This window comes from Eurytemora carolleeae, unplaced genomic scaffold (assembly GCF_000591075.1).
Source record: "Eurytemora carolleeae unplaced genomic scaffold, Eaff_2.0 scaffold1645, whole genome shotgun sequence".
NCBI lineage: Eukaryota > Metazoa > Arthropoda > Copepoda > Calanoida > Temoridae > Eurytemora > Eurytemora carolleeae.
Window position 1 is genome coordinate 1 of NW_019397535.1, and position 60169 is coordinate 60169.

Here is a 60169-nt window from a genome sequence, read left to right on the forward strand (position 1 = left end):
CTGAGCTCCATGATCTCCACCTCCTGGAGAGTTTGTATAACCTGCCAGGTAAACCTTCTTGACTCATAGTCTCTCCCCAACCAACATCCAGGTCTAAATAGGATTAAACACGTCAACACGTCTAATTAAGGTAATTTTCTTTTTTGATTGAAATCTTACATGTTTTCAACTAAGTTTTCTGAAGAGCAATAAAAATGTTTTGATATCATAATACGCAACCAAATAAATGTTCTGAGATGGAATTTAAAGAATTTGAGCCGCGATTTAAATCAGCCAAATCCCGCCAAAACCCGGTTTAAATTTAGCGCCGGCTTAATTCTTGAAACATTTGATACAATTTTAAGTGGAACCAACCATATTTAAGCCGAGGCTTAAATTTAAACCGCCGCTCAAATTCTTTAAATTCGGCCACTGTTTCTTACTTGGACATAAATTCCAAACAAGAGGAGCTATAAGATCGCAAATTCGTTTCTGTAATTTCGCATACATTTGACCTACTCTGTCTAGATTATGGTGTCAATATTTGATATATTCCCAGCAAAAACTTGTCGCGACTTTATTCATTTACCAATCAATTTAAAGAGAGTAAAGGTTTAAAGGGTATCATTGTGAATCTGAGATGAAATTATAGGGATTATTGATTATATTCAACCGTTATCTGAGTAATGACGAGGATGATATAGTCGTTTTTCTAACTAGATAAGATGATAATTCTGTCAATTTGCTTCATCTTATAAGGCTATGGTTACTACGAAAATGTTTAGATTAAACAAGTGAAAATCTCCATAATTTTTGCATTTAGCTCTGTAAAAAATATTGTAGCATAATTTCAAGTGACCCTTCATTAGTAGATTGGGATGTCTCGTTCACAATAGAACACTTAAAAGGTTTGTCAGATCAGATCAGATCAGATCAGATCATATCAGATCATATCAGATCAGATCAGATCAGATCAGATCTAATCAGATCAGATCTGATCAGATCAGATCAGATCAGATCAGAGTTTTAAAGACGTCCTACACCAACACGTCAAGATTGAAGTGACAATACTAAATCAATAATGATGTGAGATCTTACGAGTCGTAATCTATATTTATTTTTACTTGGAAAATTTTGGTTTTTTAAAAAGCATAATACGATTTTTTCTCAGATCAGCGATTAGTGAGATATCCTTGTTTTTGTAGTGAACCATTTCAAGTATCTTCTAAACACGTGCGGATTTATGCAACACAGACAAAGAAGGAACTAACTTTTTTACGATAGATTGAGACTCATTGTTTAATGTTTATCAGATGAAATAACGAAGGGTCACTTAAAATCACGTGTTCAGTCCATTTAAATTTTGGACATCATCGGGGGAAACATGATCAAACCTGGCCTGAAGACGGAGCCAGAGAGCTTGAAGAGTAATTCCATCCAGTCCTTCCAAACATATCTCATCTAATATCTAAACAAACATATCTCATCTAATATCTAAACAAACAAATCTCATCTAATATCTTAACAAACATATCTTATCTAATATCAAAACAAACATATCTCATCTAACATCTAAACAAACATATCTAATATTTAAACAAACATATATAATATCTAAACAAACATATTTCATCTAATATTGAAACAAACGTATATATATCTAAACAAACATATCTCATCTAATATATAAACAATCATATCTTTCTAATATCTTAACAAACATATCTCATCTAATATCTTAACAAACATATCTTTCTAATATCTAAACAAACGTATCTTTCTAATATCTAAACACACATATCTTTCTAATATCTAAACAAACACATCTTTCTAATATCTTAACAAACATATCTTTGTAATATCTAAACAAATATATCTTATCTAATATCTTAACAAACATATCTCATCTAATATCTAAACAAAAATATCTTTCTAATATCTAAACAAACAAATCTCATCCAATATCTAAACAAACATATCTTTCATTTATCTAAACAAACATATCTCATCTAACATCTAAACAAAAATATCTTTCTAATATCTAAACAAACAAATCTCATCTAATATCTAAACAAACATATCTTATCTAATATCTAAACAAACATATCTTTCTAATATCTAAATTCTAAACAAACATATCTTGTCTGATATCTAACCAAACATATCTCATCTAACATCTAAACAAACATATCTAATATTTAAACAAACATATATAATATCTAAACAAACATATCTCCTCTAATACCTATACATATCATATCCAATATCTTAAAAAACATATTTCATCTAATTTCATGACAAAAATATCTTATTTATCTTTAACCAAGTCTTATATAATCTAAATAATTATTTCGATTTAATATTTAGCTAAAAAACAAAACGTGAAACATCTAAAAAATAAATTATTGATCAAAATCCCTCTTTAAACTGTATACTACTGAAAGACAAAATAAAAGCTCAAAGTATTTGATTTTAGGCTATTTTTGTAAGAAAAAAAATAATAAGTTTTTTATTTCTTTATAATAGTTTTAACCCAAAAAATCAATTATTTCCTGAAAAATCATTTAATTTCCCCAATTCAGCGAAAAACTTATATGATCTTGAGAGGTAATAAAAGGATTTAATCCAAGTTTGTTCCTTCGAGTGCATTATAAAGAATTTGTTATTCTGAGTAACTGAGCAGAATAATTACTTTCTGTACAATTCACAGTGCAGTACTACCTAAGCGCGTTACTTTGTATCATAATTATTCCATATATATATAGAAAAAAATAATAATTTTTTTTCGGTCCAAATGAATTAAAAATTGTAAGTCTATAAAAATAACAACAAGTTATCTTAAAATGTTGTGATTTTAAAGTAAATTCTTAGATAATCAGGGAAAAAATGGGTCGGTCCAAAAGTCACTTGTAAAACCCCATTAAAGGGGGGGGGGTTAATTTCCCCTTTAAATGACCACGACCTCTACTCAACCTGATGTTTGTAATCTAGGACACTAAACGATGGAAGCTCATCCTCTTCCTCCATTTTTATATCATTTCTGAAACTAATATATAAATCTTAAAACTATTATAGAAGTCACTTTTATTTTCGATCAGTACAGGTTGAGTTGTATCACATTGGACAATAAACATGAACTTTTCTTCTCATTACAAAAAAAAACTTCAAAAGGTTGGTTAAGCATTAATGATTTACTTCTATACTAAGTCTTATTAGTGACTAACTAATTGTTTCAATTTTGAATATAATAATAATAATTATAAGATCTGAAAAGGAACCCGACATGGAACCCCCATCAGTATGTTAATAAAATGCGGCTTTAAAATAAGTTGATTTTGTTTAAAATGTTTATCACGTGCTAACTACATTTTTTAATAAAAATAGATTATAAATTTAGTATTTTTTCTTAGAATTATAGAAATAATATATCTTTATATTTGAATTACATTAATTCTAGACTCTAGAGCCTATTTATATGGCAAGCCATAAATACTGCTCAATAATAAATCTTGGGAGTTTCGTGGATTTTCTTACAAATTTGTTTCCAAGATTACGAGGAACCAAACTCCTCCATCCACCTCTCGTACTTGTCCAAGTCCTCCTTGGACACTGACTTGTTACACTTCGTAACAGCTTCAACAAAATCCTCCTTGGTGACGGGTAGATCCAACTCCTCTCGTCCTAGGTTTCTGATCTCTGAAGGTTTAAGGCCGGCAATCTTTCTCCTCATCGACATCATGGAAGCATCTCGGCATACATTGGTGATATCCGCCCCACTGTATCCGTCCAGCTTCCTAGCAATACTCTTCAGGTCGAGACCATCAACAGTCTTCACCTCCCGGAGATTAATCTTGAGCAGTGCCTCTCTACCCTCTAGGGTTGGAAGCGGGATGTAGATTCTCTTCTCTAGTCGTCTTCGGAGTGCCTCGTCGATGTCCCATGGGAAGTTAGTAGCTGCTAGAACCATGACGACCCGTCCTGGCTCGTCCGATATGCTCGACATTCCGTCCATTTGGACGAGCAGTTCGGATTTAACTCGTCTACTCGCTTCATGCTCACTCTCAGAACCACGCCGTGAGCACAGTGAGTCAATCTCGTCAATGAATATTGTGCTGGGAGCATAGAATCGCGCCATTTCAAAGAGAAGTCGGACCAACTTCTCACTCTCTCCCCTGTACTTGCTGGTAAGAGTTGAGGAGGAGACGTTGAAGAAGGTTGTTCCGCATTCTGTCGCCACGGCCTTAGCCAACATGGTCTTCCCAGTGCCAGGGGGTCCAACCATCAAAACTCCTCGCCAGGGTCGTCTTATACCCTTAAAGAAGTCTGGCATCCACATTGGGAGCACCACCGCCTCCTCGAGTAAACGTTTAGCCTCCTGAAGATCGGCAATATCGTCCCAGTGAATGTTGGGATCCTTCTGGACGATATCCCGCTCTAGCATATCAACAAGATCTCCGTCGTATCCAGTACCATCAAACTTAGGTTGGTCCGACTCCTCTGGTCCCTCATCCTTCTCCTCTTTATCCTCCTTTCCCTTCCCTCCTTTCCTTCCTCCATCAGTCTTACCCCCCTTCCTCACCTCCTTCTCCTTCCCAGTTCCTCGTTTTCCAGAGGCAGCTCCCCCAGTACTCTTTATAGTTCGACCTCCAGGTCCTAAACCTCGGATATTAGGTTCACTCTTCCTGGATCCTCGAACTGGTTTAACTGCTGGAGGTCCACGCATCTCCACATGCGTTGGAGGATCCCAGGCAGCAGGATCTCGAGGGGGTGGAGCAGGCCATACATCAGGATCCCGGGTTGGTTCTTCAAACGATGTATGAGATCTAAATTATAGAAAACATGTAAAAATCACATAATCAGACAAATTGCATATTTTTCTTCACCTTAATTTGAGGCATATAATTAAAAATATTAATTTTCAAATTTTAACAGTTTTTGTTATTTTGGCCTCTTAATTAAATTTTAATTCTGCTAATTTTTTTAATTTATCCTACACCTTTCATTGCAATGACTTAAAGTTTAGGAATTGAAACATTTCTTTTTTATTTAAGACAGACCTCCTAAGTTTGTATAATGCTTTGTTTACATTCCTGCTCATAAAACTTAAAGCTCAGATTAAGTTTGTTTACATTTCTCCCAAATATGACATTACAGCACACTTATTATTTATATTGACCAAGTTTGTGAACATTTCTCCCAGATACGACGGTACAGTACACTTAAGGTTTGTATTGAAAAAGTAAGTTTAGATATCTCCCAAATATGCAGATATAACAGTACAGTACTGTGTACACATATAGTTTGTTTACATTTCTCCCAGATATGACAGTACAGTGTAAATTATTTTTTGTATGGAAAAAGTTTGTTTAAATTTCTCCCATAGCCCAAAATTTAAATTTTTTATATGAAATTTTATTATATTGAGTTTAGTTATATTCTCAATCTTTTTCGAATCTCTTATATCAAAATCTACACAAATGTTAAGACCCACACAAAAAAAACTCGGGAGTTTCGTTCTACGATACTCTTTTAAATTTCGGGCTCAGAAACGACGCAACAGTACACTTTTGTATTGAAAAAGTTGTTTAGATATCCCCCAAATATGCAGATATAACAGTACAGTACAGTACACTTTTAGTTTGTTTTCATTTCTCCCAGTTGTGACAGTACATTACACTTATAATTTATATTGACAAAGTTTGTCAACATTTCTCCCAGATATGACATTACAGTACAGTACAGCATAGTAAACTTATGGTTTGTTTACATTAGTATTAGAAAATGATCATGAAAAATCCCCCGGATATGACATTAGAGTACACTTATTATTTATATTGAAAAAGTTTGTTTATATTTCTCCCAGATAGAAGAGTACAATTGTATTTATTTACTACCTGACTCCCACATGTTGACTATCATGATGCCCTCCCTTGAACATATTAAGGGTCTGCATGATGGTTTTAATAACATCATACTCCTGTGCTACTTCTCCCTGGATCTGCTGCCACTTCATTTTCCGTACAGGGTCCTCTATACTTCCCAGCAGCCGGTGTATTTGCTGTACAACTCCCTGGTAGTACACACTAGCTGTCTCATAGTTGCCTAGTAGAGACATCTCCCGGGCTAGTTTTGTATTATCACAGATATCACTCACACTGATCGCCATTTTTCAGCTCTGGAAATAAAAGCTTAAAAATGGTTTAGTCCAATAAGTCAATTTCATAGCTAAATAAATAAATAAAAAATTCTAAGAAGCTCTGAACCATAAAACTAAACAAAAACAAAATAAATAACAAATTTTATCATGACATTCAGTCTAATAAACATAACTCTGTGAAAACAAAAACTAAAAACTTAAAACTATCAATAAAAAATCTAAAAATTCTATAAAAGTACAATCTAAAAAAAGAATCATAAGTGACGGTGTAAATTTAGTTGCATAGAATAATTTTTACATGAAGACACTACGTTTCTAAATAATGCATTGATAACATTTTAAAAAGGTAATTTACAGGAACTGTAAGCGGAAGTTCGGCTGACCCTACATGCAAAAATGACTGTACCCTTGAAACCTTTATCTGATTAATATTGTTGAATAAATTGTCGTTTTTAATGTTTTAAGTTTTAAAATCTGAAAATTCCTGCATGTTTTCCTGCTATAGAAATGCGCAAGTCACTTTTTTAGAGAACCACAATTAAAATAATAAGACTTCAAAATAATAACAATTGATATCTAATTCATAATTGATCAAACAAAGCTATTTAGGGAACCGTTGTTTATCGAACATTGTCATCTTTGCATAGCGGGTCACTTGAAATTATGCTTTAACGTCGTAAATCATAGCACACTGGTACAAATGTTATCGTGACTGGTACATTTGAATTTTCGTGGATTTTTGCATATTATAGAATATCTCTTTGAACTGGACTAGGTACATAATTTGCTAAAATCCAAAGCTTAGAAAGCTTAGGATTAGATTAGGTAAAAGAGGGTTGTAAAGGTTTTTGTTTCTCCCGAAGAATTCTTTGAGAAAAAGGCATACCGCTTAAGTAAAAAAGAATTTAATGAAACCAAATCAAATCATGAAATATAGGAATTGCTCTGAGTTTCAGCTACCAGGAGAGAATATCAAGTCCCAACTGAATTGCGGAGTTTTAGTCCAGACCTATTTTTTTTCTTTCCCACCATTTCTAAAATTTAAACCTTTGTAGTAAATTACACCGCCTCTTCCATTTTATACCAAAGTTCCAAGGGATAGAATTCTGTTGTATAATTGCTGGTGGCAGTTTGATGTTTATAAATAATAATATCCTCAGTTGAGAATAAATCAATATTACGAACTCCTTCACAGGATAGGATGGACTTAGCCCTGATAGACTCCTTGATACTTTTGAAATGGACGAACAACTGGTTCCCATGGATCCTCTGCTCTAGAACCTGGCTATAATTTAGCTTCTCCTGGACCGCCCTCAGATGGGCGGGGTCGACAGAGCTGAAGCTAAGAACAGGCGAGGGAAGAAGGATAGTGTCTGCTCTGGAGAGAGCTATACTACTGGTTAGAGCAGGATGTTTTAGTGCTTCTTCAGCAGTTATTCTATTGTCGGGATTTTCCTCCAGACAGCGCAGTATTAAATCCTGAACAAAACTTAATTCTTAACACTGTCACGTGCATAAAATCATAAACTATTGAGAAGGAAAATGAATGGATATAAAGTTCATACATCATTCCTTCCATCAATTAATTTTAACACTTGTGTAATGTTGACATTACTATAAGGAAATAAAATTAAATCAAAAAGGAAAAAATAATTTAAGAACGTAGAAAAATGTGGGTTTGGGGAGTTGGGGAAGTTTGCAGATAATTTCTGCTTTGAATCAATTCTTTACTTTTATATTTTTTCCTGTATCTTCAAACTAGTAAGCTGTTTACTTGAACAAGGTTGCAAATATAGTTGAGTTGTAGGGGCCCTATGGCCTATATGTAGCCATCGGTACTTGCATAGTGCAAAACTGTGCGAATACTTTCAAGCCTATACATTGCATACAATGATCTACACGGTTTTACCCCACATATTACATATTAGAATAACATGATAACGTTTGATGCAAGTTTTGGAGAATAAGCAGCTCAGGGGATGTTGACGGGTTGGGGCTTCTCGTTTTCTCCAAACTAAATTTTACCTTGAGATGCTGAAATATTTCTGACTGCTGGTGTTCTTCAAACCTGGATCTAACTTCCTCCAGTCTCAGCTCAACCAAATCATAAACCCTGAATGACATTTGATATCTTTGCCGCAAACTCTGATTTTCTAATCCCTATATCTGTCAACCCAATATGTCGTAGATTTTAGATATTTCAAACTATAAATTCTGTCAGATCAAATAATCTAAGTATATAATATCAAAAGTTTACACCAACAGGTTGCAAAGATATAAAGATTAGAAAATTTGAGTTTGTGGCAAAGACTCAACTCCTTTAAGGACAAACTGTAAAAAATACTGGTTTCTTGCGCAGTATGATCAAGCTAAAACATCATTTATAAAGTCAATTTTTCATAAATGCAAAAAAATCTAAATTCAACTATTTGAAAAACCGCGACTTTTCTTTTTAAATTAAAGTTGTTAACCTGAGATGTGAAGAGAGCCTATCGCCCGCCCTGAATAGTTTTCTACCAAGTACACACTCCATAAGAATACAACCTAGTGCCCAGATATCCGTCCCAGCTCCAGATATACTTTCTACACTGTAGTTGTTGTTTCTAGATCTCAGGTAGATGTATCCGCCCCTTGCAGTAGACTGGTGGGAAGCAGCTCCTTTATAGCTGCGGGTCAGCTCCGGAGCTCGGTAGCCTGTACTCTGGGTCAGGTGGAGAACTGTAGAATCTAAACTGTAACTCAGTCCAAAATCAAAGCACTTGAAGCAACCATCCTAAATATCAATTCATATTTAAATGAAATAAGTTACTGCAACCAAGTTTGACTTCAAAAAACCACTAAAATGTATTTAAAAATCCGAAAATTCCACTTTGAAGGGTCTAGGACCAGATTTAATGAATATGAGAAGTAGTTTGTTGAACCGTTGGTACGTGGTTCAACCATTTCTTGTTAACCATCTAACCTTGTGTCCAGGATTCGTTTGAGATTAAGAAGAAAATAAAAGAACTTCCGGAAGAGAATCAACATTTTGATCTTCGCTCCAAGCTTCCAAAATCATTTATGAAAAAGTTTGAAAAGTACCTGTCCGGACCACATAATATTCCCAGGTTTGATATCTCCATGCACATAATTAGCCTGAAATATCAACAAGATAAAAATATTATTGATTTTCAATTTATTTTTCCCTTTTCTTTGATACATTTACGCGTGTGCTTGCTTTTCAAAATTCATAAAAATCATTTATACTGTTGTGGGACCTAAAATCATGTATACTGTTGTGGGACCTAAAATCATTTATACTGTTGTGGGACCTAAAATCATGTATACTGTTGTGGGACCTAAAATCATTTATACTGTTGTGGGACCTAAAATCATTTATACTGTTGTGGGACCTAAAAACTGTGAAATAGGAAGCTGACAGTTCAGCAATTTTGAGTGTATTTGATGTTATTAAAAGTTCACATAGTTACCATCAATAGTTATTATGCGAACTGGGACTGGACCATTGTTGTGGTTCATGGGACTAATTAAATTCAAAACTTGAGACTCACAGTCGTCTTTCCTGTTCCACAGTCTAATCTACTGTACAAACAAATTATAAAAGGGACTGTGAGCGTAATTTCAAGTGACCCTTCATGCAAAGATGGTAATGCCCGACTCACAATGGTACTCTTGAAACATTTATTTTATCAATATTGTAGAAGATAGTGTTGTTATACTAGGTTTAAAGATGTTTAATCCTGATAATTCCTACTGTTTTCCAGAATTAGTTGGAAAAACACAATTTCTTTTTTAAATTATGTAAATTCATATCTCATCATACAAAGCTTTAAAAGGTACCAAATTGTGAATCGGGTATTGCCATCTTTGCAGTGAGGGTTACTTAAAATTACGCTTAAAGACCCTTTAAATTATGGTAATTATTACCTGATGTAAAGGTTGGAGAAAACTGAAAATATCCCTGGCAAACTTCAGGGTGGTCCACACAGGTAGTCCACTCCGAATATTCTTAATACAAATTCAAATAAAAAATACTTATGGTTGCAAAAAAAACTTCACTTAATTTTACAAAATTACCTTGATTATTAGCTGTCGAATATTGAGGTCTAAAAGCTCCAATACAAAACATATCAGGCCCTAAATATAAACATATAAAATATTAGATTTCATTTTGTTTTAAACCTGTCTGCCCCTCACTTAGTGTGAGGCTGTACGTAATTATTGTGTACATAAGTCTCCTACACCCACTACAATATGCAGTACACGATTTGTGTTATTACATATTTAAATACTAAAATTTTCAATACCCATAACGTACAAAAGTTTTGTATACTGCAAATAATTGCTGGATTTGTAAATTGTGCATAGTCACATTATAATTAATACCTTGTGCCATGATCTATTCTATATATATAAAGTTGTTATCTCTGTTTTGTCTCTCTGTCTATTTGTTTCTTTGGATAAATTATACATTCCAAAGAATGTATAGACATCATAACTCAGAAACTCATTGAGCGATTTGCCTCAAATTTTTATTGGGGAACTCAGAAGACCAACGGGATTGTTTTTAGCCTGGTTTTGAACTGAGTTGATCGACTTTTATATCTTAAATAGTTTCCCGGTAAAAATCTACCAAGTGCGGGTAAACGGCGGGAGTAACTTTGAGTACCCTGGGCAACGCTGGGTTTCTAAGTTTTATCACACATTTTTCTGCTGTACAGTGTACATAAATCAAAATGTGTAGTACATTAAACATAAGTTCTAGTACCTTGTATATTGTTGTACTGTACAGACTGACCGATGTCTTGACTGAACCTGCAAGCAGAGTAAATACTTTAGCTTCTGCTTCAGCTGCACTCTTGAACGTGCTTCCAGTCCTGTAGTAAAATAACTTTTTAATCAGAAAGCTTTGGAAAAGGATGTTGACTTTAAGACTCAAGATATGACTTAAAATACTCCAATGAACATGAGGCATAGCAATTGCGCAGTGTAAACAGACCCATTTCACTAAATATTTTATTTAATAACTACTTCCTAGTAAAGCTATTAGATTTGTAAAATATCAAATGCACTTCGGCCTTACTTTACTGCCTATTCTACAGTTTTCTGGTGATCACTGTACTGTATTGGAAATTTACATTATTAGCAGTGGAGTGGCAGGTTAAAGGGAATTTAAAATGGTACCATCAATGTTTGCATGTGCAAACATGATGAAGATCAACATGTTTTTCTGCCTCACAAAATTGACTTGCAAAGAGAAGCAACGAAGGATTTATTGTGGGAATTGAACACATTACGAAAAAGGAAATAAAGATATCTTCCTTTTTTACCTGAAAAACTTAAGAGCCACAGGTTCAGCAGAGTTGATTGTTTCTCCACTATAAACAACACTGCATCGACCCTCGCCTAAACAAATTTTAAGATAACCAAAAAAACGAGACTCCACGTGGCCCTCTTTTTAGCTTCCATCTCTTTTATGAGACTTAATTAATTTGGTTTCCCGGTCTTCATTCAAACATCACAAAAGATGAGGAAATGACGAAAGAAATTTCAATAGCAAAATTCAAAAAAAGTTTTTTTTTTATTAAAGGGAATGACCGGCAATGTATGGTAGTTGAAGTGAGAACTAAGTATTATGGAGAAATTTTTGAAGATTGAGACTTTAAAAACGATTGTACGGAAATTGTTCAGTCCGTTTTCTTGGTTTCAGGGTTCCTTGTATGCTAAAACTGGATAATTTCTGTGCTTTATTATTTGGTAAACCATCAAAATACTAAATTGAATGCAGAAACCAAAAATCAAGCTTGAAATAGTCATATATTTAGTGTCGTCTTTACAGTCTAATTCTTTGTGAGTAACCCTGTACATACATACAGTCTTACACACAAAAAGGATTAGACTTCAGAGACGACTGTATGCCATTTATACCTCATTAAACCTTATACTGTTTCCTTATATTCATCATTCCCCACAACTGTATAATTTTGTATTTCTTAGCCAAGTTATTTTAATCAGCCATTCATGACCTTAACCGAGCCACAAGACTTAATTCTTAGGATCTTCATATCTTGAAATTTAAGTTTCAAGTCGTCTTTACAGTCTTATCCTTTCTGGGTAACCCTGTACATTAAACAGTACTTGATATAAATAGAAAATCAAATTGTAAGATGTGTTGAGAGGGCAAAATATAAAAAAATGATAAAAATTACTTGAACTGGAGCTCACCTATCCGTCTAATAACTCTGTAACTAGTTTCAGACCCTTGAATAGTTTCTCCAGGTTGTATATTCAGCTCAGGACTCTTCTCCTCTCCCTCGTCGCCATCCTTGTCCTTCTTTACAAGTCTAGCATCATTCCTTACTTCATCATTCTCCTCCATTCTTTAATTATTTAGTTTTTGCATAATTGAGAATAATATTTTATAGTTTGAAACAGAACTGCTAACCCATGGCAGCTCTGTTAGATCCACAGCTTCTACATTGTATCTGTAACAAGATTACTAATAAATAAATAATGACAATTATTAAAAAATAATTCAAAAATAAAATTATTTTCCTTCTTTTTGATGAGATTAAACTTCAAGTTCTTAAAAATGTATTGTTTCTTTTTACAACAATAGTCTAAAAAAATATTAAGACTTATAATTTACTTTATTTAAAAATCATATTAATAACAACATTTTCTAGTCAGGTCTGAGAACGAAATTTAAAACGTTTGTTATTATTCCGATTTTTACAATTTTCTTAGAAGTAAAATCTGGAAACAAATAAAGAATTTATAAGTTCCATGAACTTTGTTAAAATTCAAATAAGACGCTGTATTTACGAGCTTTGATTAGGCTCTCTTATAGTATTCCCAAAACTCTCCGGAGTGTTGTAAAATCTAATAATTTGTCTGTATGAATTTATTCTGCCTTCATCTTTACTAATTTCCTAGCTCCGCTGTTTACAGACCGATCCAGAAGTTTAATTTCCTAGATCAGTTGTTAACAGACCAATCCAGAAGTTTGATTTCCTTGATCTGTTGTTAACAGACCGATCCAGAAGTTTGATTTCCTAGATCAGTTGTTTACAGACCAATCCAGAAGTTTAATTTCCTAGATCTGTTGTTAACAGACAAATCCAGAAGTTTAATTTCCTAGATCAGTTGTTAACAGACCGATCCAGAAGTTTGATTTCCTAGATCTGTTGTTAACAGACCAATCCAGAAGTTCGATTTCCTAGATCAGTTGTTTACAGACCGATCCAGAAGTTTGATTTCATTGATCTGTTGTTTACAGACCGATCCAGAAGTTTGATTTCCTAGATCAGTTGTTTACAGACCGATCCAGAAGTTTGATTTCATAGATCTGTTGTTTACAGACCGATCCAGAAGTTTAATTTTCTAGATCTGTTGTTTACAGACCAATCCATAAGTTTGATTTTTTATATCTGTTGTTTCCAGAACGATCCAGAAGTTTGATTTCCTAAATCTGTTGTTTACAGACCAATCCAGAAGTTTGATTTCCTAGATCTGTTGTTTACAAACCGACCCAGAAGTTGTATTTCCTAGATCTGATGTTTATAGACCAATCCAGAAGTTTGGAACTTTGTAAAACTCGTAAGCAAAATGTTCATCATCTCCGAAAGGATCATTGTGGAGTGAAATATCCTTGATCTCCAACTAAAAATAATTCTTAAAGGGACTGAAAGAGAATTTTCAAATGACCTTTCCTTGAGCAAAGATGGTAATGACGATGCACATTGCACAATGTTACCCTAAACAGCTTTGTCTGATCAAGTATGAATTTGATAAGAATGTTTATAATTTTTAATTACAGAAAAAGATATTGGAAATATCATAAATTAACACTTTTAAACCTCGAAAAACGACAATATCTTCCGAATTATTGATCAGATAAAGGTTTCAAGTGTACAGTTGTAGATCGGACATTGCTTTCTTTGCATGGAGGGTCACTTGAAATTACGCCTACACAGTCCCTTAAAAGGGCAAAACTAATTAGAATTACCTACCACAGAATTAAGAATGACTTTCAAAGATTTGTTACAAACTTTAATCTGGAGATTTTATCTTATCTGCAGATTAAATATTGCTTGTTCTCCACTCATTTTTAATCTCCAGATTAATTATCCGATCAGGATTAATGATATCCCATTCAAAAGTTCCCATCTCTGGTACTTCAATTTTTCTTCACCCCTAGTAGGCTACAGTGAAACCCTTAATAACGAATACATCGAAAGAATTCATCAAATGTTGTGTTCTTCACTTTATGATAGTGGAATGTTGCAGATATTTAGTTTTTTTAATTAAATGATTATATGGAACTCTTTAAAACTGTTCCCGCATATTCATGGCTATTTATTTATTTTCGCAAATAATGAAATTTACCTAATATAGTATAAAACTCATTGAAAAATTGTCAAGACGACATTTGATAAATTCTTCCGATGTCTTCCTTATTAAGGGTTTCACTGCAGTAAACATTATACAATCAGAATTCTTATGATGGTTTTGGTAAAATATAAAACAAACTCTTCATCTGGCACGATTGATATCCAACCTGGATGAGTTGTTTATAAGCTAGATGTAACACAATTTGAATTTCAACAATATTTATTAAATACAAATGAGATTGCTTAAATGGTATCTCTCTATTCCAAAGTTTTATTTGCCCCACTGTATATAGTATACGCTACGTTCATGTAATTTTAGCAGAAGTCGCAACTTTTGTGCTGTGCATCTAGGGATCAAGTATTTATCTCCATCTTTTGCAGACTCACGGAGTAATTCAATTCAAACTCTACACCAGGGATAACTAAAATTAAGGGATCAAGCATTGATTCTTAATAAATGCCCACATTGGATATCAAGATCAAGGGTTCAAGATTAAATATATCTACTCAAAAGTTCCGATCTCTGGTCACAATATTAATAATCCAACCTGGAAGGGTCCGGTAATTTTATCCTTGAGGGTTATTGACATTCCTTGCATTATTCTCAATGGGACTCTCTGCTGCCTATCCTGGATCATCCCTTGATATCCTACAACAAATAATTCAAATTGAAAATTTGTCATCTGCTAAAAATCTAACAAAATATGGATAAACGTTTTCAGTGCTTGAACAATAACAATTACAATTACTTAACAGCATTAAGATCAAAACAAAAACAAGTTGAAGGTAATCTTTTTAACAAAAAAACATAAAATAACAGAACTCAGACTTAACTTTGAATTTTGACAAGCCAAAACTAGATTAAAAAAAAAAACTCTGACTCAACAAAAATAAATTTTGAAAAAATGATTTCAGACTTACCAAAAATGAATTTTGAAAAAGGTATTTTAACGTACTGCCAGTAAGGTCCTCCTCTATTATCAGAAGAAATCAGTAAAAAAGGCTTTTTAAAGTTTTTCTTTAAAGGGTAAAAACAGTTTTCTGGGAGAATAAAAATGTAACAATTTAGAAGTGAATTGAAAAAACAACAAACAAACAACTGTAAACATGGATGAAGAACAAAAAAGATTCTCAATTTTTGCCGAAAAAGATGAAAGCTAAATTTGATTTTCTGATTCCTGGTATATAGAGGATAATGCCACCGATCATCCCAGGTTATATCTAGATCTCTTTTCACCTTCAGGTTTAGCAGATACTTCCTTGTCAATAAACCAATCCATTAATCCATCAATCAATCCATCAATCAAAAACCAACAAAAAACCATCAAACAACCAACAAAACAACCAAACAACCAACCAATCCATCAATCCGCCAATTCGTCAATCTATCAATCAAACAATCAACCAACAAACCAAGCAATCGAACAACCAACCAACACATCAATCAATTCATCCATCCATCAATAAATCATTCAACCAAGAAATCAATCAATCAATCGATAAATTACTCAACCAACCAACCAATCAATCAATCTAACATGAACAAACAATAATAAAGAATTAGAATATGTCCAGTTAATCAAATCAGGCGTAAATCAATAAAACGAAAAAAAAAACCTCGAAAAAAGTGAAACACATATTATTGTTTTATTTTCTATTTCTATTTTCTTACCTTCCATCCCCTCTAATATTCATTGTAAGATGAGTGTAATTATCCCAATGGTTTAGAAGTTTCATTCTTCCAAATGATTTTCGTTTTGTTACACTCGCAATGTTTACATAACCTAAAAAATCAAAAATAAATCAAAAATAAAAAAATTTAAAAAACTTTTTATTAGTAAATAAATTAATATTAAAAAATAAATTGATTTAAATTTTCATTGTTTTTTCTTTAAAAAAAAAGGTATTTTAAAATTTAGATATGAGTTGAAAACGGGTAAACACATTTTTCAAGGAGACAATTTTTTGGTATAATATCAGTATTTCCCAAAATCGGAGCCTGGTCCATTTTAAGCATTTAATAGAGCTCAGAAGTTTACGTAAAGATGGAATTTTACAGAAATGAGCTTAAAACTTTATAATTGGATACACTTAATCCCGATTTCTAAATCTCTCTACCCACTAAGGACCCTTTTGATTTTCTTCTTAAACCTCTCTCTTTTAGATATACCTACTTTTTATCGAGATCAACGCTTGATCTCATCATTTATCAATCTCAAGATTAATTTAATCTTCGCATTGACTGCACGCTCAAAATTTCAAAATCAACATTGGTTAAATTATATGCATAACAGGATACAAACTGAAGATTAATTAATCTAGAGATTAATAAATGATGAGATCAAGCATTTATCTCGATATCCACAATTCTAAAGTTTTCTTCAGCTCTGTTGATTGAACTCGATAAAGTATGCTGACCTGCTTCCTCAGTTCTACCATCAGCTGGTACTCTAGTAGACAGTTCTCCACTAAACACAGCTCCAGTACCAGCACTGTTCATCTTTAGTTCAGCGGAACTATATCCTTCACCCCAGTCAGAGTCACGTGTTACAATCCATTCATCTAGTTCCAGCTCCTGAATATGATAAACATAACACGTGTTATTCATGCATCTAGTTCCAACTCCTGGATATAATAAACATAACACGTGTTATCCAATCATCTAGTTCCAGCTCCTGGATATAATAAACATAACACGTGTTATCCATTCATCTAGTTCCAGGTCCTGGATATAATAAACATAACACGTGTTAGCCAATCATCTAGTTCCAGCTCCTGGATATAATAAACATAACAAGTGTTATCCAATCATCTAGTTCTAGCTCCAGGATATAATAAACACAACACTTACAGACCAGATTTCTAAATATCAAATTGAAGAAATGAACTACAGAAAAACTCACCGATTGGAAACCCCACTCTTTATTCCTTTGTCCTGGTCGAACGAAGGCCTCCCTGAGGTTCTTGTTGACGTTGTACTCCCCTCCTTTCACCTCATCCGTCCACTTCTCCACCTCCCCCTTCACTATCTAGACAACAGGAAATGTATAGACCATGGTACAACGAAAATTAGGGGGATTAAACCACATGACAGGAAGTGTTGGGCATTATATTTGATCCGTTTTTTTTATATTTTAAGCTTTTTAGGTTTCATGTAGCTTTAAAAATAATCTATTAAATTCACTAGATCTAAATCTTCTAAAATCATTTTCTCTAACATGAGAGCCAGAAATCTGAATAGGAAAGCGAAATTAATCTAATACTTGAGCGGATTTGATATGGTTAATACGCAATTAGTTTTACAAATAACTTATTTAATCAGTTTTTAAGTTAAATGAGTTTGTTCACACTGAACAATTTCTGTGTCTCATGTTCATTGGACTATTTAAAGTCAAAACTTGAAGCAAAAAGTTGTCTATCCTTATCCAGTTCTCAATGTACAAGTGCATTTTCTGCATTTAACAAAATTTTGAGCTCTGACAAAAGCTATTTGCCTCTGACCTTATCAGAATTTTAAAACTCGTTCAGGCATATATCGTATGTCAGACTCAACATATTTATTAAACTTAAGATTTTTTGAAGATCCTCTTTACATCATAATCCTCACTAAATGCCCATGTTTATTGGGCCATCCTGTTTAAAAGTATAAATTTTCCCAAAAACATTTCAATTCAACATTGTTATTACATTTTAAATTGTAATAGTTTCACAAGAAAAGACAAAAGCTTGAGTGTTAAAACACATTTATTTACAGTTTAAAATATCACACAAATATACTGTTTACAAAAGTAACTGATTCAAGAATGTTCTAAATAAGATCTATGCGTAAATAGGTCTCACAGCATCACACGCTAGAGCCAGGACTAGAATCTCAATCATTTCTGCAGTGTAGAACTCAGTGTTACAACAGTATTGGTTTATACTCCTCTTCAGGATTTCATAGTTACTAAAACTTTTCTTCTCTTGGTAGCAGACGGTAGAGCAGGGATGGTTTCCGGAGTTGGACCAGCGTTGAGTCTCAGGGGAGCCTGGAGCAGAAATTGGAATTTCTCCCCGTTTTAGTATACGGATTTGTGGTGGAGGATTGGATCTAATAAACTCTAGGTCTACGGGGGACTCTGATCCTTCATGTCCGAAAGAAAGGATAGAACCAGAGCTCTGATTTCCAGGAGAAGGACTTGAACCATTGCTCTGATATTCAGAAGAAGGGCTTGAGCCATTGCTCTGATATCTAGTAAAAGAAGCGGAATCGGAACACTGATATCCAGAAGAACTAGTGGAACCTAAACTCTGATATCCAGAATAAGAACTTAAACCATAGCTCTGATATCCAGTTAAATGAGCGGAACCTAAACTCTGAAATCCAGGAGAAGAGCTTGAGCTATTGCTCTGATAACCAGTAAAAGGGGCGGAACCGGAACTCTGATATCCAGAAAGAGTGAAACTATAGCTCTGATATCCAGGAGAAAGGCTGGAGCCACAGCTCTGATATCCAGTAGCAGGACTTGATCCGGAACTAAAATATCCACTTTCGTTGCTCTTTTTCCTCATCAAGGGTTGAGTTTTATATCCTGAGCAATTCATGATCTCAATAAAATCCTAGCAAGAATTAAAGTTCTTCAATCATGCTCAGGTTTATATACACGTTGAGGGCTATTTGACCGTCGCGCTGAGTCTCCGGGTATCCCTTGGAGCGCCGTGAGTTTGACCGCTAGAACTATCCGTGGATTTGACCGTTTAATCTGTTCAATGTTAACTGAATGAATTGACCGCACGTTGCCAGCCAGCCCATCAGGGCGAAATGTCTTCCAATTAAATGGGGTAGATTGTAGGCGAAATTAGAGGTTTTATGAAAGGTTATGTTGGATAAATTAATTGGCCCCACGTAATTTGCTATTAAACCTTATGTTACGTTGAAATAACATAATTATATTTTAACAAATCGAAATTTCTAAAAAATCAAACTTAGACGACATTTTTAAAAATTCAAAAAAGCTAACCTGAAAACTTTGGGTCAAAAGCTTCTTAGGATTACTTCTCATTTCTATTTTCATCTGTTCCATAACAGGAACCGGTTTACTGAAATAAGCAAAACATAACAGGAGCCGGTTTACTAAATTAAACAATAAACAAATCAGTGTTTTGATATTTCCGGAATACTGAATGAAACAACATGTAACAAAAAAATAAGTCTGTTCTTAGCGACAATTTTATCAGATTTAAAAAAAGTTTGATGTACAATTAGTCTAAATATGTACAGTATACATGTACTTACTTTGTCCAGTATCCATGTTTAGGATCCATTTGATGAAACATATGTCTTCTATCCCTCTCTATTCTCCCCTGCAGGGTCGGCTGGTTGGGCGGCAATCCTTTCTTGGCAATCTCTAGATCAGATGGACGTTTGTTTAAATCCTCTGCGCTTACAAACTTACTCTTGAACTGTTCCAAGCGGGACTTCTTGTACTTCTTGTAATTAGTTAAAGAAGTATGAAGATTTCGCGGATTTATGTGGTTCAAGGATTTACTTGGAAAAAGTTTGGAGGATTTTTCAGAAAATCCAAAGGATTTATTGATTTCTGATGTGTATCCCGAAGAGAAAAGCTTCGTAGCTGAATGAATCCGTGGTTCTAATTTTAAATTTAACCTTGCCCCTAGGCTCAAAAAGGGAGTACAGGTCCCTAACATTTCTACTCTGAAACAGACAACTACTTCACTTTTGAGTCCTTGTTACACAACCTAAGCTGAAAAAAATTTAAATGCTAAATGTCTAACAAATACATACAATACATTTTTAACAGATATTTAATAATATGGTGCGAATCCAAATTTATGTCGTTTTATAGATTGAAATGAAGAACCCGTCTCAATAAATCTTAATATATAGAAATTGAAGGCACTGAAATGTTGAGAAGGTTCTATTGATATGGCACGGGCATACATGTAGATTGTAGACTGCAGATATGTTTATAGAAAGGGGTCGCGGTGATGGACGGTTAATTTTTTTTTCTTCTGTAAATCATTTTTTTGGGAAAAAATTGCTTGAAATCGGATTAGCTGACAACAAGCAACATCGGATTTTTAATGTCTGATTCACGTGATAAATAGAATACAGATCTTTTGAAAATCACGTTTTTACGTTGAAGAACAAGTTTTTGTAAATTTCATCAGTCATTTTCATAATAAAGGGTAAACTATGCTTTAAACCTTGTTTCACAATCACAGATATTTAATGGAAACGAACAACTTGAAGAGTCCTAATTACCCATATTTTAAGAGAAGCATGCCAGATTCAAGATAGTTTATTTAACACAACTTTTTCTGATCAAGTATGTGGAAAAAACTTCGTTTTTCTGGCTTAAAAAGTGTTTAATTCTGTTATTTCGAGCATTTGTTTTCTGAAGGAAGAAATGCGCTAGTCGCGTTTGTAAGGAAAACTCATATGAAAACAAACCGTTACCCCCAAAAAAGCATGGATATCTTAATATATTCTTGAATAGACAAAGTTGTTACTGGTACTGTTGTTAATAAGGACATGCCACTCTATCAATGGAGGGTTACTTGAAATTACGCATATATTCCCTTCAAACAGTTTTCACAAATGAAGATTTTAACGACAGCATTGATAATGATTAAAATAATAATAATAATAATAATAATAGATTTGCTATACACTGAGTTAATACCACACATATATATTATATTGATGGAATGTTACGAGCATAAAGTTTGCGGGTCTTTTTAGTTTAATGTCAAATTGTCTATTTTTTGACATTTAGATCCAAGTTTGAATATTTTGATACTTTTTGAATATCCTAGCTGGATATATCACAATTATAAGTTTCAAACATCAATTTGAGTTTAAAAAATTTCTTCTGCACTGGAACCAGATTCAATGAATAGTGAAAAGTAGCTTAACCTCGCAGAAGTAGTTTAACCAACCCTGCCTCTCTATTCATTAATGGAATTAAATGGAATGGAATTAAAATTGAATAATAAATGTTTCTAAAAGGATACGTAAGGTCGATGATTTGACAAATCGAAGTTTAGCATAAAAATGCGTTAATGAGGACGGATAAAGGTGGTAGAAGGACGATAGATGAAAATATATTGACTAAGAATATTCGTCCTCATCCGAAAAGAGAGCTCCAGGACTAGAGACGAGTAGAGTAGAATCATTCCTGGATCGTCCGCCCAGCACAACAGGCAACCTATATAAAGAATTTTTCAGTTTTTTTAAGTTACACATTTAATACTCCAATCTTTTCTTCTTCTGAGAAACAGAATAAAGCCAGAGAATCCTTAACATTGGTTTCTGATCATTGGCCGGTTCATTACACAACAGAGGTGGATAGATCCAATAAGAGTATATTGAGGAGAGGAAGTTAGGGTTTGTTTGCATTTTATTATGACATATAGATCCAACGAGGTTATTATAGAACTAATTAGGAACAATAACAAAGATCATAAACAAGGCTCTGTATTAAATTTTATATTACTCTGTTATGTTGTTATTTTTAATGATTAATGAAGCCAGTTCTAGAGCTGTCCTAATACAACGCAGTGCAGATAATGTAGACAAATCAAATAAAATCAAATCATAAGTTGCAAGGATGGCCTAAGACTCCATTAGTGGATTGGAGTTTCAAGTCCTCCTCTATAGTCTATACCTCAGAGCATTTTTGGCCTGAATTCCTTTTAATCAAAAAAAAACTTTCTTTTTAGTTTAAGAAGCACTTTCTGGTACTATTTTCAGAAATTGCAGTCTTTGTATCCATATCTTTTTTCCAATAATCGCAAACCGTCCCTTTAAAGTTTGAATACCTGGCCCTAAGCTCCTGGAGGGTCCTGTTACCCCTCTCCCTGGCCCCTGGAGTTCTGTATATATAAACACCTCCTGCTATACCGACCACCATCATCAGCACAATAATTATATGACCCCAGGACATTCCTAAACAAAATGTAATTTAATCAGCCACCAAATATCAACTATCTGGATTATAAATCAATTATCTGGATTATAAATCAATTATCTGGATTATAAATAAATTATCTGGATTATATATCAATTATCTGGATTATAAATCAATTATCTGGATTATAAACCAATTATCTGGATTATAAATCAACTATCTGGATTATATAAATCAAGTATCTGGATTATAAATCAATTCTCTAGATTATAAATCAATTATCTGGATTATAAATCAATTATCTGGATTATAAATCAATCTTCTGGATTATAAATCAATCTTTTGGATTATAAAACAATTATCTGGATTATAAAACAATTATCTGGATTATAAATCAATCTTCTGGATTATAAATCAATTATCTGGATTATGTGAATTACTGCATTAAAAAGGTAATTTCTGGTTAGCCTTTATTTGATGGAGTGGCATGTCCGATTCAGAAATATTTATCTAAACGAAAAAGATCTCGTTGTTTTGCTACAGTGGTAGGCAATTAATGCCGACTATATCAATACAATGAAGACGATTATTTAATTTTTGTTTTGATTTCTAACAAGTTAGCTTTTTCAAATCTTAAGATTACAAGTAAACAAAGAAAAGCTTTTTAATTGACAGCTTCTCTTGACTTCTATGTGTGTCAATGCTGTTTAAAAGCTTTATATAAATCAAAATTTAAACCGAAAGTTGTCTTAATTGCTTTGATATAATAGCATACCACTGTAGAGGAATGCATTCTGATAATTTCCTTTATTGCTTCTGCAGAATAATTCCTCAAGTTATATTTACACCGAAATAAAAGTTGGTAATAATCAATTTTCAGAAAAACAAAAAGGATGTAGTATTCTTGATAAAACTATGATTTTAAGTGTACTATTGTTCATCGCACATGCCTAACCATAAACGAGGGGTCATTTAAAATTAAGTCTTCAATCAATATATTTAAAATTAAGTCTTCAATCAATATATTTAAAAAGTTTCATAAAAACAGCATAAAGATTCTAATAGTCAATAATAATGTTGTAAGAAAAACTTTTTAATTTACCCGTGTTTGGAGGAACTAATTCCTTGACAGTAGTTGTATCTTTGATATCTACATCTACAACCTTCCCTCCTCCTAAATCATCACAATGATCATAATGTTCTAATTAATAAAAATACAACTATTTGAAAATTGTCATTATTTCTTTGTATTTTTAAAAACTATCATAATATCTTTCACTCTTAATTTAAGATACTTAAACAAGAATAATAATGAGATAATTAGATAACTAGATAATTAGATAATTAGATAATTTGATAATTTGATAATTTGATAATTTGATAATTTGATAATTTGATAATTTGATAATTTGATAATTTGATAATTTGATAATTTGATAATTTGATAGTTGAATAATAGGATAAGAAGATAATGAGATAATGAGATAATTAGATAATTGAATAATGGGATGAGAAGATAATGAAATAATGAGATAATGACATAATGAGATAATGAGATAATGAGATAATGAGATAATGAGATAATGAGATAATGAGATAATGAGATAATTAGATAAATAGATAATTAGATAGTTGAATAACAGGATAAGAAGATAATCAAATAATGAGATAATAAGATAATTGGATAAGAAGATAATGAGATAATGAGATAATTGTGTCAATGGATATCTAAGTCATTAGAAAATTTTAGAATGGCACTTTAATGTTGTTCTCAGATCAAGTAACTTAATCCAAGGGAATCAAAACCCTAGTCTCCGTAAACTACAACAGTGTAGCTCAGCATAAACAACTACAATTGTAAATGATCAAGTTATAAAAGTATTTTAATATTTAACTTTTCAATCACGAGTTTAATGATATTAATATCTATTTATACAACTCCCTAGTGTTATAATGATACGGAACATTATATTTTTGCCAGTATTTTAACCTCAAACAAACTAAATTAAGTAAAAATCCGGGCAAAAATATAATTTCACAAACTATACACAAGGCAGTTGTTTATATTAAATCAAATCAAATGCACTCCCCACACTTTTATTCCTTTTTTAACCGAAAAAATGCTAAAAAAAACTCTAAAATCCGCAAAAGTTTACACTTAATTACAAGGTCACTTGAAATCACGATTCTATATTACGCTTTATTTACAACAAACTTTTCTAGAAGACAAGAATTGACAATGTCAGAACTTAAACTTTAAAAATAAAATTTAGAAGTATTTAACTAACCTTGTCTGTATCTATCTATCTCCTCCTTGGTACACAGCTCAATAGTTCTCCAGTTCAAGATAATCATACAAGCTAGTTTACCGTTCTTGTCCAGGCTAGGCGATCCTACTCCAGCGCTGGGATCACAGCTAGAAAATAGAATATTTCGGTGTGGGTCTTACATATGAAATATAACGCAACCAATTGGAGTAATTTCAAACGAAAGAAATGTCGCTGTTAAAGGGAGGGATCGCAAACAAAGACAGGGTACAGTTAAAATAGTTTCCCGTTCTTGTCTAGGCTGCTAGACAATTAGAACGATTAAGGTCGGGTAATTCAAATAACAAAGGTATCTGCTAAAGGGAGTAATCTCAAACAAAAAGATCATAGTTAAAGGGAGTTGTCAAGTTAAATGGATCAGAAATATGGTTTTCTTAAAGTAGTTTCTAGTTTTTAATTAAAATTGTTATTAAAATTGTTCCTCCTGAACCGTGTAATAATGGGAATTCTTACACGATATGCTTACTACTATGGAACCGAACAGATATGATATCTATATGATAAAACAAGACATTCGTATATATATATATATGTTGCGTATAGCCGGCCAAACGGCTGGACTGATTGGGCTGAAATTTTTTTTGTGCACACTCATGGGTGGCCTGTTATGGGCTTAAAAATTCAAAGTTTTTTTCTTCAAATTTTTTTTCAACTGGCAACACCGGGCCCATCAGCTAGTAATAATATATAGTATTCTAAAATTTTCTAAATGACAATTTGTTTTAAAAGATTAATTAGATATATTATTATATCATATTATTAGATATAACTTTTGACTGAAAATAACTTCTTCTTAAAAGGAGTGACCGGCTACGTAAGGTAGTTGAACTGAATATGCAGTGTTGTGTTGTGGAAAACTTCTTTCGGATTCATTTGAGACATATTTTACTTTATAAAGATCTGGAAATCCTGAGTTTGAGCGCAAATCCGACGTTCAAAACTCCTACTTTGGGGGTGGATACGTTTTCAGATTTTTTTTTTTATTAAGGGGGAACAAAACTTTTGAGGATGGAAAATAATGTTAAAAGCAAATAAGGTGTACAGAAGTTAGTGGTTACTTACTGTACCTGTAGTAAATTTTAGTCATGAATCTTTTGTTTTCAATCCCACAAAGGTCTCCCTAAAACATGGATTATAATAAAGACAATATTAACAAATATGATGATAATAACCATAATGATAAAAGGTACACCGAGGGGAGGAAGGCCAGCCACAACAATTTCTTGTCCGAGCCATATTCTCCTCATTTTCTAGGCCGAGCTACCTCGGAATCCTCGTCCTTTGATTAAAAGTCTCCAATTCTTGAAGATAAAACTATTTTTCTAAAATCTGGCCACGTTAGGGCATAAAATATGGATGGACTAAAGTATTGCAATGGTTATATCATGTTGGAATCTTCAAAGTTCAAACCCAAAAGAATGATGTCAAACTTTATTTAGGTAAAACTTAAATCTTTTCTGCCTCTGCATATTTACAAAAATTGATATTTCATTTATGCCCTAACGTGGCTTTATTCTTAAAAAATAGCTTTATCTGGAAGGAAAAGATTCAATAATATTGAAAGTACGAGGATTTCGAGGTGGCTCGGACGAGAAAATGAGGAGAATGTGGCTCGGACGAGAAATTGTTGTAGTTGGCCTTCCTCCCCTCGTACACCTCAGGAAGCTCATCCATAATTGGATTATGAATAGATTAATATCACTTTTATATTTGAAATTTCTCAATAGCACAAACAATCTTTTTACTTTCAATGAGAACCGGTTTTTTACTGGTGGAGCTAAATATGGTTCATTTTATCATCTTTAACGACAATTTTCGCAAACACTCACTTTGATTTTTCTTCTAATTTACAGAAACTTTAGAGAGGTTACATAATCTTACATATCCATTCACAAAGTAAATAAAGTTTATCAAACCATCTTTGACCCCAGTTATAATTTTTTTCAAAGCTCCCTTTAATTCTTCTTCTTGTTCACAGAAACATCAGATAGATTTAACATAATTTTAAAAATCAGTTTACACTTTCATTAAATCATCTTTAACCCCGATTTTCGCATACACTCGCTTTAATTCATATTCTTACTTGCAGACACATCAGATAGAAGTAATATACTTTTACACATCGATTCAGACCCTTAATAAGGTTCATTTTAATCATATTTAGTCCCAGTTTTCATTTTCGCAAACCCATCCTTTAATTCTTATTTTCAGAAACATCAGATAGAAAAAAAACAAGTTTAAAAAATCAATTCACTCTAAATATGGTTTATTGGGTCATCTCTAGTCCCATTTTCATTTTCGTAAACACTCCCTTTAATTGTTCTAATTCTGCAATATACCTCTAGATATCTAACCCTGAGTTCCTCAGACTCCGGGAAATATTTTACATCGTTCATCTTGCCGAGGGAATAGTTGTTCATCCCTTCAACCTTACACACAGATCCTCCACAGCTGGATACTACAGAACCACAGGGTTGGATCTCATACTTAACCTAGACAACACATAATTTCAAGTGACATTCCCAATGTTACTATTTCAACTATTTCCTTGCTCGATATTTCTTCTTAAATTTCAATACATGTTGATATACAGGTTGTTAATTTAGTTATCGCATTCTAATGTCGTAGAGCCACTTTTTAAAGGTGTTATGATGATTCACAAAACCCTTGATATCTGTAGGTAATGTTATTAAGATCCCATTGTGTAGTAAACTACTAGGTGTTTTTTTTTTAATGTCAATTTTCAAACGCCAATAATTCAGTAATGTTTAAATATCTAAGTTCTCTAAAAAGCTAATCAAATATGAGATTGATAATCTATTATGAAAAATCGCAAAATATAAAAAGAGAAATCTGCAAATTCATTCAAAGCGTAACAAACATATTTTCAAAAAGTCCAAAAAATCACTAATCTATATATAAATTTGGCTTGTCTGTCTGTTTGTTTGGGTGTCTGTTTGTTTGTATCCAATAAACGTCAAAACGGTCGAACCGATCGGGCCCAAATTTTTTGTGGGACATCACGTGCCCACAGGGTAGGTTTATGAATGATCAAAATTTTAAATATTTGTCTGCATCAAAATTCGATCTTCAATAAATTTTTGAAAATTTTGAAAATCCACGAAATTTTTTGTGAAAATCCGCGAATTATTTTTGTTTTGTTTTACGATGTACACAAAGAGAACATGTTCACAATTAATTTAGAAGATGGGCGCGAAGCGCCTTATAAGGCTAGTTATCGAAAAAATGGGTTGACTCAGCTTCGAAGAGACTTTATCTTTAAATACAAACCTGTAAACAAGATAACTGTTCCAAACTACATGCAGAAGAGTTATATCACAATGTCAATGACAAGAGTTAAATTTTTCTGCCAAGAAGCTGGCGGGCATTTCGTACATTTAATGAAAAATCACTCAATGTTAGGAAAAAGAACCACATATGAATGGCAAGTTTGACAATGAAAAGGGCAATGGAATTAAATAAATTAATAATTTTAAGACCTTTTTAATTTTTGCTTTCTTAATAAGGCCCTTTTGGATTTTTTTAGGCTTGCGGTAAATATGACAGAAAAACCATTTTAAGATGTTTTCAGGCAAAATTTAAACTTTTCAGAACCATAAATTGATTTATGGGAAAGGAAGGAAAAGAGGGGACAATTTAGGTATTTATTGATATATTATCAACTTCTAATACTAAAATTGTAATAACCTGTAACTAGAATTATATTCAAATCAAATCAAATCATATTATACAGGGATTGTTTGAGGCTTCCTTCTTTTGGGTAACAATTTCAATTCTTTCCCAATTTCTAGACTTTTGGCCCGATCAGTATATTAACCTGTTGTGAGGTCGGATCTTGAACTATATATTTCCCTGGTTTCTCCAGGTTAGATAGATCTACATACTTCTGTCTACCCGGATGATAGATCTTACAAGAATCAGGCTCATGGATATCCATCTCCCTAAACATTCATCCTTTCATTCATTCATTCATTCATTCATTCATTCATTCATTCATTCATTCATTCATTCATTCATCCTTTCATCCTTCCTTTCATTTATCCATTCATTCATTCATTCATCCTTTTATTCANTTTATATTTTCATTTATATTTTCATTTATATTTTCATTTATATTTTATTTATATTTTCATTTATCTTTTCATTTATCTTTTCATTTATCTTTTCATTTATATTTTCATTTATATTTTCATTTATATTTTCATTTTTATTTTCATTTATCTTTTCATTTGTATTTTCATTTAACTTTTCATTTGTATTTTCATTTGTATTTTCATTTTTATTTTCATTTATCTTTTCATTTAACTTTTCATTTATCTTTTCATTTAACTTTTCATTTATCTTTTCATTTATGGGTCATTCCATGTCAAGTCAGCCACCTGATGGACAGCATGTCACAGATTTGCTGAAATTTTGCATACAATTAGGATATGAAAAAAAAATCACGGAACCCGAAGATGATCATTCTGAGACCTCTGAGGCCGTAGATATGGCTCTGGAAAGTTTCTGATATTTTGAGATTTCGAGGACGGCCTCTATAAATCAAATGGCTCTAACTTTTTTGTTTTAAAAGATAGCTCCAAAAAAATTTCAGTTTTGAATAGGTTATCACATTTGGCGTTAAAAGAAAAAATATCATTAAAATATTATTTACAGGTCATAATTGCATTTCTCTATTTTCAGCCTCCGTTTGAGGATGTGTACCAATTCCGGATTGTTTTGATTTTTTTAATATATTTTTATACTACCATAAGGAAGGGGTTAGAAAAGTTTTTTTTTATATGTATTTGTTCCTGTTGAGGAGGAGACCTGATAATGTAATGCTAATTTAGATTTCTTAATGTAACTAACAGGTAGTATTTCTGCTTAATTATTGTTATCTCTCCTAAACATTGATAATTATTTAATATTTGATACTTTTATGTGAGTAAGTGATCTAAATCATAAAAAGAGACCATCAATAGTATTTATTTAAACTATTGTACACTAAAAATGCATTGTGTATTACTAATTTTTAAATATTTCAGTGTAGGTCTATTTTTACACCTCAGATATTAGTCTTAGGTGGGGTCAAATTATTTATCATACCCCCACTGCTTAAAAAGACTCAGTCAAAATTTCAGTAAAATCTGTGACAGCTTGACAGGTGGTTGACTTGACATGGAATGACCCTTATCTTTTCATTTGATTTATGTTTTCATTTATGTTTTCATTTATGTTTTCATTTCTCCTTTCATTTCTCCTTTCATTTAATCGTTTATCTTTATATTTATCTTTTAATTTTTCTCTTTTTATCCTTTAATTTATTCGTTTACCCTTTCGTTCATTGAATTATTAATGAATAAATACATGAATTAATGAATTATGGGACCAATGGCTAATGAATAAAAGGATGAACAGATAAAAGAATGAATAATTGAATAGAAGGCTGAATGAAAAGATGAATAAATGAAGAATAATAATAAAATATCTGGATGCATTTTAACTGAATATTACCTGGATGTATTAGCACAAGCAAGTATTGTCGCAACTTTAAACACTGCTTCACAGTTAGTAGAATCCATAGAGACAAGGCGAGGGTTCCCAAAGGGTGCTTTAGGGTCAATTATTTCAGCACAGGTGAAATATATTGTAGAACTCCAGGTGCCTCCTGAACCATCACAGATATCTCCCTCTTCGTACCGTAGCTCAATATGACCGTTAGCTACTACTCGAGGCGAGGAGAGAACCTTCCCCATACCTAGGAGAATATTAGACAAATAAAATATTAATTTAGCAAGTTATTGATAAATCAATGTCCAAAATAAATTTTTTGATAGAAAAATCTGAAAAATGAACAAAAAGTTGCTTGTAATAAAAAAAAACTTTTTTATACTACACTCTCATAATTTTTACAAATTTTGGGAACATGTTATCCCAAAGGCTTGCCAAAATTCAATGACATATAATTCGGTGATTCCCAATAAAAATTGGAATCGAAAAGAATTAGGAAATGTAATCCTAATAACAGAAACATTTGCACTACTTACAAGTGGCAGTGAAAAATAGAACCTTAAAATTAATTTAAAAGTCCACCATCAACCATTATCTTGAGTAAATAAAAATCAAATTATCAACAAATAATGCATGTCTATCTGACCTACGTAATCTCCGTTGTAGTATCCACAAACTCCCTGGGGATTACACCCTGACCTAGGGACGTCAGTGACCACCAGGGGACCACACACGTTCAACAGAAACTCATTTCCATCCCGATCCATTGTCTGGAATATTAATAGATCTTCCACAATAATCATTTCCGGCGGAAATAATAAAATGAAGAAAATGTGACGTAATTATAAAACAAGTAAAATTTTTCACATGCCAACAGTTTTTACATGTCAACAGTTTTCACATGTCAACAGTTTTCACATGTCAACAGTTTTCAATTGTCAACAGTTTTCACATTCCAACAGTTTTCACATGTCAACAGTTTTCACATACCATCAGTTTTCACATTCCAACAGTTTATACATGCCAACATTTTTCACATGTCAATAGTTTTCACATGCCAAAAGTTTTCACATTCCAACAGTTTTCACATTCCAACAGTTTTCACATAAATGTGTCAACTAGTTTATCAACATATAAAATTTCAATATTAGCTTTAAGAAAATCTGTCTACTATGAATATATACTGGGTTACCCACAAAGATTAAGTCCGTAAAGACGACCGTAAACTCTTGAAATAAAACAGTCCCCGGTTTAATATATGTATTCTGCCTTAGATATTGTGACCTAATGGTTTATTCAATAATTTGGCAAAGAAACAAAAAAGTTTGCAGAGAATCGTGAATGGAAACGAACAGTTTTTTCATACAATCGTCTCTGAAGTCTCATCCTTTGTGAAGAACCCTGTATATTAAGGTAATCATTAATTTCACCCAGAGAAAAATTTATATATTTTTATCGAATTATGTTTTAAATTTTTTTTTATTTACCTTGGGGGACAAATAAATTTTATTCTAGTTTCTGCTGTGGATCCAGGATTTCCCGGACAAATACCTTTTATTATATAAAAATGAACATCGATAAAAAAAAATATTGCAACTTTGTGTTAGTTAAAAAAAGCTAGCTAAAAAATATTCAAAAATGAACTGTTTAATGTCTAGTGCCACCTTATTGACATTTTATGAACTTATGATTTTCGTCAACTATTATTTATAATTATATTCATGGCCAACACTAAGATATTTCAGTAATTTCAGTGAATAAAGCATTAATTCTAAATTTCATCTTTCTAAAAAATATTTCCTTAGTTTTATAAATCTTACCTCCCGAGTAAGTAAGGAACAGTTGTTCCTCTGAATAAGTAAGATTAGAGTTGGCTTGTCCCAAATTTAATCCATTGGAGTCACAAACCCCACCACCATCAGCGCAAATACTAGATGGTAATCCTCCACAAACATTTAAATCTAGAAAATACAGATTTAATCCATTAGAATCACAAACCCAACCACCTTCTTCGGTTTAAAATACTAGATGGTAGACACACAAACAGACATCCCAGTTCTATTTTAAATTACATGGCTTTTTGGGCGCTTGGCGCCCATCTTCTATTGCAATTGTGAACATTTTCTCTTGGTATACATTGGTATACATTTTTTTACGGATTTCATTAATAAAGGGCGTGGATTTTTTAAATTTAATGAATTTTTTTCCCTTGGGTCATGTGAGGTCCCACACAAAATGTGGGCTTATCAGGTTCAGCCGTTTTGACCCGGTGAGAAAAAACTTCTCAAAAACTTCAATCCAAAGGATACGTATCTAAAATGATCATCCTAGGTTTGTGGTTGACGCAGATAAAAATAGGATTTGAGGTAAAATCAACATTTTTCAATTAATATCTAACCTAGCTGATTAATCATATGATGTCCAGTATCAGTCCATCTCCATCCTTGAGGTTTATTCAGAGAACTGTTAAATCAAAAAATTAAATATTTACCAGTATTTACAAAATTATCTATTGATAAAGATTAGAGCTAGAAGGGTAAATAATTTACTCTGGAATATTAAGTAGACTTTTAGACTTAAGTTATGACTTTTATTAGTCCGATGAACATGAGATACAGCAATTGTACGGCGTAAACAGACCCATTTCACTTTATGAGTGATTTAATAACTTACTAGTAAAACTATTGCTTTGTAACAACATCAAATGCACTTCTGTATTACTTTAATGGCGTCTTCCTATTCTACAGTTTTCTGGTTATCACTGTTCAACATTTATTTCATTTTTTTCTCAAGCATTTAACAAAAATAAAAGTTTAAAAGAAAGTAAAATCCCAGAAAAAAAACTTATTTTATGAAAAAATATCGTGTTTTCAATTTTCCTGAGATCAAAAGTAAATCCTGACTGTGGACTTGTCACTGAACAGTTTCCCTAAATTTTAAAGGATTTATTAGTAAAGAATAACGTAAAGGAGAACATATGGAGAATAAATATGACCCCCATCCCCTTAGGTTGCCTGAAGAATTGAGGAAATTGGTTACAAAAAGACAGCCTTCTAAAAATTGATGATTAAAATTCAACGAACAAAAAAGTCAGCCTTTTAAAAATTCAAAGAACACATTTTTTAGTGAATTTTTTTTTAGAAATTTTGGGGTAAAAAACGAAGTGTTCAATGTTTTTTTTTACCGTTTTCTTATTTTTTTTTTAAGAATTCAGAGATAACATAAAATAAAATGTATGAAAAAGTTATGGACGGAGAGAGGGATGGGGGTGGATGCAAATATTTTACCATGGACGTTTGGACCGGACAGGCAGCAGCATTGATCCATTGGAAGGAGTAATGACAATCAAAGACTTCAAGAAACTCAGGCTCAGAATCAAAACGTTCCGGATCACACAGGAACTTAATACTAGTCTGGGTGTGACCCAACCTACTCTCAGGATCCTAAATATTATTTGGTTAAAGGGATTGTAAGCGTAGTTTCAAGTGACTCTCTGGCATGTCCTGTTCACAACGGTACCCCTAAAAAGCTTTGTCTGATCAAGTTTTCAATATCCATGTTTTTGTTTTCTTAACTGTTCATTTTTATTCGCGGTTTTTTCTGCAAAAGTGACTTGAAAAATTTCTTATGTTTAGGAAGCAATTAAGAAATTCTCAGAAAAACGACAATATCTTCTACATTTTTAATAAAAAAAAGCTTTTCAGGGTACCGTTGTACCGTTGTACCATTGTACTGTTGTAAATCGTGCATTGCCATCTTTGCATAGATGGTAACTTGAAATAACGCTTACAGTTCCATTAAACAGCATAAATTTCATAATTTAACCTGTTGATAAGAAAGTATCACTTACATAAATAAGTTGAAGTTGCTTTCACTTGAAGAAAGACGTGAGCGGGCCGACATGATTCAGACATTTAAAATAATTCATGGATTCTGTGATGTCAACCCTGCAACATGGTTTAGAAAGATCAACCACAACAGAGTGACAAGAATGGCTAATGACCCTTTGAACTTGGAAATACAAAACTCCAGGACCAGTATCAGGAACAATTTCTTCAGCCTGAGAATTCCAAGAAAATGGAACTCTATCCCACAAGAAGTTAAACAGTCGACTACAGTCAATATCTTCAAGAGAAGCTATGACAAATTCAGACAGTATCCGTGAGATGCTGATGCTACATTACCAGTTACAAAGAACCATCATCAGCAACTCCAAGTCCTTAAAGACATCCTCATTATAACTCTACATGGGTTCCTGAGGATTATTCAACAATAAACAATAAACTTATTACTCAAACAAATTTTCTTACTTCTGAAACTATTTCCTTACTTCTGAAACTGTTTTCCTTACTTCTGAAACTGTTTTCCTTACTAGTGAAACTGTTTCCCTTACAACTGAAACTTTTTTCCTTACTAGTAAAACTGTTTCCCTTACTTGTGAAACTTATTTCTTTACAACTGAAATTGATTTCCTTACTAATGAAACTGATTTCCTTACTAATGAAACTGATTTCCTTACTACTGAAACTAATTTCCTTACAAAAACGATTTCCTTACTAATGAAACTTATTTCTTTACTATAAAAAAACCAATTTCCTAACTATTGATGCCTTACTATTGAATCTGATTTCCTAACTATTAAAACTGATTGCCTTGCTACTGAAACTGATTTCCGTACTACAGAAACTGATTTCCTTACTATTGAAACTGATTTTTTTACTACAGAAGATGATGTCCTTAGTCCTTACAACTGAAACTGATTCCCTCACTATTGAAGAAGATTTCATTACTAATGAAACTTATTTCCTTACAACTGAACGCATTTCCTCACAACTGAAACTAATTTCCTACACTTACTTATCTGTAACTTCTTAAAACAGGCTATGAGACTTCTGAAATAATTTTAGACTTGTAACACCGACCTTCGGCCATGTTTCAAAATAGTTAAACTGACTATATGATTCTTATAAATGTGACTTGTTCTCCATTGAATATTAAACTGGAAAGTTTCGATCACTACGTCTGATGTAAAAATACTATTATTTTGATCTCAAACAAACCTAAAAAATAGATCCCAGGACAATCTTTTTCGTAATAATACCCTTTATAATAACATAAATAGGATCACCGAATACTTGAACTGGTTTCAGAAAAAGTTCCAAAATCAAACAAAAAATTTTATAATTATTAAAGGACAATCCGCCGTTCAATGAATGAAACGATTACTTCAAAAGGGTCCATACCAAGCTCAGAAATTAGGAAAATTGAAACAAGGCTTTATAGTTTCGTCAGGAATATCAGGAGAAAGATCTGTAAGCCGCCCTCCCCCCTCCAGGTTGGAGAACCCAGACCGCCATTGGGTGAGCGCACTCAAGGACCCTAGATTTTACCTTACAGAGTGATCCCAGGGTATATGTAAGAATTGGGTTTCCATCTTCATCAAGATGAAGAGATGAATCAACTTCCCCAATATTCGCATCTATCGTGTCCTCTGAACAAATGGGCCATTCATTTTAATTTCAAAATGATGATTTTTAAATTTCTTATTTTAAAGCAATTTATTGTATTTAAATATTACGAGTTTATTTGATCTTCAGGGGAGGGGGATGATTAAGAAAACTTTTAGTTTTAACCATGTTTCAAATAATTATACTCATAAGTCAACTGTTTTATTTACATCTATGTTCATTGTATATTCCATGAAATGCATAAACTTAGAATTTAGATTTAAGGGACTGTGTAGGCGTAATTTCAAGTGACCCTCCATGCAAAATAACAATGTCTGATTCAAAACGATACCTTTGAAACCTTTATCCGATCAATAATGTGGAAGATATTGTCGTTTTTCAATGGTTTAAAGTCTTTTAATTCTTTGAATTCCTTTATGCTTTCCTGCAGCAGAAATGTGAAGTCACTTATGATCTCACAATTAAATATAATCAGTGTTAAAAATGATAAACATTTTTAACAATGTTTTATATAATTTTTTTGTAATTTTTATAATATTTAATATCTTATTCTTTTTGAAGTTTGAAGTTACCCTTTTGGATCGGGCATTGTCATCTTTGCATGGAACGACATTTGAAGTTACGCTTACAGTCCCTTTAACAACTTAAATTTGAACCTGAGTTAAGAAGGCAGGCAGCAGCCTGATAAGGACATCTAGATTGATTATTATGAACTAGAGATCTACACACATTCAACAGAAATATTTCTCCTGTATCTGATTCAACCTAGGATAAAAAATAATCAGAAAACCAAATTTTTCCGAATTCTCCCCCCCCCTCTCCCGCCAAATGGTGGCATGGTGGGAGGGGGTAATAAACTTCGAAGATTTTTAGCTTAAACATTTATTGAATATAGGACTCAGGTAAAATTTTTCTCTTTCTCTGAAACGTCTCCAAAAGCGAAAAACCCTTAAAAAGATATCACGCGCCGCAGAAATACCCTTAACAATTTCTATGATTTTTCTAGGAAATATGAAGTAGAAACTTGAAAAAATGTTTATAATGTTAACCTGATAATTCTGATGAGGAAGAGAGAGAGAAGAAAGATCAATAACTCCATCCATTGTGGGTAAACTGCACTGAACCTTCAAACAATATTTTCTCACATTTTGTTTTCAATTTGTAAATGATGAAACCTGAACCCATAGATTTAAAAAAATACAGATAGAACACTAGATGTCGTCTTTTCATGGATATTTCGTTCACAATATCTCTGAGGCAGAAGCCCAAAGGAGTTATGCACATGCTCTCTCTCTTATCTTGTAATTTAGCGCAGCATACGCGTAACTCCTTTGAAAAAAAACCAAATCTTGAAAAAACGACATCTAATGTTCCATCTGTATTCTTATTAATCTATGCCTGAACCCTACCTCTTGATGGGGTGGACAAGCTAATGAAGTTTTCCATTCTATCTCTAGTTCACAATCTCTCTCTACAACAAGCTCAGGAGCTCCCCTCTCTATCTCGTGGTTACACAGGAATACAATCCTAAATTAAAGGGACTGTTGGGGTAATTTCAAGTGAGTCTTAACGCAAAGGTGGCATTGGCAACGCCCGATACACAGCAATAACCTAACCTTGAAACCTTTATCTGATCAAATTTCCTAAGAACTGAGCGAGTTTACAAATAACTTGTGAACATCAGACATGGAAAATTATAAATTAGTGAGAATTAGTTGACTTAAAATATAACTTCAATCAAGGTTAAGGTTAAGTTGTAACTATAAGAAAGTGAATTTTCAGAAGAAAATTAAATCTTATTCTGAATAATATCAACCTTGCATCTATTGTTGAATTAGTATCCGCTGGGCAGGTACGTGAATGTATATTCATCTCCAGGGATCCCTCCAGGTAGGTCAACCTCTCCCCGGACTCAAGGCAGGTAGCACCACTACAGTCGGAGATCAAGGGTCCACAAACATTAAGAATATAATTCTCTTCTTCACCCCGCAGAATATAATCTGCACAACACAAATTGAGTTACAAAGGGACAAGCAAGAAAATGGCTGAGATTTCGTACAATTGATCGAAATTAATGATTATTGAAAGGAGTAAAAGTATGTACTGGTATTGGAACTACTTTTTTAAGCTGAACCCCTTGTTTAGTTCGATTTGATTTTGGCAGTACTATAAAACTACTTCTCTCCCGTTCAATAATTCCAATTCAGTTTCAAACAACCTTTTTGTGCTGATCATCGAGAATCGTTTTCACGTTCGAACTATCTCAAGATCTTTGCTATCTACAGGTACAGTGGAACCCATAGAACTGTGGAATGGAAAAGGACTGTCAGACTCTAGTGATGATTTTAAACAGCAATTGGTTCAGTGTACACAAAAACAGTTCACTTTAGACGTGATCTTCAAGCTACTAGTAAAACTTTTTGCTTTATACATCAATTACACATATAAGATTGCTGGTCGTCTGCCTATTCCACAGTTTTATGGCTCCCACTGTACTTTCCAAAATTATAATAATCTTTAAATTTCAAAAAAATGTTCAATCAAAAGCTCGATTTAAATTTTTAAAACCAGTTAAATTTGTCCCTGTTGTACTGTAAAGGCTGGACAGGTTGAAGAGATTACTGAACAATGGTTCCCGTACTGTACAGTCGTGGGAAACCTGTTTCTGCTGTGGACAGGCGGCAGTGGTACTCCAGATTAATGTATGCTTACAAGCAGTTGCTTCTTCAAACCTACGTGTGAAAATAAATGAAAGATTTTATTATATATCATTGTATGTATTACATTAAACTCAAATAATCGCTAGAAAATTCAAACGGTGATAAATGTACTGAAAATAATTCAAAATTCTCCATAAAAAATCAAACCTTAGATTTTAAATTTTTTATCTGAAATCTTGTAACTCTTACCTTGGCCCGAGTTCTCTATCTGAGCACTTGAGAATGATTTCTGAACTCATATTGCAGGAGTTACCCTGGATACAGATTACATTTTATCCATAAAAAAAACCGTAGTTTAAGATATTTTTTTCAAAATAATACTGTAGCAAGCAAAAATACATCTGTATAAAAAAACTCTTCGTTCATATATATATATATATTTCTATGTTAGCTATAGCTGGCCAAACGGCTAACCAAAATTTCCTGACATTTTTTAAAACCCATGGGTACCCTGGGGCCTGGGGGTATAATAGGCTTAAAAGGTCGCTTTTTTTTCTCCTTTTAGAATTCATAACTTTATTCTTCAGTACAGTTTTTTTATTTCAACGTGCAACGCTGGGCACTTCAGCTAGTATTTTTATATTTTCATATTTATTGATTGATTGAGTAATTGATTGATCGATTGGTTGCTTGACTGATTAAAATAATTCCCTTGTTGTCCGAATACTTTGTCCCATGACTATATTCCAGAGATATATCTCCGTCCTCATTAACAACAGGTCGTCTAAAAATACATATCAGATACAGGATGTCCCATATCACATTAGATTGGGTTTGCAAAGCTCTAAATTGGGATGTTAGGACTAGTTCAGCTAAGAATTTAAAGATATTCTATGGTGGTGGGCGATAATATCAGTGACATCAAAAGTTTTGTCATTTGGGCATTCAAAATGATTACAGTTCAACGTCAAAATAAAGGTTGTCAGGACATAAAAAGAGGTTCATTTTACTGGATAGCGACGTCCCAACACCTACAAGATCATGTCCATGGCCATCACATTGGTAATTGATGACGTCCGTCCAAGGTCCAATTGATAATTCCATAAATGGTACTGTTGTGAATCGTAAATTGAAGATCACTTAAAAATATATAAAGATTAAAGAGTCCCTCTTAAAACTATAATTCCACTTACTTGTACATTATACCGAGGTTATGAGGTTCGACCATCCTGGTTGAGTTGTTCATGAAACTGTAGGAGCATATCCCAGCCTGCTCTCTGCATGGGTTCTCAGGACTTATTGGTAAACTTCCACACACCTGACACCATACCAGTAATCAATCAATCAATCAATCAGAGTGTTAGGGACTTCCTACCAAATAGATTATTAAGCGCTATCAGTGTCAACAGAGAATTGCACTTATTTTAATGAAAGATGAGCACTTTACTCTAAAGTTACCACTATTATTATTAATTTTGTCGAACACAAAAACTAAGTGACTCTTGTGTCATAAGAATACAGCTGTACTGAGGGTGTACAAATTCTACGTTTCCATCTACTGTACTAAAACCTATTTGCTTCCTATTAGCCACATATAATGCCCAAGATGAACTTGCTAAAGCAGAAAAGCAATATGAATTTAAAGCTTTGCGACAGATGTTTTAAGAAAATTTCATTTAAGCTGCAATGTTTTTTTAAAATTTTTAGCTAAGACCTATCACAATGGGACACCCGACATTCTGTCAAATTCTGACATGGATTATGTAAAATCTAAAATTGTTACTGGACTATCCATACACCAAATATAGATATCTAGCTTGGAAAACAAGCTTTACCTAGATTATCATTTTTTCCCTGTAAAAGTCAACCCACTTAACTTTTAAAACTAACTAAGATTATTTCTGTGGTTCTACAAAGTCCTCCAATTAAAATTTGAGACAAATCGTTCAAATGAATCCCGAGTTATGGTCGGACAAAGGTGAATCAAGACTAAGATATGGGCTGGCAGCTTGAAATAGACAAAGACAGTAAGGAAAACCATAATAAATGTTATAAAAACAGAATCTTGAAGAAATTCTTCTCCTAATCTTCCAACCAAAAGTGACTATACTTATTATTATTATCATATAATGAGTGTTAAAAATCCCATTGTGGAATCCCCAGACCTCCAACGTGGTAAAAGGCCAGTGTAAAAGATAACTGTTATGGCGGTCTGGAATCTGGAATTTTTAAAAATAAAACTTCGCAGAGCGGGTCGTTATTTTACTTGTCCCAAGGGGTGTTAAGTAACTTAACGTCCCTCTGTTGGGAGAATCATGGGTCGGTAATGTTGATAAAAAGGAGGAAAAAGATGTAAACAATGATATTGGTTTCCTTTATTTGATATCGACTCTGCTTCTCGTTCGAGACTCCGATCTCCCATTCCTTGAAAAAGATAAAATTTTGTAAGAAAATTATTTTGATTTTTTTTTCTCAACAAATCTCTCTCAAAAGATCAGAGAAAATTCCGTTTATACTTAAATCGTCTCGAGCTGTATTCATTAAACTACTAACATTTCCCTTCAACCTTTTTTCTAGTTTGCCCACTTAGCGAAATAGATGGTTATTGGGTAATTGCAAGCACAAAATCAGTTAAAAATGACCCTTACCATAGTTTTGAGAGAAGAGAGATCATAGATATTTCCATCATTATCCTGTGTAACGCATTGTATAGCTGGAACCAAACATGCCCCAACTGTTAGAAACCTAAAAAATGGTTATTAAAGTTCTACAATTGATTGCCAATGCCATAGATGCAAAATGCAAGAACATTTCTAAAAGGTTCATTCATTAAGTTTTATATAACTTTTAAAAACTCCAAAATTCAGAGTTGGAGAATTTTTTTTAATACTCCTATGATAATAACAAGAATAATGGGCGATCAACCATCATATAAAATATAACAGATGTTATTACTCTATAATTCCTCCATGTGTACTGTGAACTGTGAACTGTGAACTGTGTACTGTGTACTTTTTACTGTGTACTGTTTACTGTGTACTGTTTACTGTGTACTGTGTACTGTGTACTGTGTACTGTGTACTGTGTACTATGTACTGTGTACTGTGTAGTACTTGAGCATTGAGCAAAACTTTTTAACTTCTTGTACAAGACTTCTTGATTACCTAAGAATTACCTATGAATTACTTTTTTGTTAGTATTTAAATCAAGGATTACCTAAAACTACTCCTTTAGGAGTATCATACTCCATAAAGACCTGAATAATATCTCACAACTTCTTCTTTGGGAGTGTTAAACTCCAAAAAGAAATGAGTTAAAACCATTTAATTACTCCTTTGACATGTCGAATTACCTGCCACTACTCCTTGGGGAGTATAAGACTATTTTTATTATTATTATTAACCAACCTACAGTCGAAGTATCATGTCCTGTAGGCTATGTTGAGCTCCAGGGTCGAGCTCCAGCCACTTACCCTTGTCTACATGGGTTCTAGTGGATCATATATGACGGTGAATTTTTTAGGATTCAGTGCATTTTGCCAGAGTATGTAAGGAGGCATATAAAAAGCCAAACAGTTAGCATTTTTTGAAAAGCAGTACACACCTCTGCCAGGGAAAAGAAATCAGTTTTCGCTATTTGTTGTTTAAAGAAAATGCATATTAGAAATTAGTAAAACCTTTTAACTACTCTTTAGACACCAATATTACCTAAAAATTTGCTTAGAACTACTCCTTAAGGAGTATTAGACTTCCCAAATACCTTTTTAACACCTTAAAACTTCCTTGGGAGTATCAGACTCCATGAAGAAATGAAAAAAACTTCCAAAAAAGATCTAAGATAGATTACTTCTAAGACAATAGGATTACCTAAAATTACCTTAAAACTACTCCTTTAGGAGAATCAGACTCGATGGAGACCTGAGGTTTTAAAGCATCTCTGTCGCACTTGATATTGATGGTTACTGGTAACAGGGCTCCAGGATAATTTACACTTAATATAAAAAAACGTCTTACAGTAAGGTTTAGGATTTTTTGTAAACCAAGGAACCAGCCAGGCTAATTATTTAATGTATTACCTACAAGTTAGTTTTTATCTTCTAATTTTGTTTTATTAAAATAGACACACAATGTGTAGTGTACACTTAACTTTATGATCTGAAAAAAAAATAAACTCGGGGATTTTCTTCAATTATCATTTCTTGAAAGAACTTAAATCGTAATTTCAAGTGACCCTCCGACCTCCATGCTAAGATGGTAATACCAGATTAACAATGGTATCATTGAAAGCTTTGTCTGGTCAAGTAAAAATTAAATGTTCATGTTAGTAATTTAAAAAACTTATTATTGTGGTTTCTCAACAAAAATGACCTGCGCATTTCTAAAGCAGGAAAACATAAAGAAACTATTTGAATAAAACACTTATTAGCCTAGAAAAACGACAATATCTTCAACATTCAAATACGCGCTTGCATTTTACCTGATAGTCTCGGATTCTGGAATATATTCTATTGAATGATGATCTGTCAGGTTTCCAATATTCTCCAACATCTTATAAAATATATTGTATATTGTATCTAGGGCTGGTCAAAGTTCCGTTAACGAAACGGAGGATTTCGAAAATAAACGGAAGAGCCCGTTAAAAAACGGCAAAAACCGTTAATTTTCAAATCATTGGATTAGCTGTTTTTGAAAAAAATAACGGTTGAAACAAAAAACTTAACTGTTTTTTTAAACGATGAATTTAGTTTTTTTTCTGCTTAAAATTGGATTGAACTTGTTTAAGAATTAAAATTTTTACATGTTTTTATGTTTTGAATTTTTATTGGCGCTTCGCGCCGTTAACGCCGTTAATACTGAAATAGACCGTTAACGGCTGTGCCGTTCACGATTTCATTAACCGTTAACACCGTTAATTCTGCAATAATAGTCGAAAATTTTCCATAACAACATTAATAAAATTGAGATCGTCAACTAACGGGAACTTTAAAAATAACGGAAAATACATTTAACGAAACGAAGTTTCGTTCTTACCCTTTGAAATAAACGGTAACCTTAGATTTTATTCTAAAAACAGTTGGAACTAACCGTTAACGAAACGGCTTGAAAAGTTAATATTAATTAATATTATATATTGTTTCAACAAATAATAAAATATATTGTCTAAAGTATCCANTAAAATATATTGTATATTATATCCAACATCTAATAAAATATATTGTATCCACCATCTAATAAAATATATTGTATATTGTATCCAACATCTAATAAAATATATTGTATATTGTATCCAACATCTAATTAAATATGTTTTGTATATTGTATCCGACATCTAATCAAATATTTTGCATATTGCATCAACATCTAATAAAATATATTGAATATTGTATCCAACATCTAATTAAAAATATTGTTTATTGTATCCAACATCTAATTAAATATGTTATGTATATTGTATCCGACATCTAATCAAATATATTGCATATTGTATCAACATCTAATAAAATATATTGAATATTGTATCCAACATCTAATTAAAATTATTGTATATTGTATCCAACATTTCATTAAATATATTGTATATTGTATCCAACATCTAGTCAAATATATTGTATATTGTATCCAACATCTAATTAAATATGTTTTGTATATTGTATCCGACATCTAATCAAATATATTGCATATTGTATCAACATCTAATAAAATAATTGAATATTGTATCCAGCATCTAATTAAAAATATTGTATATTGTATCCAACATTTCATTAAATATATTGTATATTGTATCAAACATCTAGTCAAATATATTGTATATTGTATACAACATCTAATAAGATATAAATATATTGTTTCCAACATCCAATCTAATATATTGTATATTGTATCCAACAACTAATAAAATATATTGTATTTTGTATCCAACATCTAATTATGTTTTGAAATCCCTACGGCTACACCTACATTTTATAAGCTTCGTTGCTAAGGACTGCACTTCTTACACATCGGAAATTTTTTTTTTTGATGATGAGGGAGGGTGGGATTTTCAAGGAAAAATATCCCTCGGTCCCCCATCCAATGAGTTTCTGATTTACAACCCTAAATCTAGTACCTGAGTTTCGTCCTGATTGACCCTACAGAGAATGCTAGATGAAGGACAAGGACTGTGCGTCACTCCTCTACACAAATTCAGGTGATAAAGTTCTTTCTCACCAGAAATATCTGATATCGACCTGAACAAAAATAGACAAAATCGTTAAAAAAATTGTAACTTTTAATGAGAATGATTTTTCTTTTACCAGAAGTATGAGCTTCTAAAAACTAAAAATCTAAATTTGGATAATTAAACTTTGGTAAATTTTTACCTGGCTAGGAAATGTCCATCTTCTGTTGCCCAGACACTAAGGTCTATTATTGCATCATATCCAGGAACTCTTTGGAAAACATGTAATCAATGAGAGATGTCGTTGTCGTTGTCGTTGTCATAGCCACCAGAGCCAGGTGGTTCACCTCCTCTCGTACTCCGGTAGATACAGAGCCTCCATTTCGGATATATTCAACCTCAATTTTCCTAAATCAGGATATATTAACCCTCAACCTTCCTAAACCAGGATATATTAAACCTCAAACTTCCTAAACCAGGATATATTAAACCTCAACCTTCGTAAACCAGGATATATTAAACCTCAACCTTCCTAAACCAGGATATATTAAACCTCAACCTTCCTAAACCAGGATATATTAACCCTCAACCTTCCTAAACCAGGATATATTAAACCTCAACCTTCCTAACCCAGGATATATCAAACCTCAACCTTCCTAAACCAGGATATATTTAACCTCAAGTTTCCTAAACCAGGATATATCAAACCTCAACGTTCCTAAACCAGGATATATCAAACCTCAACGTTCCTAAACCAGGATATATTTAACCCCAACCTTCGTAAACCAGAATAAATTAAACCTCCACCTTCCTAAACCAGGATATATCAAACCTCAACGTTCCTAAACCAGGATATATTTAACCTCAACCTTCCTAAACCAGGATATATTCAACCTCAACCTTCCTAAATCATGATATATTCAACCTCAACCTTCCTAACCAAGTTTATATTTAACCTAAACCTTCCAAAACAAGGATAAATTCAACCTCAACCTTCCTAAATCATGATATATTCAACCTTAACCTTCCTAACCAAGTTTATATTTAACCTAAACCTTCCTAAACAAGAATAAATTCAACCTCAACCTTCCCAAACCAGGATATATTAAACCTCAACCTTCCTAACCCAGAATATATCAAACCTCAACCTTCCTAACCCAGGATATATTCAACCTCAACCTTTAACTGCATCCCAACCTGTCATTAAACTTTGTTATGCAGGAAAACGCAGTTTTGTCGCAGAGAGCAGCAATCCTCTCCGGTAGTTCGCTAGATCAGACCCAATATTTATCATAAGCTAAGGGTGGCCAGAGGGGAAAGAGATTTAAGGAATTCGAGGTACAGGGTTACCCACAAAGGATGAAACTTCAGATACAATTGTACGGATTTTACACTGTCTGTTTCCTTATATTCCCGATTCCCTGCAACTGTAAACTTGTTTCTTTGCCAAATCATTAGATTACTATATCTTAGGCAGAATAAAATATAGATAATTCAACCTTGGAATCGTCAAATTTAATGAGTTTTCGGTCGTTGTATTCTCATAGTTTGTGGATTACCCTGTATATAATGGATTAAATGAGAAATATATCCAATAGGGTGAACGGATTAAATAAATTAAAAAGATCTGACGAACTTGATGATTTCAGGGATTTCAAAGAGATTAAGTTGAATTTTAAAATGTTTAAATACCAAAGAATTCTAGGAGTTAAAGGATTCAAAAGATTCTAAGGATTCAAAGGATTCAAAGGATTTAAAGGATTCAAAGGGTTTAAAGGATTCAAAGGGTTCAAAGGATTCAAAGGATTCTAGGAGTTAAAGGATTCAAAGGGTTCAAAGGATTCAAAGGATTCTAGGAGTTAAAGGATTTAAAGGATTCTAGGAGTTAAAGGATTCAAATGGTTCAAAGGATTTAAAAGATTCTAGGAGTTAAAGGATTCAAAGGATTCAAAAGTTTTAAAGGATGAGGATCAAATCCTTAAAGGATTTAAACAATGAGGGAATCAAAAATTTAGAAAAATGTCAAAAAATATATTTTTTAAATAATTATATTGGAAAAATTCCTGAGAGGTTTGCATAAACTCAGATATATCTTGATAGAATCGTTCCCTAGGGTGTTGTATCCCTAGAACAATCATAAAAGAGATAAAAGAAAGCATGAAATGGATAGAACAAAATAGGACTAGATAGGACTCTATACGACTAGATAGGACTAGATAGGACTAGATTATTTAAGCAAGGTAGTCGATTTATAGGATCCTTAACATTTGCATAATATTTTTTTTTACGATCAAAGTTCGGACTGGAAAAACTTAAACTTTATAGATTATGTTTGAAATTGTGTTTGTGTTTCGTTTTTATTTGCGGCATTCGCTGAATCCCCATATGCTTCCGAACCTCGAGATTCGAAAGCAATATTGGGAACATTCTTTCTAACACATTCAATGTTCGGAACTTCATGATTTTTAATTCCATATTTGAAATTTTGTACAGCTTCAAATCCATTGAACTTTAAATAAAGAAATTTACGTAAATGCGTAAACTTACAGAAATTCGTTTTGCAGACGAAAACGTACTATTTATAATAAGTTAATTTACCTGCAAAATAATGCATTTAACAAGGAGAAAAGGCAATTTCATCGATGCTCAAATTAAAGAAAATGTAATTATCTTTCAATCAATATGTATTTCAAATTTGTAGCGCTTGTAAAAAAAAAGGCGGCAATAGTTAGGTTATAAAAGAGTTTTGTCTTCTTTAAATATCTCAATAACTAGAAAGAAAATTAACAAACAGATATGTTTTTTAGAAACAACATTTTATTAAGAAAACTTTTTTATATGTCAACTTATTACTTAAAGTTATTCATAAAAAAGCGCCAGCCATTCCAAGATTTGTTGATAAAAAAGTCCATTAAACAAAGCTATTTTCTACCGAACTTTGATTGTAAAAAAAAAATATTATGCAAATGTTAAGGACATAAATTTAAATAACATTAAATTAATTGTAAAGCTTCTTCTCAAGAGTTTATTTATTGCCCCTCAAATGATCAATTATTTTTAAGAAAGCAAAATTTCGACAATTAAATAAAAATATTTTGTTGGCACCCCCATAAAACATAAGAGCTTGAGCTGGGAACTTTTGTGTGGGATAATACCGTTCGCTTAATCTCTCGTCCACTGCGGGCTTAATTTGAGGATAACATGCTTAATCTCTTCAGTTCAGTTATTCCGCCAGGGTAGGATGTGGGATATTGAATAAAAATTGAAACTTTGGAATTAAATATCCTTAGTCCCATTGCTTAATCTGAATATCAAATGTGGAAACTTTTAACTTTCTTGTTAATCCTCTATTTTGGATATTCCTGCTGGGTTCCGATTAACAAAAGTTCTCTCATTGATTGTGCACAAAATTTCCTGGCTTCTGATTGGCTGTTAAGTTAGTGCAAACGGTACTCTAATTGGTTGAATTTTACAGACTTTCCTGGATATCAAAAACAAGATTAAACAGGGTGTCCCACATCATATTAGACCGAGAACGGGTCTAAATTACGGTTTTCGGGACTAATCAGAAAATTTATAAGGCTTATATAAGAATTTTCTTGCGAAAAATGATAACTTTTTCGAGTATTAAGACTTTATTTTGGTGTTAAAGATTGGAGATAATCTAATTTGATATGGGACGCTCTGTATTAGTCTTGCAGATTAACAAAAAGAGGAGACCAAGCATTGATCTTGATGTCTACAATTCAAAAGTTTTCAGCTCAGATTAACAAACGATCGATTTCAAGCATTGATCTCGATATCCACAATACGTGAGTTCCCAGCTCTGATACCTCATAATATGGAAATGACAATGAAGCAAGGCTGACATTCTTCTCCTTCAGAGAACAAGGATCTTTCAGTATTCAGCTTAATAAAAATAGTGAAAACAAGAATTCAAAGTATAGATTAGAACTCATTTAATAAATTAAAGAAATTTTCATAATAATTCACTCATGGCATTATAAACATATAAATTTTTTCATTGGTATTATTTTTTGTCAGTTTCACAAATAGAACTGGCAAAATTGATGAAATAAGTATCTTGTATTTCAAAAATTTAAAAAATTCTAAAATTGAATTCTGCACTTAGTAATAAGGTAAAGCTGTATATTTCCTTGTATATCACCAGCTTGACCCATCTCCTGGATTTCCCCATCTCCCAGCGTTGAGGTTACTGCCAGGAGAAGCGTGGAGCTCACCGCAATGAGAACAGAATAAATCAGCATTGTTACAAACTAAACAAAACAATTTATTAACAAAAAAGGATTTAGGGGGTTCATTAGGGTTTCCATTTTTCAGATTGATTTGGATCCGCAAAGGCATGGAATTGATCCCGAATAATCGTCCCGTAAACTTTTTTAGGCATGTCACACCTATCTCTGTAGAGGTAATTGTAAAGGTAGATATATTCTTAATTCAGGTAAAGAAAGGTTCCACTATTAATTTCCTAAAGTTTTTAATAGTTTTTATTCATAACAGTTTCAAGTTCAGCTTATGAAGAGAAATCTGCGGAACAGGTAGTTATTAGCGCCAAGACTAAATGCTCGAAAGCAAAGAGTAAAGAAGTGAGAGAAGGTTCTCAACAGAAGAGAATTAAAAGAGAGAAATCAATTTTAACTGAACTGGCGTCTGTAATCATTCTGGATTTGACAATTTTATTGTAAATCTCCGGAGTTTGGAGGAGTAAACGCCTGAACCTGAGTTAAATTGAGACTGAGTATTTTCTTCCCGTAAGAAATATTATTATCTGATACCACCCTGTTTTTGACAATTTATTGTAAATTTACGGGGCAGGGAAGGTAAAGATTTCTTTATATCGAAACCTGAGATTTAAGCTGAAACTAGGATCCCAGACTTAAGGCTGATACTGAGTTGAATCTAAAACTGAGAGTTAAATTCGATACCACACTCATCTAATGATTGAAGATTCTTGTCTACCTTGACCACCCTGTATTTGACAACTGTGTTGTAAATTTACGGGGCCGGTGGGTGTATAGTATTTTAAGTATTTTAAAGATTTACAATGATATTAAGGAGAGGGGTGGACCAGATCAAGCTACAATGGACATGGAGCAGGATGGAAGGGAGATGATGGCTCCCCCAGTCTCAGATTATTTCAGCAAGGAAGCTGATTGAGGTGGAGATCCAAATCAAGATGCTTCTTTATGATTCGGAGTCCTTATATGGTTCCAATGTTAGACTCCTACAGTCAAGTCAGAAATGCATGAGGGAGCAGATGAACAACCGATTGAAAGACGTTGCTTCAGCTAGTGTCAATACTTATCCACCAGGAAAAAAGTTTAAGAACACATTCTGTGAAACAGATGAACATGGGTTTAATGAGTGTGAAGCAAAGGAGCTCTGTGCTTATTTTGGCCTGGATAACCATTGTTCTCAGAAGTGTTTTTGGATGGGAAATACATGCTCCTTTTGCAAAGTTCAAGGTCACCCAAGCAAGTTGCACCAGGTTATGGATCAAAATATTCAGACTCACAATCATGAATACCCATGGTCCAGAGAAGTCCTCTCACTTCTGGGCCACTGAAAAGAAGCAGCAAGCTCCAGAAGCCCGATTTGTGGAAGTTACTGATCAACGGAAAGGTGATGAGAGGGTCAATGTTGAGGCTAGTACAGTAATCAAGGAGTGTATCAGGGGCAGAACTACTGTCAACAAGAGGCCAAGCTATACAACAGACCCAGTTAGACCTATGGTCAAGTTCATCAAGATCACGGTCAAGGAAGCCTAGAAAATGATCATTTGGTTTTTTGGCCTAGAACAGACGTTATTTATGACTTTTTCATTTATGTAAAATAAAATTTATTAGCAGAAATCTTGTGGATTATGGAAAAGAGCTATATGTGTTTTGTTTTTCATTTATATGAGAAGTTTTAATGACAGAAATTATTTATGGAAAAGGGCTATATGTATGTTGTTATTTATATATGGGAAAATTTATTAAAACAGACGGTATTTATGAAAAAGAGTCTTACTAACAGAAGATTTTCATTTATGGAAAAGAGATATATGTATAAACTTGATCATGAAACTTGACGTTAGGTCTAAACTATGTCAGGCTGGAAAGCCTTGATCGTGATAGCATACTCCAGTTAGATCAAGAAACCCACAAGAAATACCTAGCTTCTTGAATTGAATTGAATTAAATTGAATTGAATTGAATTGAATTGAATTAAATTGAAATAGACATAGGTAGGAAATTTAGTACAGGAAATGTTCCAATTATGTTGGCATAAAATTATAGATTTACAAAATTTTGGTTTTGTGTTACAAGTCAGGGAAATGATATTCCACCCCATACTTCAAGAATATTTTACTTAAAAGGAAAAGTCGAGGAATAGTCATCGAAACTTATAAATTACTTTTAAATGGGGTTAAGATAAATAGATTTGGTGCATGGGATTTAGTAGTAAGAAAAGGAAGATTTATTGATTATCAAAGGTTCTGATGGTAAAATTGAAACTGAAAAAGTAAAAGTTAGCGAACCTGGCAATAACAGAGCTCGCAAAAGTTTTCATTGGGTTAAAAAGTCCAATTTTGAGTAAAGAAATTACAGTTAAGAATAGTTACTAATTTTCTAAAATGAGTGCCAAAGATAAAAGATAAGTTTGAGTTTGAGCCCCCCCCCCCTCCTCCTGTATTGAAGAGGAAATTGTCATTGAAGTTTTTATAAGTATAAAACTCAACAGGGCACCAGGGGTTGATGGTGTGCTTACAACAACGCTTAAAAATGTGAGTGATAAATTTGTTACAAAATTGACATTTGTCTCACAAACATGGGGATATTCCAGCTCTTCTTAATATACGAAAAATGACATTAATTGAAAAAAAAACCTTCCTTGGAGGTAAGCAAAAAAGTCCTTTTTTTCCAGTGTAATGTTAAGTGTAATTACAAAATTAATGCATGAGTGCAGGAATTTAATTTGTGTAATAGAAAATTTGTATGGAATAGTTCAGTATGGGCTCCGTAAGCAAAGATCAACAACTGATTGTGTTTTTATAGTTGATAATGCCATAAAGGAACCAGGACTCAAACATTAGATAATTTCAATAGCATTTTGGGATATAGCTAAGGCATATATTCTGGTTGTTCCAAGCTCTTATATACTTAGTTAAGAATCATTGGGTTTGGAGGAATAATAAGTATCAAAAACAGTTTTCTTTTCCCTGCCAGAGGTGCGTACTGCTGGTAAAAAATGCTAATTGTTTGGCTTTTTATATGTCTTCTTACATACTCTGGTAAAATACTGAATCATAAATAATGCACCGTCAGATATGATCCACTAGAACCCATGTAGACAAGGGTAAGTGGCTGGAGCTCAACCCTGGAGCTCAACATAACATAGCCTACAGGACAAGATACTTTGACTGTAGGTTGAATGTTAATAATATTAATAAAAATAGGAAAGATTTTTTACGGTGTTTAAGGATCAAAATTGCTGACTAGGACTGCAGGCTTTTTAATCCAATTTATTCCGATAAAAATCATTCAGTTGGGTGTAGAAATAATCAAATGAGATTAAATTCGATTACAATTAATGAATGTAAAGTTACTTTTCTATAAAATAGAACGAAAACACTATTAACAACTAGATGAAATGTAACTAATTATTCTAAAAATTGTTGTCGAAGAGTTTCTGAAAACTGTTTGATTCTCCCAATTTCCTTTGTTTTTGATTCAAGAAAACTGCAAGTCAGTTTTAAATAGAAACCACAGTTCAAAATAATAATTTTTTTTAAGATGCTGGATATCTCATGCATTCTTGATCAAATATAAGGTTACCATTGTGAATCAGACATGCCACTCTATAAAATTGAGGTTTAGTTTTACAGTTAATTTAGATGAAACTAACCTCACAATTTGTATAACCATCTCATTTTCTAATCTGAAACAAGATAATAGGTTTAAGTTGAACAAAATTATCTGGATACAACTTTAACAATTTTATAGTTAACATAAATAAGATTCTAGAAGATAAAATCTAGGGTATCAATATTAACAATGGTAAAATCTTAGAATTGAATTGAAATATATAAAATCCGCAATCATTTATCACTAATTAATAATTGCCCAGGTAGTAAAATCTTATGAATAAACGATTACATATTTTTGCAAAACTTTACAGTTAATAACTTTTTAACAATTTTTAAAAATATGTATGATTTGCAGATATGATACTGCTAAAATGCTAATTTGATAAGGGTTAAAATTTATCATGGAACCATGAGGTTTAGATTTGATAACGTCAAAGGCGGCAAAAACAAATATTTAAAGGACATTTTTTGTTCGTCATGGTCCAAAAAGTTTTCACACATTAAAAAAAAATATCATAAATTATGAAAAAGAAAAGATTAAAAAACAATAAAAAACGTTAAAAAGAAAAGATTTAATGCGCGTCTATTGAGTATGGGATACCTGACTAGTACATTTTCTAATCAAATTCTTAAAAATGAGGAATCAAGTAAAGACACTGTGGTCTAAAAATTAAAGTTAAAAAATCTACCAAAAGTATAATTTGAACAAACTTAGTAAGCAGTAGAATTGCGCACAGAATGCAGTGTGAGCACTGAGTTAGTCCTTTGTGTGAATTGATTTTAATGGCTATAAAGAAATATAGAAAAAACAATTGATGAACTTTAAATTGGTTATCAGTCATTTGAATCAACCTTATTCTGTGGACACTGTACTAAATGCTAATTTATATAGAAATGTTAACTCTGAGATAATAACCGTAAATATACTTGAAATGCAACATGATTATCAAGCAAAGATGTTAATTCCAAATTCTCAACGGTACCCTTAAAACCTTTGTCTGATTAGATATCAATGTCTGAAACTTTAAAAATTAATTATTTTCAATTGTGGTTTCTCAACAAAAGTGACTTGCGCATTTCTACTATAGAAAAAATATAAGAATTTGTTTTAGAATTAAACATTTTAAACCTAGGAAAACGATAATTTCTTTAACATTATTGATCAGATAAAGTTTCCAAGGGTACTGTTGTAAATCGGACATTGCCATATTTGCCTAGAGGGTCACTTCCATTTACGCTAACTCCCCTTAAAACTGGGTAAAATCAACTTTAAAATGACGAATTTATAATTAATTTGATAAATACATTACTAATACCCTTCTAATCACTAACTAAATACGATATATTTATCACTTTCACTAAAGTGTAAAATTCAATCCTCTGAAGGAATGATGCGGAATTGTGCACATGTTTTAAAGACGTGTACTGGTATTCTATATAAATAAGTTGTATAATGATTGAAAACGCACGCTTTAATAAGTGCAAACTGCTTAATTCTTCTGTACACTGTACAGTGTACAGAAAACCTACTCTATACAGTGTACAGCAAAATATTGTTCTACTCCCCTAATTTAAGATTATGAACAAAACTGATTCCTGATTTCACAATATGCAGCTTGCGAAACATTCTCGGACTATGTTTGGGACTTGAGCTACGATCCTTTCTCTGACCTCTCACGTCCTCCAGAGAGCCTGCTACGTCACTATGAGGACGTAGATGATCCAGAGTAGTAGGACGTCCCCTGTGATCCTTAATATCAATATGTTGGACTAGACTGGAGGTCGAGGACCGAGGTGTACTAGGAACTGAGGAGGCTTGTGACGAGGATGGAGAACTGGTCCTCGAAGGTTTGGATGAGGCTGAGGTTCGAGGTTCCGGTGCCGAAGGATTAAAATATTTTGCCGAAGGTGGCATGCTGCTAGGACGAGAAGAGGAGGATTGAGACTGCGTATTGGATTTCCTCGAGGCTGCTGGAGATGGTGGAGGATGAAGATGAAGGATTCTCGAGGCTATGGGAGAGTTGGGAGGACGTGATCTTCTTGAGGCTGCTCGTCATGTGCCTGGATCTGTAGAACGAGGCCGGGGAGCAGAGATTGATGAAGCTGGAATATAAAATTATATTTTGGGGATTTCAAAACACACCACAAGAGATTTCACCAGACTTTTAAAATGATTTTTGAAGAAAAATCATAAATCGACTTCAAACTTGTTAATTTCATACTTTCAAGTCCGTAATGGCATTAAACACCAGTGATAAAGTTGCCTGTAAAATTATTGAGTTGAGACATAATAGGGAAATTATTTCTAAAAAGTGGAAGGGGGGGGGGTTGTATTACCTAATCTGCTTGGTGAGGATGGTAGGAAGCTGAGTGATCCCTGCACAAATTCAGTTCAATTTTTAAAATTGCATTTTTGGTTTAAAATCACTTTCACAAATTCTACATAAAAAATCTCTTTGCTTATATATATTTGCATATATGTATGCTATAACTGGTCAAACAACTGCACTGGACCAAATTGGTTGATATTTTTTTAGGAAACCCATAGGTACCCTGGGGGAAACATAGACTTAAAAAGTCTTTCTTAAATTACGCGGGCAGCGCCGGGCATGGGGGGAGTGCAGAAGTCCTCAATTGGTAATTACCGCCACCCAAACGATTTTGCGGCATGCGCGCTCCTCATTGGTAATCAGAAATAAAAATGTTAACATTAAACCGTTCTTTTCTTAGAAATAAGACCATATTGACCTCTGTTAATGGCCCTATGGTGTAAAATATTGTTAAAGCTTTCTTTATTGCTCCTCAGTTTCGAAAATAAATCCATAAGTACGCCACATAAAGCGCTAGAGAAAAAATTACGAATCTTAGATCCAATACGCTGATTTAATGACTGCATTTCATGATTGGAGTTAAGATACTAAAAGGTAGGGCAGCCTAAAAATTACCTCACCCCGACCAAAGTAATATCGTAAATTTAGGAGATATTTTCTAAAAACCTTTTCAGTTCAACATCTACTAAAAACTAGTTACATGCATAGAAAGAACAAACAATTTAGAAAAATCGGTCTCATCGCGGCCACTAGTGAAAATGAAGTATTAAGTTCACTAATTTATTTCTAGTGCTTCATTGCTAATTCAGGAGCGCGCATGCGCAAAGATTTAAAAAGTAATTTCATTTCTAGCGCTTCATGTGGCAAATTTATAGATTTATTTTCGAAACTGGGGAACAATAAAGAAAGCTTCAAGTATATTGTACACCATAGGGTAAGGGCCCTATGGTGTCAATATGGTCTTATTTCTAAGAAATAAACATTTAATGTTACCATTTTTTGTCTGATACCTATTGAGGTGGTGGAGATTACCAATTGTGGAGCGCGTATACCGCAAACGCGTTTGGGTGGCGGTGATTACCAATTGAGGACTTCTGCACTCCCCCCACCCTCCTTCGCCGGGCACTTTAGCTAGTCCTACATAAAATACAACCCGTCCGACTTAGCCATTTAGACTTTAAAAAAAACTTTAAATTTACCATGAGCTAAGAATTAATTATTTTTATCCTAATCAACAATTGAACTGTCCTGTTGTTTATTCTTAAGCTTGAGACTTGAATGTTTATGCGCCTGTGCACCCATCTCATTCTCTCGTATATCCTGCATAGACAAATTTCCATATTTCCATATTTCAATATTTCAATAATTCAAATTTTCNTTCAATATTTCAATATTTCAATATTTCAATATTTCAATATTTCAATATTTCAATATTTCAATATTTCAAATTTTCAGCATTTCAATATTTCAGTATTTTAATATTTCAATATTTCAATATTTCAATGCTTCAATATTTCAATGTTTCAATATTTCAATGTTTCAATATTTCAATATTTCAAATTTTCAGCATTTCAATATTTCAATATTTCAGTATTTCAATATTTCAATATTTCAATGCTTCAATATTTCAATATTTCAATGTTTCAATATTTCAATATTTCAATATTTCAAATTTTCAGCATTTCAATATTTCAATATTTCAATATTTCAATATTTCAATATTTCAATATTTCAATATTTCAATATTTCAATATTTCAATATTTCAATGTTTCAATATTTCAATATTTCAATATTTCAATATTTCAATATTTCAATATTTCAATAAAAAATAATCTTAAAGGGACTGTCAACGTAATTTCAAGTGACCATACAAAAGTCACGTGCCCAATAACAAAGTTACCTATGCAATAATAAAAGGCGGTGATTCTTTTTAAATTTTAAACGTGCTGAAAAATCCGCCAACCCCTTTTGTAGCGAAACCCAAAATTGAAAGTTGTAAATTTACTGATTGAAAACAGATAGATCTTAGCCATTTTTACCCAGAAGAACAGTTAAAGGGTACTGTTGTATATTAGGCATATTTAAACTGACGCTTACTTGAAAATACGTGTGCAGTAAGGAAGTAGGGGACAGAAATTAAAAAATTATGCATTATTCCAAGAGAAGAATGTTGAATACAGATAAAATGAAATAAATAAATTGGACCTAACAAACCCATGAAAATTTTTTTTAAAACGAAGCAGATTTTTTAACAACAAAATGATAATTATCTTACCTGCAAAATTGTCATAGCATTTTCCATACATATCAGCGCAGATTGTGATGTGGATTTTAGGAGAAGAAGATCAGAGTTCAAACAAGTTAAAGATTCAGCCTTTAACCTTAACAAGACTTTAATATGTATTATGAATTAAGAAGATCAGAGTTCAAACAAGTTAAAGATTGACCCTTTAACTTTAACAAGACAAGAGAAATTACCCCTGGATCAAATGAATCACCCTGTATAGTGATAAGTGATTCTAAATAGAAGAGCCAGCACCAACCTTATGAATAATATCATGAACTGAAGCAAAAGCATCGAGAGCAGTCAATGATAAGCTTATCAGCTCCTCGGACGGTTCTCCGTTCTTTGCCAAGTGCGATCTAAAAATATATTTTTCATATCAAAATCAAATAACAGATGCCAATTTTTGGAATTTTAGACAAGATTGATTACTTGAAAATTATTAATATATTTCCATATTTGGGGTTGGCTATTGGCTATTTGACACCAAATTTTGGGCATGTTATGCTTGGTCTTAAACATTGAGATATAGGTTTAGTTTTTAAAAATAAAGTATCAAAGATAATTAGTTTTGTTCAACAACTGCGGGTTTTTATTGCATCATTTTTATACCTCATAAGCATTGTTAATTATCACTTTGTTCTCAGGTTCGTGAAGTTACTTGTTTTATCAGCAATTAATAAAATCTTTTCTTATCTTTCACCGGTGTGTGGTTACGTAATACCAGATCAATGAATCCTTTTTTTTAATTTACTCTTTGTTTTGAACACGACCTTTTTGTTTCATAAAAACGATATTTTTAAGCATTAGGTTGAATTCTTGATTTTTTTTAATTTGACAGCATATTCTAAGGGTACAGAAGTTAATTCAAATGATTGAAGAGAATACCAACCAAATTAAACTTCTAACGCGTTTAAAGAGATGGAAACTGAAATTTCAAGTGACCCTGTATGTCTGGTTTACAACAGTACCCTTACAAGCTTTGTCAAATCAAATATAAACTTGATATCCATGTTTTTATTAACTGTTTATTTATGGTTTCAATGCAAAAGTGAGAATCTCTTGCTAATCAGAAAGAAGAGAGAAATTATCAGAATTAAATTTCTTGTTGGACTGTAAGCGTCATTTCAAGTGACTCTCCAATTCAAATCAAATCATGTTTAAATCTGAAAGGTAACCCAATGTGGAACCCCCAAACTGCCTTCAGGGCACCACGCACCACCGTGCAGATAGCAGCCTGGAGTCCAACCCGGCCGAGAGCACAAATTTTAACGCCCGTGCCCTCGTGGTACATTCATTTGGCTGGCTGTCAGAATGACAAACTGTGTACCCAACAGCTACCTATCATTGGATTTAGCAATGTCCAAAGATGGCAATGCCTGATTTACAACGGTATCATTAAAAAGCTTTGTCTGATCAAGTATGAAAGTATGAATTAGAACTAATTTTGAATTGTGGATTCTCTTCAAAAGTGACTTGCACATTTCTTGCTCATAAAAAAGACTGCAGGACTTATCAGGATTAAACTCTTTTCGAGTTAGAAAAACGACATTATTTTCCACATTTTAAATCAGATTAAGTTTTCAAGGGAAACGTTGTAAATCGAACACTGATATCCTTGCATGGGGGTGGGGCACTTAAAATTACGCTTACAGTCCCTGTAAACTCCTTCTCAATAAAATTCCCACTTCATAGGTTACCTGGTTCCAGGGGATGGAGGCATATATTCTCATATTATCTGGCTCCAGGTGGAGTTGGAGGCATATATTCTCATAATACCTGGCTCCAGGTGGAGTTGGAGGCATATATTCTCATAATATCTGGCTCCAGGTGGAGTTGGAGGCATATATTCTCATAATACCTGGCTCCAGGTGGAGTTGGAGGCATATATTCTCATATTATCTGGCTCCAGGTGGAGTTGGAGGCATATATTCTCATAATACCTGGCTCCAGGTGGAGTTGGTTGCATATATTCTCGTATTATTTAGCTCCAGGTGGAGTTGGAGGCATATATTCTCGTATTACCTGGCTCCAGGTGGAGATGGAGGCATAAATTCTCGTATTATCTGGCTTCAGGTGGAGTTGGAGGCATATATTCTCGTGTTACCTGGCTCCAGGTGGAGTTGGAGGCATATATTCTCGTGTTACCTGGCTCCAGGTGGAGTTGGGGGCATATATTCTCGTATTTGCGGAGGAGGATGATTAGATGCATACCTGGCTCCAGGTGGAGTTGGGGGCATATATTCTCGTATTTGCGGAGGAGGATGATTAGATGCACGCGCCTCGTTATGCATGTGGGCGCAAGCACGGATTCTGTCGACCCAGATTTGACGTTCTCGGGGATGTGATGCGCGAACCTAAATCAAACTTATTTAAGTCACCATCAAGATTAAAACAAAGTAAAAAAACACCACAACTATTTTACCGTTATCGGTTGCCTTATAAAATAATGTGAAGTTTTGTTATTACATTCGCAGGAATAGTCTGAAACTCGAAGAACATGTATAGAACAATCTAAAAATCATCTTTTATAATTATTAAGCTTTAAGGTAACCCCGTGACCGATCATTTTGTGGTATTGGGGCTGGACCTCTTTTCTTATTGAACTTGTTCTGTTCTTGAATAATGCATTCTTAAGATCAGGAAAATTAATTTAAGACGATACATTTTTGTCCAGAGCTGGACATTTTTAAATGAGCAAACATGGCTGAAATATAGTTTAGAGAGCCTCCTTGTGCAGAACGAATGAGCTAAACACATTCCATCAATTTCAATATTTTAGAGACCTATTCATCAAATTTGACAAACATTTATTTTATCATTTAGTCAATCAACCAAAATGTGAATGAATAAGTCAATAATCCAACGGCTTTAATAAATATATCCATCAATTTTATTTAATATGTCAACCAATCAATTAATCAAGTTTTCAAATGAGAAAAGTTGTTTACCTCCAGCAAGTAATATTCCAACCTACCAGATTCAGGATCCAATACAAACCATCTAAATATTCAACATTTTATAAATTAAAAAAAACAATCCTACCTAACATAATTCTAGCTGAGCTGCCAACCCTTCACAACATAATTATCCCTGAACTACCACCCCTTACCA

The 60169-nt window shown here is 32.9% G+C and overlaps 6 protein-coding genes and 1 long non-coding RNA gene across 13 annotated transcripts; all 7 read right to left on the reverse strand.

The window, feature by feature from the left end:
* Positions 1-3025: 3025 nt before the first annotated feature.
* Positions 3026-6175, reverse strand: LOC111714778 (katanin p60 ATPase-containing subunit A-like 1). The gene is made up of 2 exons (XM_023489977.1): positions 5874-6175; positions 3026-4802 (listed from the first exon to the last, which is right to left on the reverse strand). Exons 1-2 carry the CDS (start codon positions 6143-6145, stop codon positions 3530-3532), a joined length of 1545 nt encoding a protein of 514 aa, XP_023345745.1. The 5' UTR covers positions 6146-6175; the 3' UTR covers positions 3026-3529.
* Positions 6176-6275: 100 nt separating this feature from the next.
* Positions 6276-12647, reverse strand: LOC111714779 (serine/threonine-protein kinase Kist). 2 transcript variants are annotated; one of them, XR_002768076.1, is made up of 10 exons: positions 12362-12647; positions 11467-11542; positions 10905-11013; positions 10214-10273; positions 10064-10144; positions 9218-9271; positions 8608-8909; positions 8162-8249; positions 6751-7615; positions 6276-6520 (listed from the first exon to the last, which is right to left on the reverse strand). XR_002768076.1 is itself a non-coding variant. In XM_023489978.1 (9 exons), the coding sequence occupies exons 1-9, from the start codon at positions 12513-12515 to the stop codon at positions 7196-7198; spliced, it is 1344 nt and encodes a 447-aa protein (XP_023345746.1). In that variant the 5' UTR covers positions 12516-12647; the 3' UTR covers positions 6662-7195. The 2 variants fall into 2 exon arrangements, 1 of the variants encoding a protein (XP_023345746.1); XM_023489978.1 differs by lacking the exon at positions 6276-6520 and having other exon boundaries at positions 6662-7615.
* A 120-nt stretch (positions 12648-12767) lies between these two features.
* Positions 12768-20237, reverse strand: LOC111714780 (complex I intermediate-associated protein 30, mitochondrial-like). The gene is made up of 9 exons (XM_023489980.1): positions 19805-20237; positions 19530-19608; positions 17433-17558; positions 16948-17104; positions 16202-16313; positions 15708-15788; positions 15451-15503; positions 15078-15178; positions 12768-13798 (listed from the first exon to the last, which is right to left on the reverse strand). Exons 1-9 carry the CDS (start codon positions 20215-20217, stop codon positions 13697-13699), a joined length of 1224 nt encoding a protein of 407 aa, XP_023345748.1. The 5' UTR covers positions 20218-20237; the 3' UTR covers positions 12768-13696.
* Positions 20224-31058, reverse strand: LOC111714781 (cation-independent mannose-6-phosphate receptor-like). 4 transcript variants are annotated; one of them, XM_023489983.1, is made up of 9 exons: positions 30930-31058; positions 30287-30530; positions 28608-28731; positions 27109-27261; positions 25837-25889; positions 24731-24858; positions 23545-23613; positions 22354-22480; positions 20224-21740 (listed from the first exon to the last, which is right to left on the reverse strand). In XM_023489983.1, exons 1-9 carry the CDS (start codon positions 31048-31050, stop codon positions 21644-21646), a joined length of 1116 nt encoding a protein of 371 aa, XP_023345751.1. In that variant the 5' UTR covers positions 31051-31058; the 3' UTR covers positions 20224-21643. The 4 variants fall into 4 exon arrangements, with proteins under 4 accessions (XP_023345751.1, XP_023345750.1, XP_023345749.1 ...); XM_023489982.1 differs by having other exon boundaries at positions 23545-23616; XM_023489981.1 differs by having other exon boundaries at positions 23545-23643.
* Positions 31059-31736: 678 nt separating this feature from the next.
* On the reverse strand, positions 31737-44859 carry LOC111714775 (cation-independent mannose-6-phosphate receptor). The gene is made up of 20 exons (XM_023489976.1): positions 44770-44859; positions 44517-44637; positions 42888-42958; positions 42288-42401; positions 41060-41156; positions 40785-40835; positions 39605-39729; positions 39123-39195; positions 38661-38725; positions 38335-38483; positions 37568-37751; positions 37161-37278; positions 36801-36875; positions 36408-36516; positions 35674-35774; positions 33571-33726; positions 33163-33212; positions 32682-32746; positions 32104-32244; positions 31737-31834 (listed from the first exon to the last, which is right to left on the reverse strand). The coding sequence occupies exons 3-20, from the start codon at positions 42956-42958 to the stop codon at positions 31767-31769; spliced, it is 1812 nt and encodes a 603-aa protein (XP_023345744.1). The 5' UTR covers positions 44517-44637; positions 44770-44859; the 3' UTR covers positions 31737-31766.
* LOC111714774 (uncharacterized) lies at positions 44816-52574 on the reverse strand. The gene is made up of 6 exons (XM_023489975.1): positions 52479-52574; positions 48724-48844; positions 48401-48462; positions 46631-46692; positions 45765-45836; positions 44816-44975 (listed from the first exon to the last, which is right to left on the reverse strand). The coding sequence occupies exons 2-6, from the start codon at positions 48833-48835 to the stop codon at positions 44816-44818; spliced, it is 468 nt and encodes a 155-aa protein (XP_023345743.1). The 5' UTR covers positions 48836-48844; positions 52479-52574.
* A 3-nt stretch (positions 52575-52577) lies between these two features.
* LOC111714776 (uncharacterized) lies at positions 52578-54820 on the reverse strand. 3 transcript variants are annotated; one of them, XR_002768075.1, is made up of 4 exons: positions 54778-54820; positions 53626-54543; positions 53293-53424; positions 52578-53150 (listed from the first exon to the last, which is right to left on the reverse strand). It is a non-coding gene; the product is annotated as an uncharacterized LOC111714776 (long non-coding RNA). The 3 variants fall into 3 exon arrangements; XR_002768074.1 differs by having other exon boundaries at positions 52578-52710; positions 53042-53424; XR_002768073.1 differs by having other exon boundaries at positions 52578-53424.
* Between the last annotated feature and the right edge of the window lie 5349 nt (positions 54821-60169).

Bases quoted from the DNA above. Each gene is read 5' to 3' on its own strand.
- LOC111714778 (XM_023489977.1), bottom strand. From the start codon at position 6,145: ATGGCGATCAGTGTGAGTGATATCTGTGATAATACAAAACTAGCCCGG. The intron at 4,803-5,873 runs GTAGTAAATAAA...TCTATAATTTAG, and splicing joins AGTCAACATGTGGGAGTCAG to ATCTCATACATCGTTTGAAG.
- LOC111714779 (XM_023489978.1), bottom strand. From the start codon at position 12,515: ATGGAGGAGAATGATGAAGTAAGGAATGATGCTAGACTTGTAAAGAAG. The intron at 10,145-10,213 runs GTAATTTTGTAA...ATTTGTATTAAG, and splicing joins TTCGACAGCTAATAATCAAG to AATATTCGGAGTGGACTACC. The intron at 8,910-9,217 runs GTACTTTTCAAA...ATTGATATTTAG, and splicing joins ATATTATGTGGTCCGGACAG to GATGGTTGCTTCAAGTGCTT.
- LOC111714780 (XM_023489980.1), bottom strand. From the start codon at position 20,217: ATGTTAGGGACCTGTACTCCCTTTTTGAGCCTAGGGGCAAGGTTAAAT. The intron at 17,105-17,432 runs GTGAGTTTTTCT...TATCATATTCAG, and splicing joins AAGAGTGGGGTTTCCAATCG to GAGCTGGAACTAGATGAATG. The intron at 15,504-15,707 runs GAATCAGAAAAT...TTCTGATAATAG, and splicing joins CATTATCCTCTATATACCAG to AGGAGGACCTTACTGGCAGT.
- LOC111714781 (XM_023489981.1), bottom strand. From the start codon at position 31,050: ATGGATCGGGATGGAAATGAGTTTCTGTTGAACGTGTGTGGTCCCCTG. The intron at 30,531-30,929 runs GTCAGATAGACA...ATATTCTCCTAG, and splicing joins CTACAACGGAGATTACGTAG to GTATGGGGAAGGTTCTCTCC. The intron at 24,859-25,836 runs GTACAGTAAGTA...TCTATTTTCTAG, and splicing joins ATGACTAAAATTTACTACAG to CTGTGATCCCAGCGCTGGAG.
- LOC111714775 (XM_023489976.1), bottom strand. From the start codon at position 42,958: ATGTTGGAGAATATTGGAAACCTGACAGATCATCATTCAATAGAATAT. The intron at 39,196-39,604 runs GTAAGTGGAATT...ATGTATTTTTAG, and splicing joins AACCTCGGTATAATGTACAA to ACGACCTGTTGTTAATGAGG. The intron at 32,747-33,162 runs GAAAATTGAAAA...TTGATTTAACAG, and splicing joins GGATTTACTTTTGATCTCAG to TTCTCTGAATAAACCTCAAG.
- LOC111714774 (XM_023489975.1), bottom strand. From the start codon at position 48,835: ATGCTGATTTATTCTGTTCTCATTGCGGTGAGCTCCACGCTTCTCCTG. The intron at 46,693-48,400 runs GTATCAGAGCTG...TGATTGTTCTAG, and splicing joins TGTCATTTCCATATTATGAG to GGATACAACACCCTAGGGAA. The intron at 45,837-46,630 runs GAATTTTTCCAA...GGTCTGATCTAG, and splicing joins AGTTTATGCAAACCTCTCAG to CGAACTACCGGAGAGGATTG.